Consider the following 71,852-nt stretch of genomic DNA (forward strand, 5'->3'; position numbering starts at 1 on the left):
GGAGGACAGAGGAGTCTGTTGGAGGAGGAGGACAGAGGAGTCTGGAGGAGGAGGAGGACAGAGGAGTCTGGAGGAGGAGGAGGACAGAGGAGTCTGGAGGAGGAGGAGGACAGAGGAGTCTGGAGGAGGAGGAGGACAGAGGAGTCTGGAGGAGGAGGAGGACAGAGGAGTCTGGAGGAGGAGGAGGAGGACAGAGGAGTCTGGAGGAGGAGGAGGACAGAGGAGTCTGGAGGAGGAGGAGGACAGAGGAGTCTGTTGGAGGAGGAGGACAGAGGAGTCTGTTGGAGGAGGAGGACAGAGGAGTCTGGAGGAGGAGGAGGACAGAGGAGTCTGGAGGAGGACAGAGGAGTCTGGAGGAGGAGGAGGACAGAGGAGTCTGGAGGAGGAGGAGGACAGAGGAGTCTGGAGGAGCAGGAGGAGGACAGAGGAGTCTGGAGGAGCAGGAGGAGGACAGAGGAGTCTGGAGGAGCAGGAGGAGGACAGAGGAGTCTGGAGGAGCAGGAGGAGGACAGAGGAGTCTGGAGGAGCAGGAGGAGGACAAAGGAGTCTGGAGGAGCAGGAGGAGGACAGAGGAGTCTGGAGGAGCAGGAGGAGGACAGAGGAGTCTGGAGGAGGAGGAGGACAGAGGAGTCTGGAGGAGGAGGAGGACAGAGGAGTCTGGAGGAGGACAGAGGAGTCTGGAGGAGGACAGAGGAGTCTGGAGGAGGAGGAGGACAGAGGAGTCTGGAGGAGGACAGAGGAGTCTGGAGGAGGAGGAGGACAGAGGAGGAGCAGGAGGAGGACAGATGAGTCTGGAGGAGCAGGAGGAGGACAGAGGAGTCTGGAGGAGCAGGAGGAGGACAGAGGAGTCTGGAGGAGCAGGAGGAGGACAGAGGAGTCTGGAGGAGCAGGAGGAGGACAGAGGAGTCTGGAGGAGCAGGAGGAGGACAGAGGATTCTGGAGGAGCAGGAGGACGACAGAGGAGTCTGGAGGAGCAGGAGGACAGAGGAGTCTGGAGGAGGAGGAGGACAGAGGAGTCTGGAGGAGCAGGAGGAGGACAGAGGAGTCTGGAGGAGGAGGAGGAGGACAGAGGAGTCTGGAGGAGGAGGAGCACAGAGGAGTCTGGAGGAGGACAGAGGAGTCTGGAGGAGCAGGAGGACAGAGGAGTCTGGAGGAGCAGGAGGACAGAGGAGTGGACAGGTTGAGGGCGAGGGCAGGGGGAGGGCGGGGCGAGGGCAGGGGGAAGACGGGGCGAGGGCAGGGGGAAGACGGGGCGAGGGCAGGGGGAAGACGGGGCGAGGGCAGGGGGAAGACGGGGCGAGGGCAGGGGGAAGACGGGGCGAGGGCAGGGAGAAGGCGGGGCGAGGGCAGGGGGAGGGCGGGGCGAGGGCAGGGGGAAGGCGGGGCGAGGGCAGGGGGAAGGCGGGGCGAGGGCAGGGGGAAGGCGGGGCGAGGGCAGGGGGAAGGCGGGGCGAGGGGACAGGTGGACGGCAGGCGGCTGATACTGACCCAGTGGATAGAGTAAGAACATATGGAAGGGCTCAGGCTAACAAAATACAAAAATACAGACACGCGGGGCCCGCACAGACACACCCCCCTCAGCCCTGCTAGATTGTCAGCTCTGCAGGACACGGAGGTCATGGCGATGTCGCAGGAATTTCCCAGCAGATCTCGGCTCTGATAACATTATTACTTCCAGTGTAAATCATCCGTCCATGGAAAATCACTGGAGCCTCATTGCGGCTCCTCTGGGACACTGCGGGTGTGCGCGGGGGAGGGGGGGGGCACCGGGGGGCAGGGGGGGTACAGATATTCAGGGCCTGGGGCGCAGGACTCCTGAGAACTTCCTTATAGATACAATGACATCTCTATAAGTGCACACATCCTCATTACTCCAGGTGTAAAGATGCCCCCGGGCGCTGACAGGACACAGACTCATTGTCTCATGGGGTAATTACCTCTACTAATCATGTGACTGGACCAGAACCAGCACCAGGGAATAACCCAAGGAGCCAAATGTGGAATATTCCAGGCTGGAGGACAGAGGAGTCTGGAGGAGGAGGAGGAGGACAGAGGAGTCTGGAGGAGGAGGAGGAGGAGGACAGAGGAGTCTGGAGGAGGAGTCGGAGGAGGACAGAGGAGTCTGGAGGAGGACAGAGGAGTCGGGAGGAGGAGGAGGAGGAGGACAGAGGAGTCTGGGGGAGAAGGAGGACAGAGGAGTCTGGAGGAGGAGGAGGAGGAGGACAGAGGAGTCGGAGGAGGACAGAGGAGGAGGAGGGCCGAGGAGTCTGGGGGAGGAGGAGGAGGGCCGAGGAGTCTGGGGGAGGAGGAGGAGGGCCGAGGAGTCTGGGGGAGGAGGAGGAGGGCCGAGGAGTCTGGGGGAGGAGGAGGAGGGCCGAGGAGTCTGGGGGAGGAGGAGGAGGGCCGAGGAGTCTGGGGGAGGAGGAGGAGGGCCGAGGAGTCTGGGGGAGGAGGAGGAGGGCCGAGGAGTCTGGGGGAGGAGGAGGAGGGCCGAGGAGTCTGGGGGAGGAGGAGGAGGGCCGAGGAGTCTGGGGGAGGAGGAGGAGGGCCGAGGAGTCTGGGGGAGGAGGAGGAGGGCCGAGGAGTCTGGGGGAGGAGGAGGACAGAGGAATCTGGGGGAGGAGGAGGACAGAGGAATCTGGAGGAGGAGGAGGACAGAGGAGTCTGGAGGAGGAGGAGGACAGAGGAGTCTGGAGGAGGACAGAGGAGTCTGGAGGAGGACAGAGGAGTCTGGAGGCGCAGGAGGAGGACAGAGGAGTCTGGAGGAGCAGGAGGAGGACAGAGGAGTCTGGAGGAGCAGGAGGAGGACAGAGGTGTCTGGAGGAGCAGGAGGAGGACAGAGGTGTCTGGAGGAGGAGGAGGACAGAGGAGTCTGGAGGAGCAGGAGGAGGACAGAGGTGTCTGGAGGAGCAGGAGGAGGACAGAGGAGTCTGGAGGAGCAGGAGGAGGACAGAGGTGTCTGGAGGAGCAGGAGGAGGACAGAGGTGTCTGGAGGAGGAGGAGGACAGAGGAGTCTGGAGGAGCAGGAGGAGGACAGAGGTGTCTGGAGGAGCAGGAGGAGGACAGAGGTGTCTGGAGGAGCAGGAGGAGGACAGAGGAGTCTGGAGGAGCAGGAGTACAGAGGAGTCTGGAGGAGCAGGAGGAGGACAGAGGAGTCTGGAGGAGCAGGAGGACAGAGGAGTCTGGAGGAGCAGGAGGAGGACAGAGGAGTCTGGAGGAGCAGGAGGAGGACAGAGGAGTCTGGAGGAGCAGGAGGAGGACAGAGGAGTCTGGAGGAGCAGGAGGAGGACAGAGGAGTCTGGAGGAGCAGGAGGAGGACAGAGGAGTCTGGAGGAGCAGGAGGAGGACAGAGGAGTCTGGAGGAGCAGGAGGAGGACAGAGGAGTCTGGAGGAGCAGGAGGACAGAGGAGTGGACAGGTTGAGGGCGAGGGCAGGGGGAGGGCGGGGCGAGGGCAGGGGGAGGGCGGGGCGAGGGCAGGGGAGGGCGGGGCGAGGGCAGGGGAGGGCGGGGCGAGGGCAGGGGAAGGCGGGGCGAAGGCAGGGGGAAGGCGGGGAGAGGGCAGGGGAAAGGCAGGACAGAGGAGTGTGGGGGGGGGGAGGACAGAGGAGTGTGGGGGGGGAGGACAGAGGAGTCTGGGGGAGGAGGAGGACAGAGGAGTCTGGGGGAGGAGGAGGACAGAGGAGTCTGGGGGAGGAGGAGGACAGAGGAGTCTGGGGGAGGAGGAGGACAGAGGAGTCTGGGGGAGGAGGAGGACAGAGGAGTCTGGGGGAGGAGGAGGACAGAGGAGTCTGGGGGAGGAGGAGGACAGAGGAGTCTGGGGGAGGAGGAGGACAGAGGAGTCTGGGGGAGGAGGAGGACAGAGGAGTCTGGGGGAGGAGGAGGACAGAGGAATCTGGGGGAGGAGGAGGAGGACAGAGGAGTCTGGGGGAGAAGGAGGACAGAGGAGTCTGGGGGAGGAGGAGGACAGAGGAGTCTGGGGGAGGAGGAGGACAGAGGAGTCTGGGGGAGGAGGAGGACAGAGGAGTCTGGGGGAGGAGGAGGACAGAGGAGTCTGGGGGAGGAGGAGGACAGAGGAGTCTGGGGGAGGAGGAGGACAGAGGAGTCTGGGGGAGGAGGAGGACAGAGGAGTCTGGGGGAGGAGGAGGACAGAGGAGTCTGGGGGAGGAGGAGGACAGAGGAGTCTGGGGGAGGAGGAGGACAGAGGAGTCTGGGGGAGGAGGAGGACAGAGGAGTCTGGGGGAGGAGGACAGAGGAGTCTGGGGGAGGAGGACAGAGGAGTCTGGGGGAGGAGGAGGACAGAGGGGTCTGGGGGGGGGGGCAGAGGAGGCGCCAGTAACATACAGACCATGGGGGGGGGGGAGGCCCCCCTAATATTATTCTCCCCTGTAGTGATATCTGGTGATGCCTCCTCCCGCTGTAGTGATATCTGCTGATGCCTCCTCCCGCTGTAGTGATATCTGCTGATGCCTCCTTCTGCTGTATTGATATCTGCTGATGCCTCCTTCTGCTGTATTGATATCTGCTGATGCCTCCTCCCGCTGTAGTGATATCTGCTGATGCCTCCTCCCGCTGTAGTGATATCTGGTGATGCCTCTCCCTGCTGTAGTGATATCTGGTGATGCCTCCTCCGATATCTGGTGATGCCTCCTCCCGCTGTAGTGTTATCTGGTGATGCCTCCTGCTGTAGTGATATCTGGGGATGCCTCCTCCTGCTGTAGTGATATCTGGTGATGCCTCTCCCTGCGGTAGTGATATCTGGTGATGCCTCCTCCTGCTGTAGTGATATCTGGTGATGCCTCCTCCTGCTGTAGTGATATCTGGTGATGCCTCTCCCTGCGGTAGTGATATCTGGTGATGCCTCCTCCTGCTGTAGTGATATCTGGTGATGCCTCTCCCTGCGGTAGTGATATCTGGTGATGCCTCTCCCTGCGGTAGTGATATCTGGTGATGCCTCTCCCTGCGGTAGTGATATCTGGTGATGCCTCTCCCTGCGGTAGTGATATCTGGTGATGCCTCTCCCTGCGGTAGTGGTATCTGGTGATGCCTCCTGCTGTAGTGATATCTGGTGATGCCTCCTCCCGCTGTAGTGATATCTGGTGATGCCTCTCCCTGCTGTAGTGATATCTGGTGATGCCTCTCCCTGCTGTAGTGATATCTGGTGATGCCTCTCCCTGCGGTAGTGATATCTGGTGATGCCTCTCCCTGCGGTAGTGGTATCTGGTGATGCCTCCTCCTGCTGTAGTGATATCTGGTGATGCCTCTCCCTGCTGTAGTGATATCTGGTGATGCCTCTCCCTGCGGTAGTGATATCTGGTGATGCCTCTCCCTGCGGTAGTGATATCTGGTGATGCCTCTCCCTGCGGTAGTGATATCTGGTGATGCCTCCTGCTGTAGTGATATCTGGTGATGCCTCCTGCTGTAGTGATATCTGGTGATGCCTCCTGCTGTAGTGATATCTGGTGATGCCTCTCCCTGCTGTAGTGATATCTGGTGATGCCTCTCCCTGCTGTAGTGATATCTGGTGATGCCTCCTCCCGCTGTAGTGTTATCTGGTGATGCCTCCTGCTGTAGTGATATCTGGGGATGCCTCCTCCTGCTGTAGTGATATCTGGTGATGCCTCCTCCTGCTGTAGTGTTATCTGGTGATGCCTCCTCCTGCTGTAGTGTTATCTGGTGATGCCTCCTCCTGCTGTAGTGATATCTGGTGATGCCTCCTCCTGCTGTAGTGATATCTGGTGATGCCTCCTCCTGCTGTAGTGATATCTGGTGATGCCTCCTCCGATATCTGGTGATGCCTCCTCCGATATCTGGTGATGCCTCCTCCTGCTGTAGTGATATCTGGTGATGCCTCCTCCTGCTGTAGTGATATCTGGTGATGCCTCCTCCTGCTGTAGTGATATCTGGTGATGCCTCCTCCTGCTGTAGTGATATCTGGTGATGCCTCCTCCGATATCTGGTGATGCCTCCTCCTGCTGTAGTGATATCTGGTGATGCCTCCTGCTGTAGTGATATCTGGTGATGCCTCCTCCTGCTGTAGTGATATCTGGTGATGCCTCCTCCTGCTGTAGTGATATCTGGTGATGCCTCCTCCGATATCTGGTGATGCCTCCTCCGATATCTGGTGATGCCTCCTCCTGCTGTAGTGATATCTGGGGATGCCTCCTCCTGCTGTAGTGATATCTGCTGATGCCTCCTCCTGCTGTAGTGATATCTGCTGATGCCTCCTGCTGTAGTGATATCTGGTGATGCCTCCTGCTGTAGTCCCAATCCCAATGTCACTGATCTTAGTCCTGGTGCCGTAGTTGTGCTTGGTGTCGCTGTTATGCTTGTGCTTGGTAGTGGTCTCGGTCCCGGGGCCGTTGTTGTGCCTGGTATGGTAGTGCTCAGTGCTGGTCCTGGTGCCGCCGGTCCCGGGGCTGGTTCTGGTTTGGGTCCCGGGGCTGGTCCTGGTTCCGCCGGTCCCGGGGCTGGTTCTGGTTTGGGTCCCGGGGCTGGTTCTGGTGTTGTTGGTCCTGGTGCCGGGGCTGGTTCTGGTCCCGGGGCTGGTTCTGGTCCCGGGGCTGGTCCTGGTTTGGGTCCCGGGGCTGGTTCTGGTCCCGGGGCTGGTCCTGGTTTGGGTCCCGGGGCTGGTTCTGGTCCCGGGGCTGGTCCTGGTTTGGGTCCCGGGGCTGGTTCTGGTCCCGGGGCTGGTCCTGGTTTGGGTCCCGGGGCTGGTTCTGGTCCCGGGGCTGGTCCTGGTGCCGCCGGTCCCGGGGCGGGCTCTGCCTCTATCTCCTCCCTGTTGCCCCGTCCTTATATCAGTCCTGTGTGTGCGGAGCTGCATTAGACACGTGTCTGGCGGCGGCGCCCCATGCGGCTCACCCTGTCCCCTCCGTGCTGCCCTGCTCGGGGGTCTCTCCCTGGGGGGACACTTTGCTCCTGTAATTCGCAGCCGGAAACTTGGGAAAGTAACTTGTTACATTGTAGCAAAGAAAAGTTGTAAAAGCGACACTGCGCATGCGCCGAGCACCAGATTCAAACAGCTGCTGCCGAGGGCTCCCGGACTAGAGCCAGAGCCCCCCAGAAGGTCCATGCCCGGCTCCTCCGGGGGCTCCAGCCGAGGGTGACTGCCGCCATGGTGGACAGGGGGCCCCTCCTCACCTCCGCCATCATCTTCTACCTGTCCATAGGGGCCGCGATCTTCCAGGTCCTGGAGGAACCGAACTGGAAACAAGCGACCAAGGACTTCAACGAGAGCAAGAGCCGCATCCTGGGCAAGTTCTCGTGCCTGACCCCCAAGGACCTGGAGGAGATCCTGGAGGTAAGAGCCGGGGCCCCCTGTGCCCCCGAGCCGCGTGTGATGCCCCCGAGCCGTGTGTGATGCCCCCGAGCCGTGTGTGATGCCCCCGAGCCGTGTGTGATGCCTCCCGAGCCGTGTGTGATGCCCCCCGAGCCGTGTGTGATGCCCCCGAGCCGTGTGTGATGCCCCCTGGTCTCCTCTATGCCCCTTCATCCGTGTGTGATGCCCCCTCATCCCTGTGTGATGCCCCCTGGTCTCCTCTATGCCCCCTCATCCGTGTGTGATGCCCCCTCATCACTTGTGTGATGCCCCCTGGTCTCCTCTATGCCCCCTCATCCCTGTGTGATGCCCCCTGGTCTCCTCTATGCCCCCTCATCCCTGTGTGATGCCCCCTCATCCCTGTGTGATGCCCCCTCATCCCTGTGTGATGCCCCCTCATCCCTGTGTGATGCCCCCTCATCCGTGTGATGCCCCCTCATCCGTGTGTGATGCCCCCTCATCCGTGTGTGATGCCCCCTCATCCCTTGTGTGATGCCCCCTGGTCTCCTCTATGCCCCCTCATCCCTGTGTGATGCCCCCTCATCCCTGTGTGATGCCCCCTGGTCTCCTCTATGCCCCCTCATCCCTGTGTGATGCCCCCTGGTCTCCTCTATGCCCCCTCATCCGTGTGTGATGCCCCCTGGTCTCCTCTATGCCCCCTCATCCCTGTGTGATGCCCCCTGGTCTCCTCTATGCCCCCTCATCCCTGTGTGATGCCCCCTGGTCTCCTCTATGCCCCCTCATCCCTGTGTGATGCCCCCTGGTCTCCTCTATGCCCCCTCATCCGTGTGTGATGCCCCCCTGGTCTCCTCTATGCCCCCTCATCCCTGTGTGATGCCCCCTGGTCTCCTCTATGCCCCCTCATCCCTGTGTGATGCCCCCTGGTCTCCTCTATGCCCCCTCATCCCTGTGTGATGCCCCCTGGTCTCCTCTATGCCCCCTCATCCATGTCTCTTGGTTGTGAACCCCCGTTTTTCCTCATCAGGCGCAGGGTGGGGGCTGTGATGAGATCTGGGGCGCAGGGTGGGGGCTGTGATGAGATCTGGGGCGCAGGGTGGGGGCTGTGATGAGATCTGGGGCGCAGGGTGGGGGCTGTGATGAGATCTGGGGCGCAGGGTGGGGGCTGTGATGAGATTTGGGGCGCAGGGTGGGGGCTGTGATGAGACTTGGGGCGCAGGGTGGGGGCTGTGATGAGATTTGGGGCGCAGGGTGGGGGCTGTGATGAGACTTGGGGCGCAGGGTGGGGGCTGTGATGAGATTTGGGGCGCAGGGTGGGGGCTGTGATGAGACTTGGGGCGCAGGGTGGGGGCTGTGATGAGATTTGGGGCGCAGGGTGGGGGCTGTGATGAGATTTGGGGCGCAGGGTGGGGGCTGTGATGAGATTTGGGGCGCAGGGTGGGGGCTGTGATGAGATTTGGGGCGCAGGGTGGGGGCTGTGATGAGATTTGGGGCGCAGGGTGGGGGCTGTGATGAGATTTGGGGCGCAGGGTGGGGGCTGTGATGAGATTTGGGGCGCAGGGTGGGGGCTGTGATGAGATTTGGGGCGCAGGGTGGGGGCTGTGATGAGATTTGGGGCGCAGGGTGGGGGCTGTGATGAGACTTGGGGCGCAGGGTGGGGGCTGTGATGAGATTTGGGGCGCAGGGTGGGGGCTGTGATGAGACTTGGGGCGCAGGGTGGGGGCTGTGATGAGATTTGGGGCGCAGGGTGGGGGCTGTGATGAGACTTGGGGCGCAGGGTGGGGGCTGTGATGAGATTTGGGGCGCAGGGTGGGGGCTGTGATGAGATTTGGGGCGCAGGGTGGGGGCTGTGATGAGATTTGGGGCGCAGGGTGGGGGCTGTGATGAGATTTGGGGCGCAGGGTGGGGGCTGTGATGAGATTTGGGGCGCAGGGTGGGGGCTGTGATGAGATTTGGGGCGCAGGGTGGGGGCTGTGATGAGATTTGGGGCGCAGGGTGGGGGCTGTGATGAGATTTGGGGCGCAGGGTGGGGGCTGTGATGAGATTTGGGGCGCAGGGTGGGGGCTGTGATGAGATTTGGGGCGCAGGGTGGGGGCTGTGATGAGATTTGGGGCGCAGGGTGGGGGCTGTGATGAGATTTGGGGCGCAGGGTGGGGGCTGTGATGAGATTTGGGGCGCAGGGTGGGGGCTGTGATGAGATTTGGGGCGCAGGGTGGGGGCTGTGATGAGATTTGGGGCGCAGGGTGGGGGCTGTGATGAGATTTGGGGCGCAGGGTGGGGGCTGTGATGAGATTTGGGGCGCAGGGTGGGGGCTGTGATGAGATTTGGGGCGCAGGGTGGGGGCTGTGATGAGATTTGGGGCGCAGGGTGGGGGCTGTGATGAGATTTGGGGCGCAGGGTGGGGGCTGTGATGAGATTTGGGGCGCAGGGTGGGGGCTGTGATGAGATTTGGGGCGCAGGGTGGGGGCTGTGATGAGATTTGGGGCGCAGGGTGGGGGCTGTGATGAGATTTGGGGCGCAGGGTGGGGGCTGTGATGAGATCTGGGGCGCAGGGTGGGGGCTGTGATGAGATCTGGGGCGCAGGGTGGGGGCTGTGATGAGGGGAGTGTGCGGGGTCTTGTGTTTGGGGGATACTTGGAGCCCCCTCGTGTTTCTTCCCCGTTGGTGAGTGTGGGACCTGTAGGGCGCCCGCACCTTCCGTCTTGTTGTTGTGTAATGAGGGTTATTATCCTGTGTTATGATCAGTGGATCTGTTACAATGTGTCAGCGCAGGATCAGCCTCTGTGACCATAATAAACAGAGAGGTAACAATCTCCTGGAAGAGTTATGGGGGGCCGGGATATGGGGGGCCGACACCTCTGCACCTATGGAGGATTGTGTCCATCTGATGTGCACAGTCTGCTCCTCGTCTGCTGGGGGTTGTAGTACGCTATAGTTAGGGAAGGTCTCATCTCGGGGTTTAGTCTGTTGTGCAGACACTACTCCCAGCCTGTTGGGGGTTGTAGTACGCTACAGTTGGGGTGGGTCTCATCTCAGGGTTCAGCCTGTTTTGTGTCTTGGAGGGGGTAAATGCAGGACCTGCAGGTATAAGCGGTAATTCCCTGGAGGAGGTCCTGATGGGACTGTCCCTGCAGTCACATGGTGCGGGTCTCGGGTCCTCTCCACCTGCTGAGGACCTGGAGGAGGTCCTGATGGGACTGTCCCTACAGTCACATAGTGCGGGTCTCGGGTCCTCTCCACCTGCTGAGGACCTGGAGGAGGTCCTGATGGGACTGTCCCTGCAGTCACATGGTGCGGGTCTCGGGTCCTCTCCACCTGCTGAGGACCTGGAGGAGGTCCTGATGGGACTGTCCCTGCAGTCACATGGTGCGGGTCTCGGGTCCTCTCTACCTGCTGAGGACCTGGAGGAGGTCCTGATGGGACTGTCTCTGTCCCTGTCATCACATGGTGCGGGTCTCGGGTCCTCTCTACCTGTTGAGGACCTGGAGGAGGTCCTGATGGGACTGTCCCTACAGTCACATGGTGCGGGTCTCGGGTCCTCTCTACCTGCTGAGGACCTGGAGGAGGTCCTGATGGGACTGTCCCTGCAGTCACATGGTGCGGGTCTCGGGTCCTCTCCACCTGCTGAGGACCTGGAGGAGGTCCTGATGGGACTGTCCCTGCAGTCACATGGTGCGGGTCTCGGGTCCTCTCCACCTGCTGAGGACCTGGAGGAGGTCCTGATGGGACTGTCCCTGCAGTCACATGGTGCGGGTCTCGGGTCCTCTCCACCTGCTGAGGACCTGGAGGAGGTCCTGATGGGACTGTCCCTGCAGTCACATGGTGCGGGTCTCGGGTCCTCTCCACCTGCTGAGGACCAGGTCTATTTTATTAGGATTTGGCTGAAGTTGTCGGATGACGCCTGATAAAGTCGCATGTAGGCGGATCTGATATGTTCTTAAGGACTTGCATTTGGTGATCTGATCCGGGAAAACCAAAAATATCAACCAAGAGGAGACCTAGAGCGCCCCAAAATCTGCACCTACAGGAAACAAGTGACACCCCAACATCTGACTATAATGGTAATGGCCCCATGACAGAGCAGCACCACCCAACATGCCATCACATCTCCATTCAGTCAGTTATTACAGAGAGCACAGAGCACAGCAGTGTGAGGTCTGATTACACATCTCTCCAGGGACAATACATAACACTGGCTGCACAGAGCACAGAGCACAGCAGTGTGAGGTCTGATTACACATCTCTCCAGGGACAGTACATAACACTGGCTGCAGAGAGCACAGAGCACAGCAGTGTGAGGTCTGATTACACATCTCTCCAGGGACAATACATAACACTGGCTGCAGAGAGCACAGAGCACAGCAGTGTGAGGTCTGATTACACATCTCTCCAGGGACAGTACATAACACTGGCTGCAGAGAGCACAGAGCACAGCAGTGTGAGGTCTGATTACACATCTCTCCAGGGACAATACATAACACTGGCTGCAGAGAGCACAGAGCACAGCAGTGTGAGGCCTGATTACACATCTCTCCAGGGACAATACATAACACTGGCTGCAGAGAGCACAGAGCACAGCAGTGTGAGGTCTGATTACACATCTCTCCAGGGACAATACATAACACTGGCTGCAGAGAGCACAGCGCACAGCAGTGTGAGGTCTGATTACACATCTCTCCAGGGACAATACATAACACTGGCTGCAGAGAGCACAGAGCACAGCAGTGTGAGGTCTGATTACACATCTCTCCAGGGACAGTACATAGCACTGGCTGCAGAGAGCACAGAGCACAGCAGTGTGAGGTCTGATTACACATCTCTCCAGGGACAATACATAACACTGGCTGCAGAGAGCACAGAGCACAGCAGTGTGAGGTCTGATTACACATCTCTCCAGGGATAATACATAACACTGGCTGCAGAGAGCACAGAGCACAGCAGTGTGAGGTCTGATTACACATCTCTCCAGGGATAATACATAACACTGGCTGCAGGGAGCACAGAGCACAGCAGTGTGAGGTCTGATTACACATCTCTCCAGGGACAATACATAACACTGGCTGCAGAGAGCACAGAGCACAGCAGTGTGAGGTCTGATTACACATCTCTCCAGGGACAATACATAGCACTGGCTTCAGAGAGCACAGAGCACAGCAGTGTGAGGTCTGATTATACATCTCTCCAGGTACAATACATAGCACTGGCTGCAGAGAGCACAGAGCACAGCAGTGTGAGGTCTGATTACACATCTCTCCAGGGACAGTACATAACACTGGCTGCAGAGAGCACAGAGCACAGCAGTGTGAGGTCTGATTACACATCTCTCCAGGGACACTACATAACACTGGCTGCAGAGAGCACAGAGCACAGCAGTGTGAGGTCTGATTACACATCTCTCCAGGGACAATACATAGCACTGGCTGCAGAGAGCACAGAGCACAGCAGTGTGAGGTCTGATTACACATCTCTCCAGGGACAATACATAACACTGGCTGCAGGGAGCACAGAGCACAGCACTGTGAGGTCTGATTACACATCTCTCCAGGGACAATACATAACACTGGCTGCAGAGAGCACAGAGCACAGCAGTGTGAGGTCTGATTACACATCTCTCCAGGGACAATACATAGCACTGGCTTCAGAGAGCACAGAGCACAGCAGTGTGAGGTCTGATTACACATCTCTCCAGGGACAATACATAACACTGGCTGCAGAGACCACAGAGCACAGCAGTGTGAGGTGTGATTACACATCTCTCCAGGGACAATACATAACACTGGCTGCAGAGACCACAGAGCACAGCAGTGTGAGGTCTGATTACACATCTCTCCAGGGACAATACATAGCACTGGCTTCAGAGAGCACAGAGCACAGCAGTGTGAGGTCTGATTACACATCTCTCCAGGGACAATACATAACACTGGCTGCAGAGAGCACAGAGCACAGCAGTGTGAGGTCTGATTACACATCTCTCCAGGGACAATACATAACACTGGCTGCAGGGAGCACAGAGCACAGCACTGTGAGGTCTGATTACACATCTCTCCAGGGACAATACATAACACTGGCTGCAGAGAGCACAGAGCACAGCAGTGTGAGGTCTGATTACACATCTCTCCAGGGACAATGAGTAGCATTGGCTGCAAGAGGTTGCAATAACGTTTTACAAGCCTCATGGACGCTTCTCTTGGGGTATCTGCTGGAAATACTAGGGGTTAATGTTGTATGCAGAGGATCCTTTTACGGATGCGTCTCCTCCCTCCTTCCAGCGCTGGAGTCACATCCACATCTTCAGACTCTTAGATCCTTAACTGGAAAAACCGGTTCGGCGTCTGGAGGAGTTTGCTCCGTGTCTCCTCCATAAGTGGCGGATGCGTCCTGCGCTGCGCCGGGGGAGGGGTTTGTGGCGGTTACTGAACCATAATAAAAACATGTGGCTACTTTTTGGGCGTGACATCGCTGCGGCGACCAGGAGCCACGGAGGATGAGGCCACACGTGAGGCTCTTCTATGGACTCCAATAAAAATTAGTTTGAAAAAAAAATTCCAAAAAAGTTCTAATTCCGGGGCTAATTGTTTGATCCGGGCCCTGGATGCCCCCCGCCGTGTTTCGGGTGGATCCAGAAGCTTAGAATGCGTTAACTCCTTGCAGCCCAGCTCCGCCTGCTCTGGAGTGTTAGCGGCCGATGTGTGAACTGCTCCCAAGAGTCTCATCCGCTGCGCAGGCGCTAACAGACTACACGAGCCACGCCACAAGGTGCAAAGCAGGGAGAGGACGCACCCCAGTACAATCCTGCAAAATATATCCTAACCTCACAGTCCTGCTGCTACTAATAACATACACAAAGGTCTGATTACATATCTCTCCAGAGACAATACATAACACTGGCTGCAGAGAGCACAGAGCACAGCAGAGTGAGGTCTGATTACACATCTCTCCAGGGACAATACATAACACTGGCTGCAGAGAGCACAGAGCACAGCAATGTGAGGTCTGAATACATATCTCTCCAGAGACAATACATAACACTGGCTGCAGAGAGCACAGAGCACAGCAGTGTGAGGTCTGATTACACCTCTCTAGGGACAATACATAACACTGGCTGCAGAGAGCACAGAGCACAGCAGTGTGAGGTCTGATTACACATCTCTAGGGACAATACATAACACTGGCTGCAGAGAGCACAGAGCACAGCAGTGTGAGGTCTGATTACACCTCTCTAGGGACAATACATAACACTGGCTGCAGAGAGCACAGAGCACAGCAGTGTGAGGTCTGATTACACATCTCTCCAGAGACAATACATAACACTGGCTGCAGAGAGCACAGAGCACAGCAGTGTGAGGTCTGATTACACATCTCTCCAGGGACAATACATAACACTGGCTGCAGAGAGCACAGAGCACAGCAGTGTGAGGTCTGATTACACACCTCTCCAGGGACAATACATAACACTGGCTGCAGAGAGCACAGAGCACAGCAGTGTGAGGTGTGATTACACCTCTCTCCAGGGACAATACATAACACTGGCTGCAGAGAGCACAGAGCACAGCAGTGTGAGGTCTGATTACACATCTCTCCAGGGGCAATACGTAACACTGGCTGCAGAGAGCACAGAGCACAGCAGTGTGAGGTCTGATTACACATCTCTCCAGGGATAATACATAACACTGGCTGCAGAGAGCACAGAGCACAGCAGTGTGAGGTCTGATTACACATCTCTTCAGGGACAATACATAACACTGGCTGCAGAGAGCACAGAGCACAGCAGTGTGAGGTCTGATTACACATCTCTTGAAGGACTATATATGCTTGTTGCAGTCTGCTGGGTCACGCCTGCTGACTGTTTGTGACCTGGATTAGACTAGTGATGGGGCATGAGGCACACGATGCCTCGGTAATGTTACTTGTTGATATCACGGGATGTGCATCGGGCACAGAGGTCGTCCTGTGAATAGTCCTTATGTCTATACAGAGTCCGGGGTCTGGTCTCTGAATGTGCCTTCTGTTCAGAGTCCTCCGGGACTTCCAGATATTTCCTAGTCTGTAAATGCTGCAATTCTCTATATCTGCCCCTGACTGCCCCCCATGCTCTATAATCAGCTGTGTAGCCCTTAAAGGGACAGTGACCTCAGGGCGTCCATGTGATGAATGTGTGGGATGAGGGGCTGCAGCTATGGGCTCCTAGAGCCCCTAGACCTGAGGGCGTCCATGTGATCATGTGTGGGATGAGGGGCTGCAGCTGTGGGCTCCCGGAGCCCCTAGACCTGAGAGCGTCCATGTGATCATGTGTGGGATGAGGGGCTGCAGCTGTGGGCTCCTGGAGCCCCTAGACCTGAGGGCGTCCATGTGATCATGTGTGGGATGAGGGGCTGCAGCTGTGGGCTCCAGGAGCCCCTAGACCTGAGGGCGTCCATGTGATCATGTGTGGGATGAGCTGCTGCAGCTGTGGGCTCCCGGAGCCCCTAGACCTGAGGGCGTCCATGAGATTATGTGTGGGATGAGCTGCTGCAGCTGTGGGCTCCCGGAGCCCCTAGGCCTGAGGGCGTCCATGTGATGAGTGTGTGGCGGCTCCTCCTCTGCACCTGCACATGGAGGGGAAGCAGATTGTGCTGACGTGAGCCGGGGGTTTCCTGGTGTCACTGCCCGCGGTATGAAGCGGTATCCGGGCGTCTCCATGTGATCATGAATAGTTTCATCCCCTCTGGGTCTGTGGAAAGCTGGGTGCCGCTGGCTCGCAGGCTTGTGTGATAGATGGGTGTCACATTGTATCAGTCTGTATCTCTGTCCCCATCAGATTCTTGTAAACAGGTCGATACTTGAAGGACGTTCTGTGGGGAATCTTGGGTTCATCATTTCTGTAACGCGTCGTGGAGGGCAAAGGTCGGCAGCGCCGGCGCTCGTTCCTCTTTATACCATCCGCGTGTCAGCAGATCTGACATCTACAAGGAGTGCTTTCTGCTGAGTTCACAAAATGTGGAAACCTCAACAGGCAGGAAATCTTCTTCCCTCACCCTAGGAGGTCAGAGGTCACGGGTATTGGGGTTTATAGTCCTGAGAAGGCCCCTTTATGGAGGTCCTGCGGGTGGGGTCCGGTGGTGGTGAGGCGTATGGAGGTCGGGTGGTGATGAGGCGTATGGAGGTACTGCGGGTGGGGTCCGGTGGTGGTGAGGCGTATGGGGGTCCTGCGGGTGGGGTCCGGTGGTGATGAGGCATATGGTGGTCCTGCGGGTGGGGTCCGGTGGTGGTGAGGCGTATGGTGGTCCTGCGGGTGGGGTCTGGTGGTGGTGAGGCGTATGGTGGTCCTGCGGGTGGGGTTCTTGTGATGAGGCGTATGGAGGTCCTGCGGGTGGGGTCCGGTGGTGATGAGGCGTATGGCGGTCCTGCGGGTGGGGTCCGGTGGTGGTGAGGCGTATGGAGGTCCTGCGGGTGGGGTCCGGTGGTGGTGAGGCGTATGGCGGTCCTGCGGGTGGGGTCCGGTGGTGGTGAGGCGTATGGAGGTCCTGCGGGTGGGGTCCGGTGGTGATGAGGCGTATGGCGGTCCTGCGGGTGGGGTCCGGTGGTGGTGAGGCGTATGGAGGTCCTGCGGGTGGGGTCCGGTGGTGATGAGGCGTATGGTGGTCCTGCGGGTGGGGTCCGGTGGTGATGAGGCATATGGTGGTCCTGCGGGTGGGGTCCGGTGGTGATGAGGCGTATGGAGGTCCTGCGGGTGGGGTCCGGTGGTGGTGAGGCGTATGGAGGTCGGGTGGTGATGAGGCGTATGGAGGTACTGCGGGTGGGGTCCGGTGGTGGTGAGGCGTATGGGGGTCCTGCGGGTGGGGTCCGGTGGTGATGAGGCATATGGTGGTCCTGCGGGTGGGGTCCGGTGGTGGTGAGGCGTATGGTGGTCCTGCGGGTGGGGTCTGGTGGTGGTGAGGCGTATGGTGGTCCTGCGGGTGGGGTTCTTGTGATGAGGCGTATGGAGGTCCTGCGGGTGGGGTCCGGTGGTGATGAGGCGTATGGCGGTCCTGCGGGTGGGGTCCGGTGGTGGTGAGGCGTATGGAGGTCCTGCGGGTGGGGTCCGGTGGTGGTGAGGCGTATGGCGGTCCTGCGGGTGGGGTCCGGTGGTGGTGAGGCGTATGGAGGTCCTGCGGGTGGGGTCCGGTGGTGATGAGGCGTATGGCGGTCCTGCGGGTGGGGTCCGGTGGTGGTGAGGCGTATGGAGGTCCTGCGGGTGGGGTCCGGTGGTGATGAGGCGTATGGTGGTCCTGCGGGTGGGGTCCGGTGGTGATGAGGCATATGGTGGTCCTGCGGGTGGGGTCCGGTGGTGGTGAGGCGTATGGTGGTCCTGCGGGTGGGGTCTGGTGGTGGTGAGGCGTATGGTGGTCCTGCGGGTGGGGTTCTTGTGATGAGGCGTATGGAGGTCCTGCGGGTGGGGTCCGGTGGTGATGAGGCGTATGGCGGTCCTGCGGGTGGGGTCCGGTGGTGGTGAGGCGTATGGAGGTCCTGCGGGTGGGGTCCGGTGGTGGTGAGGCGTATGGCGGTCCTGCGGGTGGGGTCCGGTGGTGGTGAGGCGTATGGAGGTCCTGCGGGTGGGGTCCGGTGGTGATGAGGCGTATGGCGGTCCTGCGGGTGGGGTCCGGTGGTGGTGAGGCGTATGGAGGTCCTGCGGGTGGGGTCCGGTGGTGATGAGGCGTATGGTGGTCCTGCGGGTGGGGTCCGGTGGTGATGAGGCGTATGGAGGTCCTGCGGGTGGGGTCCGGTGGTGATGAGGCGTATGGAGGTCCTGCGGGTGGGGTCCGGTGGTGATGAGGCGTATGGAGGTCCTGCGGGTGGGGTCCGGTGGTGGTGAGGCGTATGGAGGTCCTGCGGGTTGAGTCCGGTGGTGATGAGGCGTATGGAGGTCCTGCGGGTGGGGTCCGGTGGTGATGAGGCGTATGGAGGTCCTGCGGGTGGAGTCCGGTGGTGGTGAGGCGTATGGTGGTCCTGCGGGTGGGGTTCTTGTGATGAGGCGTATGGTGGTCCTGCGGGTGGGGTTCTTGTGATGAGGCGTATGGTGGTCCTGCGGGTGGGGTCCAGTGGTGATGAGGCGTATGGTGGTCCTGCGGGTGGGGTCCGGTGGTGATGAGGCGTATGGTGGTCCTGCGGGTGGGGTCCGCTGGTGATGAGGCGTATGGAGGTCCTGCGGGTGGGGTCCGGTGGTGATGAGGCGTATGGTGGTCCTGCGGGTGGGGTCCGGTGGTGGTGAGGCGTATGGAGGTCCTGCGGGTGGGGTCCGGTGGTGATGAGGCGTATGGAGGTCCTGCGGGTGGGGTCCGCTGGTGATGAGGCGTATGGAGGTCCTGCGGGTGGGGTCCGGTGGTGATGAGGCGTATGGAGGTCCTGCGGGTGGGGTCCGGTGGTGATGAGGCGTATGGAGGTCCTGCGGGTGGGGTCCGCTGGTGATGAGGCGTATGGAGGTCCTGCGGGTGGGGTCCGGTGGTGGTGAGGCGTATGGTGGTCCTGCGGGTGGGGTCCGATGGTGATGAGGCGTATGGAGGTCCTGCGGGTGGGGTTCTTGTGATGAGGCGTATGGTGGTCCTGCGGGTGGGGTCCAGTGGTGATGAGGCGTATGGTGGTCCTGCGGGTGGGGTCCGGTGGTGATGAGGCGTATGGTGGTCCTGCGGGTGGGGTCCGCTGGTGATGAGGCGTATGGAGGTCCTGCGGGTGGGGTCCGGTGGTGATGAGGCGTATGGTGGTCCTGCGGGTGGGGTCCGGTGGTGGTGAGGCGTATGGAGGTCCTGCGGGTGGGGTCCGGTGGTGATGAGGCGTATGGAGGTCCTGCGGGTGGGGTCCGCTGGTGATGAGGCGTATGGAGGTCCTGCGGGTGGGGTCCGCTGGTGATGAGGCGTATGGAGGTCCTGCGGGTGGGGTCCGGTGGTGATGAGGCGTATGGAGGTCCTGCGGGTGGGGTCCGGTGGTGATGAGGCGTATGGAGGTCCTGCGGGTGGGGTCCGCTGGTGATGAGGCGTATGGAGGTCCTGCGGGTGGGGTCCGGTGGTGATGAGGCGTATGGTGGTCCTGCGGGTGGGGTCCGGTGGTGATGAGGCGTATGGTGGTCCTGCGGGTGGGGTCCGATGGTGATGAGGCGTATGGAGGTCCTGCGGGTGGGGTCCGGTGGTGATGAGGCGTATGGAGGTCCTGCGGGTGGGGTCCGGTGGTGATGAGGCGTATGGGGGTCCTGCGGGTTGAGTCCGGTGGTGATGAGGCGTATGGAGGTCCTGCGGGTGGGGTTCTTGTGATGAGGCGTATGGAGGTCCTGCGGGTGGGGTCCGGTGGTGATGAGGCGTATGGAGGTCCTGCGGGTGGGGTCCGGTGGTGGTGAGGCGTATGGAGGTCCTGCGGGTGGGGTCCGGTGGTGATGAGGCGTATGGTGGTCCTGCGGGTGGGGTCCGGTGGTGGTGAGGCGTATGGAGGTCCTGCGGGTGGGGTCCGGTGGTGGTGAGGCGTATGGTGGTCCTGCGGGTGGGGTCCGGTGGTGGTGAGGCGTATGGAGGTCCTGCGGGTGGGGTCCGGTGGTGATGAGGCGTATGGAGGTCCTGCGGGTGGGGTCCGGTGGTGATGAGGCGTATGGAGGTCCTGCGGGTGGGGTCCGGTGGTGATGAGGCGTATGGAGGTCCTGCGGGTGGGGTCCGGTGGTGGTGAGGCGTATGGAGGTCCTGCGGGTGGGGTCCGGTGGTGATGAGGCGTATGGTGGTCCTGCGGGTGGGGTCTGGTGGTGATGAGGCGTATGGTGGTCCTGCGGGTGGGGTCCGGTGGTGATGAGGCGTATGGTGGTCCTGTCCTCCTGCACAATGATGTGTAACCCTCTCCTACCTGTGGCTCCTGTGTTCTGCCCGGGTGGGGTCGGGTTTGGGCTCGCGGTTATGGGAGCCGCATTCCTTGCAGTTTAGGTAACTGCGCCCGGAGCTGCCGCCTGTGCACTAAGGATTTCCTGACTTACACAGCGACATCCTATTCCCATGCCGTGAATTCTCCATTCTCAGGGATCGGCGCAGGTTCCCTCAGTCATGGGACACGGATCACTGGTAATTCTGGGATTTGTCATGAATGGTCCACACAGGACAGGAACTTCTCCGTGTCATCCCTGGTGGTCAGGTCTAACATTCAGGGACACGAGACCAGGATGGGAGGAGCGGATACAATGCCGGATCATTCATGGATTATATCTTTGGGGTTGTCCATGAGACGGGTACAAAGTTCTCCTGCCGACCCCACACTCCTCCTATGTCATGGGGCGACCCTCTACATGTATTGTGTCCTGACAACAGAAGACGCAGCACAAAATCACCTCCACAATGGAAAGACCCAGACCAACTCCCGGCTCCATGTCTGTATCTATCACTGCGCAGCACGTGGCCCCAATATACCACCCGATACATTATATTATATTACATTGTATCTTGTGTAACATAAACGTCTGATACCAGGTCTCTAACCGCTCACTCCTCATCCAGACTACACATTATACCTCCTATGTACCACACTATAATACTGCCCCCTATGTACAGGAATATAACTACTATAATACTGCCCTCTATGTACAGGAATATAACTACTATAATACTGTCCCCTATGTACAGGAATATAACTACTATAATACTGCCCCTATGTACAGGGATATAACTACTATAATACTGCCCCCTATGTACAGGAATATAACTACTATAATACTGCCCCCTATGTACAGGAATATAACTACTATAATACTGCCTCCTATGTACAGGAATATAACTACTATAATACTGCCCCCTATGTACAGGGATATAACTACTATAATACTGCCCCCTATGTACAGGAATATAACTACTATAATACTGCCCCCTATGTACAGGAATATAACTACTATAATACTGCCCCCTATGTACAAGAATATAACTACTATAATACTGCCCCCTATGTACAGGAATATAACTACTATAATACTGCCCCCTATGTACAAGAATATAACTACTATAATACTGCCCCCTATGTACAGCAATATAACTACTATAATACTGCCTCCTATGTACAGGAATATAACTACTATAATACTGCCCCCTATGTACAGGAATATAACTACTATAATACTGCCTCCTATGTACAGGAATATAACTACTATAATACTGCCCCCTATGTACAGGAATATAACTACTATAATACTGCCCCCTATGTACAAGAATATAACTACTATAATACTGCCCCCTATGTACAGGGATATAACTACTATAATACTGCCCCCTATGTACAGGAATATAACTACTATAATACTGCCCCCTATGTACAGGAATATAACTACTATAATACTGCCCCCTATGTACAGGAATATAACTACTATAATACTGCCCCCTATGTACAAGAATATAACTACTATAATACTGCCTCCTATGTACAGGAATATAACTACTATAATACTGCCCCCTATGTACAGGAATATAACTACTATAATACTGCTCCCTATGTACAGGAATATAACTACTATAATACTGCCCCCTATGTACAGGAATATAACTACTATAATACTGCCCCCTATGTACAAGAATATAACTACTATAATACTGCCCCCTATGTACAGGAATATAACTACTATAATACTGCCCCCTATGTACAGGAATATAACTACTATAATACTGCCCCCTATGTACAGGAATATAACTACTATAATACTGCCCCCTATGTACAGGAATATAACTACTATAATACTGCCCCCTATGTACAGGAATATAACTACTATAATACTGCCCCCTATGTACAGGAATATAACTACTATAACACTGCCCCCTATGTACAGGAATATAACTACTATAATACTGCCCCCTATGTACAGGAATATAACTACTATAATACTGCCCCCTATGTACAGGGATATAACTACTATAATACTGCCCCCTATGTACAGGAATATAACTACTATAATACTGCCCCCTATGTACAAGAATATAACTACTATAATACTGCCCCCTATGTACAGGAATATAACTACTATAATACTGCCCCCTATGTACAAGAATATAACTACTATAATACTGCCTCTATGTACAGGAATATAACTACTATAATACTGCCCCCTATGTACAGGGATATAACTACTATAATACTGCCCCCTATGTACAGGAATATAACTACTATAATACTGCCCCCTATGTACAGGAATATAACTACTATAATACTGCCCCCTATGTACAGGAATATAACTACTATAATACTGCCCCCTATGTACAAGAATATAACTACTATAATACTGCCCCCTATGTACAGGAATATAACTACTATAATACTGCCCCCTATGTACAGGAATATAACTACTATAATACTGCCCCCTATGTACAGGAATATAACTACTATAATACTGCCCCCTATGTACAGGAATATAACTACTATAATACTGCCCCCTATGTACAGGAATATAACTACTATAATACTGCCCCCTATGTACAGGGATATAACTACTATAATACTGCCTCCTATGTACAAGAATATAACTACTATAATACTGCCCCCTATGTACAGGGATATAACTACTATAATACTGCCCCTATGTACAAGAATATAACTACTATAATACTGCCCCCTATGTACAAGAATATAACTACTATAATACTGCCCCCTATGTACAGGAATATAACTACTATAATACTGCCCCCTATGTACAGGGATATAACTACTATAATACTGCCCCCTATGTACAGGAATATAACTACTATAATACTGCCCCCTATGTACAGGAATATAACTACTATAATACTGCTCCCTATGTACAAGAATATAACTACTATAATACTGCCCCCTATGTACAGGAATATAACTACTATAATACTGCCCCCTATGTACAAGAATATAACTACTATAATACTGCCCCCTATGTACAGGAATATAACTACTATAATACTGCCCCCTATGTACAGGAATATAACTACTATAATACTGCCTCCTATGTACAGGAATATAACTACTATAATACTGCCCCCTATGTACAGGGATATAACTACTATAATACTGCCCCCTATGTACAGGAATATAACTACTATAATACTGCCCCCTATGTACAGGCATATAACTACTATAATACAGCATATTATGGAGTATTTGTGTCCTCTATATATTGTTGTACTTGTATAATGTATCTTCCTCTCCTGTGTATATGAGGGGGGCTGTTTCTCATTGCGCCCCCTAGAGGCCGGTGAGGGGGTGCAGCGGGTCCATGCTACCTGTTCTCACGCTGGGTGACGTATGTGTGGTGTGGGGGCTTCGGTGTAAAGCCCCCATTGTGTCTCGTGTATGTGATGCGGGTGGGCAGGGAGCGCGTGGCCATTGGCATCATGTGAATGTTTGAGCCTCCGGGGAGGGGACACAAAGACCCCACTCAGATCCTTAAAGGAAAATTCCATAATGCTCCCATAATCCCTTGCGATGGTCAGTGTCTGGATCCTAAGAGCAGAACCTTCTGCAGAGTCTGAGAAACATGGAACAATGATGTGATCCCATGTGCCGCCATATTGTGCTTAGTAGGTGTCCTCACACTGCTGTGCTCTGTGCTCTCTGATCTGTATTCAGCATGAAGCGGCTCCGCCCAGAGAGCACAGATGTGTAAGGAATCATTCAGTGCACCTATAACACTTGTAATTGTCTTTGAATCCAATGTCTAACAGAGAGGAGGTTCTTTTGGGCAGCTAAATGCAGACTGTACAGAGCACAGCAGTGTGAGGACACGGCCCCAGTACAATCCTAGAATATAAATCCATATAGAACAATCTTGCTGCTACTAACCTACACAAAGGGCTGATTACACATCTCTCCAGGGACAGTACATAACACTGGCTGCAGAGAGCACAGAGCACAGCAGTGTGAGGTCTGATTACACATCTCTCCAGGGACAGTACATAACACTGGCTGCAGAGAGCACAGAGCACAGCAGTGTGAGGACTGATTACACATCTCTCCAGGGACAATACATAACACTGGCTGCAGAGAGCACAGAGCACAGCAGTGTGAGGTCTGACTACACATCTCTCCAGGGATAATACATAACACTGGCTGCAGAGAGCGCAGAGCACAGCAGTGTGAGGTCTGATTACACATCTCTCCAGGGACAATGCATAACACTGGCTGCAGAGAGCACAGAGCACAGCAGTGTGAGGTCTGATTACACATCTCTCCAGGGACAATACATAACACTGGCTGCAGAGAGCACAGAGCACAGCAGTGTGAGGTCTGATTACACATCTCTCCAGGGACAATACATAACACTGGCTGCAGAGAGCACAGAGCACAGCAGTGTGAGGTCTGATTACACATCTCTCCAGGGACAGTACATAACACTGGCTGCAGAGAGCACAGAGCACAGCAGTGTGAGGTCTGATTACACATCTCTCCAGGGACAGTACATAACACTGGCTGCAGAGAGCACAGAGCACAGCAGTGTGAGGTCTGATTACACATCTCTCCAGGGACAATACATAACACTGGCTGCAGAGAGCACAGGGCACAGCAGTGTGAGGTCTGATTACACATCTCTCCAGGGACAATACATAACACTGGCTGCAGAGAGCACAGAGCACAGCAGTGTGAGGTCTGATTACACATCTCTCCAGGGACAGTACATAACACTGGCTGCAGAGAGCACAGAGCACAGCAGTGTGAGGTCTGATTACACATCTCTCCAGGGACAATACATAACACTGGCTGCAGAGAGCACAGGGCACAGCAGTGTGAGGTCTGATTACACATCTCTCCAGGGACAGTACATAACACTGGCTGCAGAGAGCACAGAGCACAGCAGTGTGAGGTCTGATTACACATCTCTCCAGGGACAGTACATAACACTGGCTGCAGAGAGCACAGAGCACAGCAGTGTGAGGTCTGATTACACATCTCTCCAGGGACAATACATAACACTGGCTGCAGAGAGCACAGAGCACAGCAGTGTGAGGTCTGATTACACATCTCTCCAGGGACAATACATAACACTGGCTGCAGAGAGCACAGAGCACAGCAGTGTAAGGTCTAATTACACATCTCTCCAGGGACAATACATAATACATAACACTGGCTGCAGAGAGCACAGAGCACAGCAGTGTGAGGTCTGATTACACATCTCTCCAGGGACAATACATAACACTGGCTGCAGAGAGCACAGAGCACAGCAGTGTGAGGTCTGATTACACATCTCTCCAGGGACAATACATAACACTGGCTGCAGAGAGCACAGAGCACAGCAGTATGAGGTCTGATTACACATCTCTCCAGGGACAGTACATAACACTGGCTGCACAGAGCACAGAGCACAGCAGTGTGAGGTCTGATTACACATCTCTCCAGGGACAATACATAACACTGGCTGCAGAGAGCACAGAGCACAGCAGTGTGAGGTCTGATTACACATCTCTCCAGGGACAGTACATAACACTGGCTGCAGAGAGCACAGAGCACAGCAGTGTGAGGTCTGATTACACATCTCTCTAGGGACAATACATAACACTGGCTGCAGAGAGCACAGAGCACAGCAGTGTGAGGTCTGATTACACATCTCTCCAGGGACAATACATAACACTGGCTGCAGAGAGCACAGAGCACAGCAGTGTGAGGTCTGATTACAGATCTCTCCAGGGACAATACATAACACTGGCTGCAGAGAGCACAGAGCACAGCAGTGTGAGGTCTGATTACACATCTCTCCAGGGAAAGTACATAACACTGGCTGCAGAGACCACAGAGCACAGCAGTGTGAGGTCTGATTACACATCTCTCCAGGGACAATACATAACACTGGCTGCAGAGAGCACAGAGCACAGCAGTGTGAGGTCTGATTACACATCTCTCCAGGGACAATACATAACACTGGCTGCAGAGAGCACAGAGCACAGCAGTGTGAGGTCTGATTACACATCTCTCCAGGGACAGTACATAACACTGGCTGCAGAGAGCACAGAGCACAGCAGTGTGAGGTCTGATTACACATCTCTCCAGGGACAATACATAACACTGGCTGCAGAGAGCACAGCAGTGTGAGGACTGATTACACATCTCTCCAGGGACAATACATAACACTGGCTGCACAGAGCACAGCAGTGTGAGGTCTGATTACACATCTCTCCAGGGATAATACATAACACTGGCTGCAGAGAGCACAGAGCACAGCAGTGTGAGGTCTGATTACACATCTCTCCAGGGACAATACATAACACTGGCTGCAGAGAGCACAGAGCACAGCAGTGTGAGGTCTGATTACACATCTCTCCAGGGACAATACATAACACTGGCTGCAGAGAGCACAGAGCACAGCAGTGTGAGGTCTGATTACACATCTCTCTAGGGACAGTACATAACACTGGCTGCAGAGAGCACAGAGCACAGCAGTGTGAGGTCTGATTACACATCTCTCCAGGGACAGTACATTACACTGGCTGCAGAGAGCGCAGAGCACAGCAGTGTGAGGTCTGATTGATAATATGTCTGTATGGTCACACCTGCTAACAGGTTCCCTTGTCTGTGCCCAGTTATCTGCCGCCCCTTTGTGGACCCCAGACACCTCCGCCCCATTCCTGCAGTGAAAGTCTCTGCTGAATCACTTCCTGCGGCGCAGTGGTTTGCTCACACAACATTCCAGTGTCAGACACAATACCAGGTGTATCGCAGGTGAGGGAGGTCCCGGGACTGAATCCTCCATTGTTAGTCACTAGCCCTGCTGGGCCATGAGGGAGGAGCTCCGCATCTCACTTGTTTTTACTACTTTTCGTTTCTCTTTTTGACATTAATCACTAAATGGTGATAAGTTTGGGTTTTGCTGCCATGTGGTGCAGAAGTGATGACCCTGAGGGGAACTACAAGTGCCAGGTCCTGCTTTGTAGTAAGTGAATGTTCCCCTGATGCTGCCCCCCTTGGTGCTGCCTGAGGCAAGAGGCTCAACTCTCCTCATGGCTGGTGTACCCCTGTACACAGTCCGTGTAATGTTTCCTCATGGTTCAATCTGTAAGGAAGCGTCTGGTGCGGCGGGGCCCCTTCATACGGAGAGGGCGTCTGGTGCGGCGGGGCCCCTTCATACGGAGAGGGCGTCTGGTGCGGCGGGGCCCCTTCATACGGAGAGGGCGTCTGGTGCGGCGGGGCCCCTTCATACGGAGAGGGCGTCTGGTGCGGCGGGACCCCTTCATCCAGAGAGGGCGTCTGGTGCGGCGGGGCCCCTTCATACGGAGAGGGCGTCTGGTGCGGCGGGGCCCCTTCATCCAGAGAGGGCGTCTGGTGCGGCGGGGCCCCTTCATACGGAGAGGGCGTCTGGTGCGGCGGGGCCCCTTCATACGGAGAGGGCGTCTGGTGTGGCGGGGCCCCTTCATACAGCGGGGGCGTCCCATGGTGCCTATTGTAGCGGCTCCTGCATGACCCTGTGTATTCCGTGTACAGATGATCGCGGCGTCCCCCCCCCCCCCCCCCTCGCCCTGTGGTGTCCTCCATCTGCTCGGCTCCTGTGCTCGTCAGTAATTATATACAGATTGGGACAATTAGTGACACAGCCGGGAGATCCTGGCTCATCCTGAGCCCCCTGATGCTGTACAATGAGGCGGGTCCGGTCATGTTCCCCTGTACAGCAGGTGTGGCGTTTGGTCTCCTCCGTGTGACGCCTATAAATCACCCCGTACGTTATATAGTGATGAGTCACACAGGAGCGCCCGGGGGAGACACTTACCTGCTGGCACTAGGGGCCCCGCGCTGACCCCCCCCCCCCCCGGGCGGCACTAGGGGCCCCGCGCTGACCCCCCCCCCCGGGCGGCACTAGGGGCCCCGCGCTGACCCCCCCGGGCGGCACTAGGGGCCCCGCGCTGACCCCCCCGGCGGTACTAGGGGCCCCGCGCTGACTCCCCCCACCCCCCCCCCCGGGCGGTACTAGGGGCCCCGCGCTGCTGACCGGTACTGACGGTTGGTTTTCCATCCCCTGCACTCAGTATTTTGGGACGATCCCATGAGAATGGGGGATGAGGATCTCTCCGGGGGTTTTCCATTTCCTTTGTACATTCTTCTCCTTGTGCCCATCGGATCTTTCCATCCCTGCGAATCCTATAACGTCCCACACAACAAGTTCTTTTGTGGACCCGTGGAGGACTCCCGAGTGCGGAGCCGGACACTCGCCACATGTTCCTGCCCGGGTCTTCATAATGAATGGACAGAATTGCTGAAGTTCAGAGGTCGCTGTATATAAGGTGTGGGGGAGGGGCAGGGGCTTTACGCTCGGGGCTCGGAGACGTTTCTGTAGTCGGCTTTAGATGACACGATGCAGCAACTCTTTTTGAGGATTTTGAGGATACAGTTGGTATTTGCTCAGTAGATGCCAGCCCTCTCTATAGGTGGGGGGGGGGGGGTAGGGACCAGGCATCTCTATAGATGGGGGGGGGGGGGTAGGGACCAGGCATCTCTATAGAGGGGGGGGGGGGGGTAGGGACCAGGCATCTCTATAGATGGGGGGGGGGTAGGGACCAGGCATCTCTATAGATGGGGGGGGGGGGGTAGGGACCAGGCATCTCTATAGATGGGGGGGGGGGGGTAGGGACCAGGCATCTCTATAGATGGGGGGGGGGGGGTAGGGACCAGGCATCTCTATAGATGGGGGGGGGGGGTAGGGACCAGGCATCTCTATAGATGGGGGGGGGGGGGGTAGGGACCAGGCATCTCTATAGATGGGGGGGGGGGGTAGGGACCAGGCATCTCTATAGATGGGGGAAGGGGGGTAGGGACCAGGCATCTCTATAGATGGGGGGGGGGTAGGGACCAGGCATCTCTATAGATGGGGGAGGGGGGTAGGGACCAGGCATCTCTATAGATGGGGGGGGGGGTAGGGACCAGGCATCTCTATAGATGGGGGGGGGGTAGGGACCAGGCATCTCTATAGATGGGGGGGGGGGTAGGGACCAGGCATCTCTATAGATGGGGGGGGGGGTAGGGACCAGGCATCTCTATAGATGGGGGGGGGGTAGGGACCAGGCATCTCTATAGATGGGGGGGAGGTAGGGACCAGGCATCTCTATAGATGGGGGGGGGGGTAGGGACCAGGCATCTCTATAGATGGGGGGGGGGTAGGGACCAGGCATCTCTATAGATGGGGGGGGGGGGGTAGGGACCAGGCATCTCTATAGATGGGGGGGGGGGATGGGATAGGGACCAGGCATCTCTATAGATGGGGGGGGGGGATGGGATAGGGACCAGGCATCTCTATAGATGGGGGGGGGGGGGGTAGGGACCAGGCATCTCTATAGATGGGGGGGGGGGGGGGGTAGGGACCAGGCATCTCTATAGATGGGGGGGGGGATGGGATAGGGACCAGGCATCTCTATAGATGGGGAGGGGCGGGGGGGGGGTAGGGACCAGGCATCTCTATAGATGGGGAGGGGCGGGGGGGGGGGGGGTAGGGACCAGGCATCTCTATAGATGGGGAGGGGCGGGGGGGGGGTGGGTAGGGACCAGGCATCTCTATAGATGGGGAGGGGCGGGGGGTAGGGACCAGGCATCTCTATAGATGGGGAGGGGCGGGGGGGTAGGGACCAGGCATCTCTATAGATGGGGGGGGGGGGGTAGGGACCAGGCATCTCTATAGATGGGGAGGGGCGGGGGGGTAGGGACCAGGCATCTCTATAGATGGGGAGGGGCGGGGGGGGGTAGGGACCAGGCATCTCTATAGATGGGGAGGGGCGGGGGGGGTAGGGACCAGGCATCTCTATAGATGGGGAGGGGCGGGGGGGGGGTAGGGACCAGGCATCTCTATAGATGGGGAGGGGCGGGGGGGGGTAGGGACCAGGCATCTCTATAGATGGGGAGGGGCGGGGGGGGGGTAGGGACCAGGCATCTCTATAGATGGGGAGGGGCGGGGGGGGGTAGGGACCAGGCATCTCTATAGATGGGGAGGGGCGGGGGGGGGGTAGGGACCAGGCATCTCTATAGATGGGGAGGGGCGGCGGGGGGGGTAGGGACCAGGCATCTCTATAGATGGGGAGGGGCGGGGGGGGTAGGGACCAGGCATCTCTATAGATGGGGAGGGGCGGGGGGTAGGGACCAGGCATCTCTATAGATGGGGAGGGGCGGGGGGGTAGGGACCAGGCATCTCTATAGATGGGGAGGGGCGGGGGGGTAGGGACCAGGCATCTCTATAGATGGGGAGGGGCGGGGGGGTAGGGACCAGGCATCTCTATAGATGGGGAGGGGCGGGGGGGTAGGGACCAGGCATCTCTATAGATGGGGAGGGGCGGGGGGGGGGTAGGGACCAGGCATCTCTATAGATGGGGAGGGGCGGGGGGGGTAGGGACCAGGCATCTCTATAGATGGGGAGGGGCGGGGGGGTAGGGACCAGGCATCTCTATAGATGGGGAGGGGCGGGGGGGGTAGGGACCAGGCATCTCTATAGATGGGGAGGGGCGGGGGGGGGTAGGGACCAGGCATCTCTATAGATGGGGAGGGGCGGGGGGGGTAGGGACCAGGCATCTCTATAGATGGGGAGGGGCGGGGGGGTAGGGACCAGGCATCTCTATAGATGGGGAGGGGCGGGGGGGGGTAGGGACCAGGCATCTCTATAGATGGGGAGGGGCGGGGGGGGGGGTAGGGACCAGGCATCTCTATAGATGGGGAGGGGCGGGGGGGTAGGGACCAGGCATCTCTATAGATGGGGAGGGGCGGGGGGGGTAGGGACCAGGCATCTCTATAGATGGGGAGGGGCGGGGGGGGGTAGGGACCAGGCATCTCTATAGATGGGGAGGGGCGGGGGGGGGGGGTAGGGACCAGGCATCTCCCTCTCCGGTTACTGCAGAAGCTGCTGCATCTCTTTCCCGTTTTCTCGGCCTCTGAGTAAATGGCGGCAGCTGCACTGATACATTGTAACGAGCTTCTTGGGTGAATATATACAAATAATTTAGTGTGCGGTAAATTCACGTAATCGCATGTTTGGGGGGTTGTTGAATGTTGTTCTCATGTGATTGGAAAGATTTTGTTGCTTTCACTTTCCTGTTTGTGAAGGAGAGCCTTGTGCCGTCCCCCGTGGCCTCGCCTTGTGCCGTCCCCCGTGGCCTCGCCTTGTGCCGTCCCCCGTGGCCTCGCCTTGTGCCGTCCCCCGTGGCCTCGCCTTGTGCCGTCCCCCGTGGCCTCGCCTTGTGCCGTCCCCCGTGGCCTCGCCTTGTGCCGTCCCCCGTGGCCTCGCCTTGTGCCGTCCCCCGTGGCCTCGCCTTGTGCCGCCCCCCGTGGCCTCGCCTTGTGCCGCCCCCCGTGGCCTCGCCTTGTGCCGCCCCCCGTGGCCTCGCCTTGTGCCGCCCCCCGTGGCCTCGCCTTGTGCCGCCCCCCGTGGCCTCGCCTTGTGCCGCCCCCCGTGGCCTCGCCTTGTGCCGCCCCCCGTGGCCTCGCCTTGTGCCGTCCCCCGTGGCCTCGCCTTGTGCCGCCCCCCGTGGCCTCGCCTTGTGCCGCCCCCCGTGGCCTCGCCTTGTGCCATCTGCTCGGATCTGCAAGTGAGAAGTAAAAGTTCTTTGGACTTTGTCTCAGTTTCTCAGCATTGTTAAGGTCTCTGCTTGTTGTCAGTAAGTGGAAACTTGCGAGTACGAGGTGCCACTTTCGCTATGTGGCGCTGAAGTCTCCATCCTCCATGACATGTCAGGTGTCTAGTGTATACTGCTCGCTGTTATCAGCCGCTTTCGCTATGTGGCGCTGTAGTCGCCATCCTCCATGACATGTCAGGTGTCTAGTGTATACTGCTCGCTGTTATCAGCCACATGGAGCCTCCACCCCAGGGCCTGTGTGCTCAGCGTGTTTTTGTTGGCTCCGCGCTCTGTTTGTTTTTCCTGTTGTTTTGGGATTTTTCTTCACCGGTTGTTTGTTCTTTTTTACATGTGATAATATTTGTCCCCTTTTTATCGGCGAGGGTGATGGCATCCAAGGCTGATGGGTCACTCATTAACCCGATGCAAGTGCGTTATTAATCTTCTCCCGGGGAAGCGCGGCCAATGTCACGAGTCTCTGCTGACAGCGGGGCGCATACCTGTGTTGGGGCGTCAGTCCCCCCCCCCCGTAATCCCGAAGCCATGGAATATGGTGGCGCTATATAAAGCTCCCAATCATGTCTGGGCTTTGCATTGTGAATGTGCGTTCGGGTTGCGTTCGGTTTGCGTTCTGTTGGTTTCTTCCTCCCATAGCTGTGGACCATTACCTGGCACTGGGATCTGTCCGCGTTCCTCGGTCTATGTCCTGTGCAGACCCGGATGTTCCCTTGCGGTGCGCACTGCGTGACCTTTGCCCTGCCTCTCCTCCTTCCTCGCTCTCTTAGGCGCCGGTCTTGTGGTCTCGGCTTCTTTCAGCTGCTCATACGGCTGTTTCCTCCATTTTTTTTGTCATGTCTGTATTTCTGGCCCCAAAGGGACTTTATACAAGAGGAATTTTCTCTATTACATAAGAAGAGGCCTGAAGCCAGGCGGGCGGCCAGCTGCTTGCGTGCCTGGGATGTCAGACGTGGCCTGTAGAGCTGCAGGCTATAGGCTCCTACCAGAAATACATTGCATCAGTAAGACGTTGGCCTTGACTGTGTCCATGGTGGAGGCATTACATCATCGACTCGTATCAGATGACCTATGGGGTGTATTATCCATAACTGGGATTCAGTCATTCAATCCTTACAAAGAACATAACCTGCAAGTCACTGTGTAAACGGAACTGTTCCGACCTGGCACAGAAGGCAACGCTCACCCCGAGATGCCCTGTGCCTCTGAGGAGGCCAAGCCAAGCGGCCGTGGTTATGTGCCATTGAGGAGGCCAAGCCAAGCGGCCGTGGTGGTGGGGTTATGTGCCACTGAGGAGGCCAAGCCAAGCGGCTATGGCTGTAGGGTTATGTGCCATTGAGGAGGCAAAGCCAAGCGGCCATGGTTATGTGCCATTGAGGAGGCTAAGCCAAGTGGCCATGGCTGTAGGGTTATGTGCCACTGAGGAGGCCAAGCCAAGCGGCCATGGCTGTGGGGTTATGTGCCATTGAGGAGGCAAAGCCAAGCGGCCATGGTTATGTGCCACTGAGGAGGCGAAGCCAAGCGACCATGGCTGTGGGGTTATGTGCCATTGAGGAGGCAAAGCCAAGCGACCATGGCTGTGGGGTTATGTGCCATTGAGGAGGCAAAGCCAAGCGGCCATGGCTGTGCGGTTATGTGCCATTGAGGAGGCCAAGCCAAGCGGCCATGGCTGTGGGGTTGTGTGCCATTGAGGAGGCCAAGCCAAGTGGCCATGGCTGTGCGGTTATGTGCCATTGAGGAGGCCAAGCCAAGTGGCCATGGCTGTGCGGTTATGTGCCATTGAGGAGGCCAAGCCAAGCGGCCATGGCTGTGGGGTTATGTGCCATTGAGGAGGCAAAGCCAAGCGGCCATGGCTGTGGGGTTATGTGCCATTGAGGAGGCCAAGCCAAGCGGCCATGGCTGTGCGGTTATGTGCCATTGAGGAGGCCAAGCCAAGCGGCCATGGCTGTGGGGTTATGTGCCATTGAGGAGGCAAAGCCAAGCGGCCATGGCTGTGGGGTTATGTGCCATTGAGGAGGCGAAGCCAAGCGACCATGGCTGTGGGGTTATGTGCCATTGAGGAGTCCAAGCCAATCGGCCATGGCTGTGCGGTTATGTGCCATTGAGGAGGCCAAGCCAAGCGGCCATGGCTGTGGGGTTATGTGCCATTGAGGAGGCCAAGCCAAGCGGCCATGGCTGTGGGGTTATGTGCCATTGAGGAGGCGAAGCCAAGCGGCCATGGCTGTGGGGTTATGTGCCATTGTGGAGGCAAAGCCAAGCGACCATGGCTGTGGGGTTATGTGCCATTGAGGAGTCCAAGCCAATCGGCCATGGCTGTGCGGTTATGTGCCATTGAGGAGGCCAAGCCAAGCGGCCATGGCTGTGGGGTTATGTGCCATTGAGGAGGCAAAGCCAAGCGGCCATGGCTGTGGGGTTATGTGCCATTGAGGAGGCCAAGCCAAGTGGCCATGGCTGTGGGGTTATGTGCCATTGAGGAGGCCAAGCCAAGTGGCCATGGCTGTGGGGTTATGTGCCATTGAGGAGTCCAAGCCAAGTGGCCGTGGTTATGAGCTTTACAAATCATAGAGGACATTTACAAATATAATATTACATTATACAGTACAGTCATATGGAACAATAGGAGGGAGGGCCCTGCTCCCAAGAGAGGATAAATATATACATTGGAAATCTAATTCATGAGGGAGAGGAGAAAAGTCCAATGGCCGGCACTGCTCACACCAAAATAAGCAAACACCTTCTGCAGACCAAAGGCAGGAGACTGGGCATTAGGGAAATCACAGCAGCCCAGGGTGCACGTCCAATACATGCAGATGAGAGAGGGAAATCACAGCAGCCGAGGGTGCACGTCCAATACATGCAGACAAACGAGAGAGGGAAATCACAGCAGCCCAGGGTGCACGTCCAATACATGCAGACAAACGAGAGAGGGAAATCACAGCAGCCCAGGGTGCACGTCCAATACATGCAGACAAACGAGAGAGGGAAATCACAGCAGCCGAGGGTGCACGTCCAATACATGCAAACGAGAGAGGGAAATCACAGCAGCCGAGGGTGCACGTCCAATACATGCAGATGAGAGAGGGAAATCACAGCAGCCGAGGGTGCACGTCCAATACATGCAGATGAGAGAGGGAAATCACAGCAGCCGAGGGTGCACGTCCAATACATGCAAACGAGAGAGGGAAATGCGGCACTCACCGGAATGATGTAACAATGCTTCTTTATTTTGAGGTACAGGACAGGGTGAGGAGCCTGTGTAGCCGTGAGGCGGCCCGTCACCTTGGCGAGGCGGCTCCTCACTCTGTCCTGTACCTCTATCAAAATAAAGAAGCATTGTTACATCATTCGGGTGAGTGCCGCATTTCCCTCTCTCGTTTTGCATACATTGGAAATCTATGGACTCTCGTGACTCCTTTGTTTGTGGGATATGTGTAAAGATCATCTACCCTGTAAAATGAAGTCACAGACTGAAACTACTTCCCGTTAAACTTTCGGTCCAAGGTTCATTGCTGACCGAGAAGTCAGATATTTCTATCAACACTAATCACTACTGGCATGGGACCGTAAAGGGGTCTGCAGCCGCCCCAAGCTGAGACACAAAGGAGAAGTGAGACTGCTAGGCTACGAGGAGGTGTCATGGCACTGTGGGTGTGGGGCAGTTTTGTGCCTCTTCTGTTTTGCCTCTTGATAATAGTGCAATCTCATGGAGGTCAATGTCTGAATGTGTTGGATGCTGATTTCATAGGACGTGTGAGTGGGTGTGTCTGGAGGAGGCTCCTCCCTTCTGACACGTGTTTCTATTGCTTCTTCAGGCTCTGCTCGTCCTTCCCATCATCTGAATATTTGTTTACATGGTTTTCATCAGAAACCTCCAGATCGTTTTAAAGATGGACATTTGGTTCTAAATTTGGTCCCATTGAATCAGAAACCAGATAAAGCTTCAATGTGCAGCATCCACGTCCTTCCTCTCCTGGTGCCGCGGTCCCTGGACTGTTGTGGGAGAGACGTGTGTGCACCAGGGATGGGGCAGCATTCTGAGGTTTTGTCCTTTCTGATAGAAAACCCAGGAGACTTTCCTCCCACATCTGGACTTGTGTTTTTTTCCATGAGTCTTAAATTGATTTTCCAGTCTCTGAATTAGGATTGGGAGGAAATGAAAAGCTGCCTCTTTAATTCCCTGGTTTATAAGCAGAAATCCTTGGAGACTGCGGGTCAAGCACTCGGGTGCCTGGAGGTCCTGGCTTTGACCACGTCTTGTTTTTGGTCATGTGGCAGGTGAAGCTCTGACGATATCCTTATCATATGGATGTGCCTGGTCTTAGACTTTCCAGACTATAACGCTGCTGCTTGTTTCTCCAAGTTCTGTTGCTGTGGAACAATTCGTATCCCACTTGCTATAGATCAGCGATGGCGAACATTTTGGAGACCCCAAACTTCCGACCAAATTTCAACCAAAACCCACTTATATGTCGCACAGTGCCAACATGACAATTTAAGCCGTAACTTAATGACCCCTGCTCTATGACAGGTTTCAATCGTATTCAGTCGTATTTGGATTGTAACGTCCTTGCAGGTTCCCCTGAAAAGGAAGAATCTGGGTTCCCAGAGCAGGAGCTCCAATAATAATCCATCTCTATTATCCACACCTTCTTGTTCCCCCTGTAGCCCTGGCATCCAAGGATGTTGCTTTAAAATGGCGCTGAGCATGGCACATCCTGGGCTGTATTGGACCGCAGGAGGAAGCCTTGAGTCCTGTCTGGCAAACTCTGTGTTTGGGTGATGGCCGGGTGCCCACAGAAAGGGCTTTGAGTGCCACCTCTGGCACGCGTGCCATAGGTTCGCCACCACTGCTATAGATGAACCATTCTGGGAGATGATCCCTATAAACGCAGTGAATGTTTCCCTGTTGAAGGAACGGTCAGGAGAAAGTTTGTGAACCTGTAACTTGGCAGCACCAGTCCTGAGTAATCGGCTAGATAAGGACATTGTTGGCAGCTCCTCTTATGTAGCTCTTCCCCAGAGACGAGTAACAAGATGCTCAGAAGAGTAAATTTTCTCTGGATGATTTGGCTCTGGGACGAGCGATTCCTGGGATCTGTCAGCAGGGAGCAGGGGGGAGATCAATGCTCAGTTTTGGCTCATTTCTGTAACAACTAACGGCTGAATCATCCTTCATATTAGAGATAAGGGTCACACCCAGCACAGAGGAGTCAGAAGCGGTACAGAGCCGGCAGCAGGATTATGTATTCAGACGTTCCCTTTCTGGTTATCTGTAGATTTGTATTTGGCAGGAATCGCCTCTCTGTATAAGTACAACCCGCTACCATGGCTTTCCATCTTTCCCTCCTTTCAGGGATCCTTGCATCAGTTGTGCTCCAGAGCAGCGCTCCTCTAGCCTGCAGGACACTGCAATAGGGCAGATTCTTATCTCCACTAATCTAGTCCAGTAAATAAGGATAATATCTTTTTATTATAATGGTTTCCCTTATTTCTGCCTTTCTATCATCAGACAGTCTCCAATGCTGCTGGTCAAGGGGTGACGATCACCGGAAACACGACCTTCAACAACTGGAACTGGGCCAACGCAGTTATCTTTGCAGCCACAGTCATCACTACGATCGGTAAGTGGTAGGCCCTCTAGGGGGGCGGGTGGGAGGCGCGGGCCCTCTAGGGGGGCGGGTGGTAGGCGCGGGCCCTCTAGGGGGGCGGGTGGGAGGCGCGGGCCCTCTAGGGGGGCGGGTGGGAGGCGCGGGCCCTCTAGGGGGGCGGGTGGGAGGCGCGGGCCCTCTAGGGGGGCGGGTGGGAGGCGCGGGCCCTCTAGGGGGGCGGGTGGGAGGCGCGGGCCCTCTAGGGGGGCGGGCGGGAGGCGCGGGCCCTCTAGGGGGGCGGGCGGGAGGCGCGGGCCCTCTAGGGGGGCGGGCGGGAGGCGCGGGCCCTCTAGGGGGGCGGGCGGGAGGCGCGGGCCCTCTAGGGGGGCGGGCGGGAGGCGCGGGCCCTCTAGGGGGGCGGGCGGGAGGCGCGGGCCCTGTAGGGGGGCGGGCGGGAGGCGCGGGCCCTGTAGGGGGGCGGGCGGGAGGCGCGGGCCCTGTAGGGGGGCGGGCGGGAGGCGCGGGCCCTCTAGGGGGGCGGGCGGGAGGCGCGGGCCCTCTAGGGGGGCGGGCGGGAGGCGCGGGCCCTCTAGGGGGGTGGACTCTGTAAATATGGCTCATGCCTTGTTCTTCTCTCCATGGCCACGTGCCTTCATGGTCACAAGGGTGCGAAGTCCAAATATGAAACGTTACTTCCATGTTAATTGGATCCTTTTATCTCTCTTCCAGGATACGGTAATATAGCCCCAAAGACGTCTGCCGGTCGCCTCTTCTGTATTTTCTACGGCTTGTTTGGGGTGCCGCTCTGCCTGACTTGGATCAGTGCCTTAGGGAAGTTCTTTGCAGGACGAGCAAAAAGATTGGGCCAGTTTCTCACTAGAAGAGGCGTCACTCTGGTAAGAAATCCTGAGAAAACTCTGCATTCACTTTTGCCCCAGCAGTTCCTAATATGGCCACTTGGGGCACTGATACAAGGAGCTGGGGGAGGACATCATATAGCATGAGATAAGATGTGTGTATGTGGCAAATAGCAGCGCGAGACTCATTGTACGTGATGAGATACAGCAGTGAGATATATTGGAATAGCCAAGCCATTTGCTTCCATGAAGTGTATCTAAGCTCCAAGACATGTGAACAATGCAGAAGTCCTCTCCAAGATGTCCTCCTCAGAGGTGTGAATAACATGTATGTACAGTGACTGCCCCAGCAGAAGGATAGTGAGTGCAGCTCTGGGGTTGTACAGCGGATTAGACTGTATATGAGGCAGTGTCTGTAGCTTGTCTCTGTCTCTGTGGTGCTTGGTGTCGGTCAGCAGAATAGTGAGTGCAGCTCTAGGGTTGTGCAGCGGATTAGACTGTATATGAGGCAGTCTCTGTGGTGCTTGGTGTCGGTCAGCAGAATAGTGAGTGCAGCTCTGGGGTTGCGCAGCGGATTAGACTGTATATGAGGCAGTGTCTGTGGTGCTTGGTGTCGGTCAGCAGAATAGTGAGTGCAGCTCTGGGGTTGCGCAGCGGATTAGACTGTATATGAGGCAGTGTCTGTGGTGCTTGGTGTCGGTCAGCAGAATAGTGAGTGCAGCTCTGGGGTTGCACAGCGGATTAGACTGTATATGAGGCAGTGTTTGTGGTGCTTGGTGTCGGTCAGCAGAATAGTGAGTGCAGCTCTGGGGTTGTGCAGCGGATTAGACTGTATATGAGGCAGTGTCTGTGGTGCTTGGTGTCGGTCAGCAGAATAGTGAGTGCAGCTCTAGGGTTGTACAGCTGATTAGACTGTATATGAGGCAGTGTCTGTGGTGCTTGGTGTCGGTCAGCAGAATAGTGAGTGCAGCTCTAGGGTTGTACAGCTGATTAGACTGTATATGAGGCAGTGTCTGTGGTGCTTGGTGTAGGTCAGCAGAATAGTGAGTGCAGCTCTGGGGTTGTACAGCGGATTAGACTGTATATGAGGCAGTGTCTGTAGCTTGTCTCTGTCTCTGTGGTGCTTGGTGTCGGTCTGCAGAATAGTGAGTGCAGCTCTGGGGTTGTACAGCGGATTAGACTGTATATGAGGCAGTGTCTGTGGTGCTTGGTGTCAGTCAGCAGAATAGTGAGTGCAGCTCTGGGGTTGTGAGTTGTACAGCGGATTAGACTGTATATGAGGCAGTGTCTGTGGTGCTTGGTGTCGGTCAGCAGAATAGTGAGTGCAGCTCTGGGGTTGTGAGTTGTACAGCGGATTAGACTGTATATGAGGCAGTGTCTGTGGTGCTTGGTGTCAGTCAGCAGAATAGTGAGTGCAGCTCTGGGGTTGTGAGTTGTACAGCGGATTAGACTGTATATGAGGCAGTGTCTGTGGTGCTTGGTGTCGGTCAGCAGAACATGTGACTTCTCCTTTCCTGGCAGAAGTTTAGGTTGAATGTACATGGTTTGTTATTGTCCTTAAACTTGCTGATTGTAGTATTTTAGTTGCAGTCATTTGGGCAGGAACTTCTTGAAATCTGCTGAATCTGGAGAAAATGTATATGCAGACAATGTCCGGTCGTTTCATTCCTGAATTCCAGATATTCCAGGTCCAGTGAGGGGTCTGGTTAGTGGACGTCTCACGCAAACCTGTAAGATGTGACATGTTATCTTCCTGCAGCGGAAAGCCCAGATCACCTGCACGGCCATCTTCATCTTATGGGGCGTCATCGTCCACCTGGTGATTCCTCCGCTCATCTTTATGAGGACTGAAGGCTGGGACTACATCGAGGGGCTCTACTTCTCCTTTATCACCATCACCACTATTGGCTTTGGAGACTACGTAGCAGGTTTGTGTCAAAGTTGCCTAAACTGGTCTCCATCCAACTCCAGTCCCCTAATCCCATCCTCCTCCTAAGGAAAAGCCCTCCGTATATGAAACTCTAAGTTACTAGATGTCCCCATTTATCCCTCGTCCATAGCCGGGACTCAATCTACATGTGGGGGAGGGGGAAACGAGAACGTAACGTGTTGTTTTTGTTGCCAGGTGTGAATCCGAAGGTGAACTATGGCGTCCTCTACAGATATTTTGTGGAGATCTGGATTTATCTTGGCCTGGCCTGGCTATCTCTGTTTGTGAACTGGAAGGTCAGCATGTTCGTCGAGGTCCACAAGGCCATTAAAAAGAGACGCAAGAAAAAAAAAGATTCCTTTGAAAATGATCCCCGCAGCAAACGGGACAAGCACATCCCGAGGGGCAAGGACGTCAACATCCTAAGCTTCCTGTCCAAGAAGGAGGAAACGTACAACGATCTGATTAAGCAGATTGGCAAACATGGTATAAAGACTGGCGAGGATCGGATCCTCAACACGGAGCTTCCCAGCAACGGGGCGAATAAGGGTAAAGACATGATGGTGCTCTACACCAAACGCAGCGGATACGGCTATGACGCCGTCACCTTCTCCAGCGCTCCTCATAAAGACAACGGGGTGAGGCCCATCCATGACAAAGAGGCCACCATCTTCATCAATCAGTTGGATCGGATTAGCGAAGAAGAAGGAGAACCTTGGGAGTCCAAAGATTATAAGCCCTTGATATTTCACAACAACATTAACTTTGTTAACGAGGAGGAGGAGGAGGAAGAAGAGGACGACGAATGTGATAATTCCGAGGACGAAGAAAAATCTAAGTCTTCCATAGAGGAGAATAACGAGGAGGCGGAGGCCCCTACTAGGCTGGACGCCTTCACATGTCTAGACGAGTCTTCGTTTTCCAGCAATGATATTGAAGTCTCTGTTCCATATGAACAACTTGTGAACGAGTACAACAAAGTGAACACCAAGGGAGAAACGTGACCGTGCTTCAAGATCAAACCACTTAGTTTTTCTTAACTTTGCCCAGTACTTGGACGGATTTGGTTGACGATGAGAAGATTCCTTCTTACTCTGGACTTACTAGAAACCTAAAAAAAAAACCGTTAAGTTGACTTCTCTGCAGAACTTGGTTCAGAAAGTCTGGGCAAAGGCTGCACGTTACTCTACATCTCTCCTGCCTTTTATTTCCTCTATGAAGATACTTGAATTTTAGAGCCTTTATAGCGTTTTCTGTATGTACGTAAAGATATTTATGTACCAAGGGTTTGATGTGGGACAAATGACTTGTCGCTAATTTATTTTATAACCCAGTAATTTTATAGATGTTTTATAACATTGGTTAGAAGTTGCGCGGTTTGTGTGTGATTTCCCAAGGAGCCGTGAGAAGGTCGTAGGTTGCTGACCCACAGATGATCTGCCACCCAAGCCGATTGGTGGAGTATCTTCATTCTGTACAAATAGATGACCCCAATATACTATGAACTGGAACTGTAACACGATTCATGGCTAAAGCTGAATGTGAAAACTTTTAGTCCATTAGTTGTAGATTTTTTATGTGTTTTTATGTATATATTGTGTCCTGCACGGTTGGTACGAAATCTTAAACTTGAAGACAACAGGTAGAAGCTTCCAGCACTGCAGTCATGTATATTTGTCTCCTACACTCCTAAGGTTGCAGAGAATTCAGGTTATATATATATTATTATTATTTTTTTTTTCTCTGACCTTTTTGTAGATATTCCAATTAAAAAAAAAATTTATTTTGTTACCTGCGCTCCTTACAGTCTTCCGTAACGGGAATCGAGGACCCATAAGAACAAGATATTGGGATATCCTCTTACCCTGTATGATGGAGAGGACTATTCTGCCGATTATGATTTTGGTGGTTTTTTTTAGAACATGGGTCTTGATATATCCAGAACTAAAATGTTTTGGTATTTTCATAACATTTAATTTTTTTTTATTTTTTGTGAGAATTTTCTGAAATGTGGGATGTAATACTGTTGGACAACACAGATATTATAAATGTTCTAACCACAAAACTCTGAATGTGGCTGAATAAATATGTATATAGAATTTTTTTGGTACAAATTTGCCCTGAAGGGTCTTCATGGTGCCTTAGGCTTAAACGTTTTATGAGCATTTCTGTTGTGACAGGACTGTAATTACAAATTCAAAGACCTAACATTCTGGTGGGTCCCTGTTTGCTATTGTAATCAGATTATTATGAAGACTAGATAATCGTCTCTAACATTAGAAATGCTCTTTGTACCTAATGGTTACAGTAGTTTATGCAGTGTAGCAACAGGTATCATTGTACAGTACAGTATCGTTGTGTGTACGGGTGAGATGCTGGTAGCGGTGTGTGTGTGTGCCGGGGTGAGATGCCGGTAGCGTTGTGTGTGTGCCGGGGTGAGATGCCAGTAGCGTTGTGTGTGTGTGCCGGGGTGAGATGCCGGTAGCGTTGCGCGTGTGTGTGTGCCGGGGCGAGATGCCGGTAGCGTTGTGTGTGTGCGTGTGCCGGGGTGTGATGCCGGTATCGTGCGCGTGTGTGTACGGGTGAGATGCCGGTAGCGTTGTGTGTGTACCGGGCTGAGATGCCGGTAGCGTTGTGTGTGTACCGGGCTGAGATGCCGGTAGCGTTGTGTGTGTGTGCTGGGGTGAGATGCCGGTAGCATTGTGTGTGTACCGGGCTGAGATGCCGGTAGCGTTGTGTGTGTACCGGGCTGAGATGCCGGTAGCGTTGTGTGTGTGTGCTGGGGTGAGATGCCGGTAGCGTTGTGTGTGTGCCGGGCTGAGATGCCGGTAGCGTTGTGTGTGTACCGGGGTGAGATGCCGGTAGCGTTGTGTGTGCGTGCGTGTGCCGGTGTGAGATGCCGGTAGCGTTGGTTTTTGTGCCCTGACTTGGAAAAGAAGCCTTCTATAATGTAGATATCAGAAGACCCGTGCTGGCAGGTTGATGTTGCTGTACTGCTCCTTATTCTGTATATAGAGCCCCTTTCAATCCGGTATAACCCACTATTAGCTCTTCCCATCCGGAAACACTCCCTGCTTGGATATTGCACATATACGATGTTTATAGAGCCAGAAGAGGCCACGTGAATGTCCCTCTTACCATGAGCAGCTCTTTTGTGGGTCACTGATGGAGTATAATGACGTTCTAGGACCCTGCAATAATCTTGCACTTATTTTCTAGTGATCAAAGGTTAATCTGCACTAATATAAATCGGGTCCAAAAGACCAATCAGAATTTATCCAAATGCCTTCCCCTCTTCTAGGAAGGGACAAGGAGCAGCCACCAGATATACAGCGATAGCGGAGCCTCCTCAACAATGTGAAATGTATAGAAGTGATGACTGTATATAGGAGTCCACACTGCGGCAGCGTCCAGTGCTTAGCGTTACTGTGTTTGTATCATCAGAGCTTTTGCCTTGGAAGTGATTCCCTTCATATGTTCTCATGAATAACACGGAGATCTCAAACCTTTTTGCTTCCTCAAAATTTCCCCTTTAGTTCCGAACCTCAAAGACTTGAGTTCACTGCCCAGAAGTTTTCCTCTTGTGATTTATGGTCTCTGGCGGCCACCAATGGCCTTGTATCCTTTACATGTCTTGACTCACTGTATGTATATATCCTGATACTCTGTATAGTAATGTAATTTATTTTAATATTTTTTAATAAAAAAAATTTAATGACTTGGTTTTTGTTTCTCTATTATTTTTGGAGCAGTCACTGTGTATATGCATGGCATTTACAGGATGTAACTCAGGATCAGTACAGGATAAGCTTTTATTTTATATATAAAAATGAAAAACATTACAATCATAAACATAAATCAAGCCATAATGGCAAAATAAATAATAAAGCAATAATATAAACTAAAAGAGACTTACGAAAATCTCCTGGCCCAGCCACACACACCACACAATCAGCATTATAAAACAAAACCTGAAGCAGGAAGTGGTCCATGCTCTCCAGCAGGCCACCGCACTCCTCCCGGGGACAACCCCTTTCCTCAGAGCTCCTACACTTCAGATTGTCCCTCACACACAGCTTTCCATGGAAGCAGCGCCAAGTCACGTCCCAAAACTTCAAGGGGATCCTGATGGAATTCAAAAGACCTAAACCCACCCTCAGATCCCGACTTGGGCAATCCCTGAGGGCCAGAGGCTTCTGGAAACGGGCAAACAGAACCCTCTTGTCAAGGACTTTCCTCGACATGGTCCTGATCTCCCACATTCCCAGACCCCACCGGCGAATCGCCTTCAGAACCGGGGTAGCGTAAGCCGGAAGTTGCCCATGTGGTGTACGGAGATCCTTCACTCGCCCTCCTGTCTCCCATTCCTGGAAGAAAGGCCGAAACCATCCCCTGCAGGAGTATACCCACGGAGGAGCCCATCCCCTGCAGGAGTATACCCACGGAGGAGCCCATCCCCTGCAGGAGTATACCCACGGAGGAGCCCATCCCCTGCAGGAGTATACCCACGGAGGAGCCCATCCCCTGCAGGAGTATACCCACGGAGGAGCCCATCCCCTGCAGGAGTATACCCATGGAGGAGCCCATCCCCTGCAGGAGTATACCCACGGAGGAGCCCTCTCTTTCCAGAGGTTTGCTACATTGATCTTAAGAAAGGTATTCACTAGGAACACCACAGGGTTGACCATACACAACCCTCCTTGTCTCCTCGTGCGGTAAGTAACCTCCCTCTTGAGTCCAGAGGGGTTCTGGCAACATGCACACACTGCCCAGATATATCAGGAGCAGGAAGGTTTTGATCAGATTAACCCTTTCCCTGAGGGTCAAAGAAAAAACCCTTCCACTGGTCCACCCTCTGAGCGGCGATCTTAAGCCTGCCGTCCCAGTTTTGCATGGGGTAATCCCCCTGGCCAAATTCGATGCCGAGAACTTTGGCAGAGTCTTGGGGCCCTGGAAGAGTGTCCGGGAGATCAAAGCCTGGATCCCCCTCTCCCAGCCAGAGACTCTCACACTTATCCTGATTGATCTTGGACCCAGAAGCCTCTGAGTAGCAGTCGGCCTCTGACATCACCCATTGCGCCTCCCCTCGCGAGGACACAAAAAGTGACATCATCGGCATGTGCTGGGTCCCCAAAAGGAGCCGGGGTGCAAATTGCAGCAGCTGATTAAACAGCACCTTTGCCAAAACCTTTCTGTCCGTATTGAGAAGTGCTATGGGACGCCAGTTCTCAACACGAGATCGGTCCTTACCCTTTGACAGGATGATCAGGGCAGACCTCCTCAATGACTTTGGCAGAGCGCCTGAGGAAAGACACTCATTGAATACCTCAGTCAAGAGGGAACCAAGGCGTCCTTAAAGGTCTTATAAAACTCGGATGTTAAGCCATCCGGACCTGGCGATTTCTTTAGGGAGAGCCCTTCAATCGCCCGGCTGACTTCCTCTTCCCTGATCATCTCTGTCAAAACATCAAGAGAGGGGTCTACTCCTGGCTCAGGGACAGCTTCAGCCAGGAAAGCCGACACCACATCCCGATCTAGATCCTTCCTGCCCAAGAGGTGCGAGTAGAAGGATCTGACCACCTCCAGAATCCCTGATCTGGACCTTTTCAGGGATCCCGTACTGTCAACCAGTCCCGTGACAACTTTACCATTCACTGACATCTTGCAGCGTCAACAGAGTGGGTGCCGCCATCATGAGTGATTGAGTTAGACGGCTTTCTTTTTACCCATCTTACCACCACCCTCGAGAAATGAACACCCCCTTTTTAGACATATTGTGGTGTCCATCTCCCTCACCTCTGATGTTTCAGGGGCAGATCCAGGACCTGCCTCCTCATCCTCGTCTCCAGACTCTGGGCCAGTCTCCCCTCCAGAGGACCCTGACTCCCCAGGGGGAGACTCGGCACCCCCTGCAGGCTCCGCCACCTCTGGCCCTTCACCCTCAGCCCCTCCATCGGCAGGAGAGGCTCCATCCAGGGCCAGGAATCGATTTGAAAGTTGGACCAGCGGGGGGTCGGTTAAACCTTCCTTGGGAACCTTAGTCAGGGTGGGAGAAGATCTTACACCTCCCTTCTTTTTACCCTTTCTCTTATTTTTGGCGCCACACTTACGCTTTTCCTCTAGCCACGCCCTATTATCCTCGTCCATACTCTCATAATGGGAGGAGTCTAAGGACGTGGCACCTTCCTCTCTCTCGATCCTCCTGACCTCCTCATCCAGTACATCATCCCCTGGGGCCTCAGACAGGTGTGGTCTCCAGGACAGAGCCAGAGGTTGTCCCAGCAGTCCGAGACTCCCCCCGCTCTCTCTCCTGTTGACGCTTCTCTAGACGCCTTAGCTGGGCAGGCGTCTTTTTCCGGTCTTTCTTCCCTGGCCCCTCCATTCCTCCGCCTCTGCTAGTCCCCTCCCCAGCAGATTCAGCCTCATGGCTTTCATCCGCTGAGGCTGAGCCCGCATTAGCGAAGGAAAGAGGACAACGACTGTACGGGTGACCGAGATCACCACACAGGTTACACCTAATTTGCCCTGTACAGGATGCAGCGAGATGGCCGACACCCCCACACAACGCACACTTCTGCACGGTGCATTTTTCGCTGAAATGTGTGGGGTCACCGCACTTGTGACACAGCTTAGGCTGCCCCCGGTAGAAGATCAGGATCCGATCCCTCCCCAGGAAGGCTGATGAAGGGATGTGGGCGACTGAGTTACCTGAACGCCTCAACTTCACCATGAAGGTCCAGGCCCCTGACCAGATACCATACTCATCACGATTTTTCTCTGGTAATCCCAGTACCTTTCCATAACGATTCATCCAGGTCATGACGTCAAAGCAAGATAGTGATTCGTTACGGGTAAGAACGGTCACTTTCTTGACTTTGCTGTGCAAGCAATGTCCCGCCACTCGGGCTCGTTGTATCTCGGTTCATAGTTGGACCAGAAGAGCTCAAGCCCCTCCGGCCGAACAAAGCTGACATCAAACTCAGATGTACCATAGGGATGGATCAAGGCAAAGATGTCAGCCGCCTTGAAGTCCATCTTCAGCAGCAGCTCAACTACCCGTGCCCGAGGGGGACACACATCACTGCCACGCCACCGAAGACGGACCACATTCCTACGGTTAGCACCCGGCCCGGTTGTCGGGAGCGACCATGATGTCTCCCTGCCTCTTTGCTCTCGGAAGGCAGACAGGCCGTGCCTCTCTATCCAAAACGACAAATCAACCTCCTGCCCCGCTACATTGATCGTCCTTTCTCCCTTCTGTAAGGCCTGCAGGAGGCGCTGTTGCAAAAAGCCGGCCCCAGAGCCCAGAGCCGAGGATGAGGGAACCCTACTTCCCCCAGCAGAGACACTGGCATAGCTCTTAATAGGGGCCGCCACTGGGGGAGCAACTGGACCAACCCCTGCACCCACCACATTAACACTACCCATCTCCATGTTACACTCAGCCGCGCCACTCACACCACCAGTCACTCCATCACCCACCCCCAAAGCTGGAAAAGATTCTCCACCATTCACATTATCCACCACAACATTACTGACACCACTCACACTGGCATAGCTCTTAATAGGGGCCACCACTGGGGGAACAACCGGACCAACCCCTGTACCCAACTCTACACCACACCCAGCCGCACCACCCATGCCAGCAGTCACTCCTTCACTCACTCTCATAGCTGGTAATGTTTTTGCACCACTCACTTCACTCACCCTCACACCAGCATTTGCTCCAGCTGGACCAGCAGCAACATTAGGGATAAGGGAAATAAGGGACACAACCACCCCTCTTTAGGGCATTGCCTGAAAGGGACCCTAATTCTTCTCACACTTGTGCCCTCATTAGCAGATGTTAATTTAGCTTTCTTGAAGGTATTAGGCGCCGCTTTTCTTCACCTGCATCCGAACTTGGATCACCCCCAACACCAACACAAAATAAAATTTTACTGTCCTGTTTGGGAGGTCCAGAGCCCTCAGCCTCAGCGACCCCACCACGCCCCCGCACCTAAGTGATCAGCGGCAACAGAATTAAGAGGCGCCAGGCGACTGAAGCTGCCACCCCCCCCCCCCCACTGGGGTACACAGCCGAGCCGCCCTTACTGTCCGTCGTTCTGGCCGATGCCTTCCCTGCTCCCCCACTGTTACCACAAACAGAGATGGAGCCCAGGTCCTGAGTCCACTGCAGGACCTGTGCTGGCCTGGGTAACGGGGCTCGCACAGTGAGCTGACCCTGCGGCCGACCCGGGTTTAACAGGGAGGGGCACCGTGACTACTAGATACCATATGGAGGGGCAGTGTGACTACTAGATACCATATAGAGGGGCACTATGACTATTACATACCATATGGAGGGGCACTGTGACTACTAGATATCATATGGAGGGGCACCGTGACTACTAGATACCATATGGAGGGGCACTGTGACTACTAGATACCATATAGAGGGGCAGTGTGACTACTAGATACCATATGGAGGGGCACTGTGACTACTAGATACCATATGGAGGGGCACCGTGACTACTAGATACCATATGGAGGGGCACCGTGACTACTAGATACCATATGGAGGGGCAGTATGACTACTACATACCTTATAGAGGGGCAGTGTGACTACTAGATACCATATGGAGGGGCAGTATGACTACTAGATACCATATGGAGGGGCAGTATGACTACTAGATACCATATGGAGGGGCACTGTGACTACTAGATACCATATGGAGGGGCACCGTGACTACTAGATACCATATGGAGGGGCACCGTGACTACTAGATACCATATGGAGGGGCAGTGTGACTACTAGATACCATATGGATGGGCAGTATGACTACTAGATACCATATAGAGGGGCAGTATGACTACTAGATACCATATGGAGGGGCAGTATGACTACTAGATACCATATGGAGGGGCAGTATGACTACTAGATACCATATAGAGGGGCACTGTGACTACTACATACCTTATAGAGGGGCACTATGACTACTACATACCTTATAGAGGAGGCAGTGTGACTACTAGATACCATATAGAGGGGCAGTGTGACTACTAGATACCGTATGGAGGGGCACTGTGACTACTAGATACCATATGGAGGGGCAGTGTGACTACTAGATACCATATGGAGGGGCAGTGTGACTACTAGATACCATATAGAGGGGCAGTGTGACTACTAGATACCATATGGAGGGGAACTGTGACTACTAGATACCATATAGAGGGGCAGTGTGACTAATACATACCATATAGAGGGGCAGTGTGACTACTACATACCATATAGAGGGGCACTGTGACTACTACATACCTTATAGAGGGGCACTATGACTACTACATACCTTATAGAGGAGGCAGTGTGACTACTAGATACCATATAGAGGGGCAGTGTGACTACTAGATACCGTATGGAGGGGCACTGTGACTACTAGATACCATATGGAGGGGCAGTGTGACTACTAGATACCATATGGAGGGGCACTGTGACTACTAGATACCATATAGAGGGGCAGTGTGACTACTACATACCTTATAGAGGGGCAGTGTGACTACTAGATACCATATGGAGGGGCAGTGTGACTACTAGATACCATATGGAGGGGCAGTGTGACTACTAGATACCATATGGAGGGGCACTGTGACTACTAGATACCATATAGAGGGGCAGTGTGACTACTACATACCATATAGAGGGGCAGTGTGACTACTAGATCCCATATGGAGGGGCACTATGACTACTAGATACCATATGGAGGCCACTGTTTGACATCCCTGACCTAGGGGATGAGGGTTCGGCGGCCATGTTGATGTTGGCGAGTCTGCGCTTTGTTGTGACTCTTGCAGACATTCTCCCATGTTTTTCTATTCTCACCCCCCAGGGTCTGTGCATTCTTGCTATAAATGTGACCTAAATGTTTGTGAGTGCTGAATCTTGTCCAAATCCCCGGAGCTCTACAGAGAAATCCGCATGAAGTCCACCCCGATGGACAGGAATGCATGGCCCGCAGCATGTGGCCCTCTGCCCGGATTCTTATGTTGTTGTTACATAATATGCCCTGGATGCTGGGCATGGCGGTGCTGGTGTCATGCCACACATAGCTCTGGAGAAATGAAGAGAAATAGCTTTATTGGAGAAATTTAAAAAACATTGCAACAGAAATTATAGCAATTAGCCAGACAACCCCTATAAAGGAGTGGTTCTGTCGGTGGTGACCACAGACCACTTCTCTGTTCTCGTCCTTTTTTCTGTTGTTTTGGTCACTCCCCCTAGAGGTAGCATGAGGTGTCTACAACCCACGGAGGAACAGGAGAAGTAGTTCAGCAATTAATATCCATGTGTCTTCTCAGATTCTGCCTGAGGCAAAGATTAAAATAATGCCCCCCCCCCTAACATCCCCTGATCGCAAAATTCCATCCACTCAATTTACAGTACAATATTTATCATGTATATTTATCAGGATCACCATCTCGCCTCCTGGCAGATCAAGCACATCTGGGACAACATCTCTCGTCCCATCCACAACAGACTGATGCTTTAATACAGATCCCTTAGGACAGTGGTGGCGAACCTATGGCACAGGTGCCAGAGGCGGCACTCAGAGCTCTTTCTGTGGGCACCCAGGCCCTCGCCCCAGCACACCAGACAGAACTCAAAGAATCTTCCTGCAGTTTCAAGCAACTTAAAAGATGCTGCTTTCATTCATATATTAAAGTGATACTTTAATTATCTTTGGAGGACCTTCTGCTGGCCCCACGATTCTCTGAGTACAGAGGGACACTAGAAAGAAGCTAAAATGATGAAGATTTTCCATCTTGTTCTCAGGAGGCCAATATGATCGAACATTGTTAAGGAAGAGGGAGCAATAAGTTACTACTTTAATTTTTGGTTGGCACCTCGCAATAAATAAGGGGGGGTTTGGGTTCCAGTTTGGGCACTCGGTCGCTTAGAGGTTCGCCATCACTGCCTTAGGAGAACATATGCCACCTCATCAGGAGCATTCCCAGGTGTTGTAGGGAGGTCATACAAGCACGTGGAGGCCACACACAATACTGTGCCTTATCAGGAGCATGCCGAGGTGTTGTAGGGAGGTCATACAGGCACGTGGAGGCCACACACTACTGAGCCTCATCAGGAGCATTCCCAGGTGTTGTAGGGAGGTCATACAAGCGCGTGGAGGCAACAAACACTACTGAGCCTCATCTTGAGCATGCCGAGGTGTTGTAGGGAGGTCATACAGGCACGTGGAGGCCACACACAATACTGAGACTCATCAGGACCATGCCGAGGTGTTGTAGGGAGGTCATACAGGCACCTGGAGGCCACACACAATACTAAGCCTCAGCAGGAGCATGCCGAGGTGTTGTAGAGAGGTCATACAGGCACGTGGAGGCCACACACACTACTGAGCCTCATCAGGAGCATGCCGAGGTGTTGTAGAGAGGTCATACAGGCACGTGGAGGCCACACACAATACTGAGCCTCATCAGGAGCATGCCGAGGTGTTGTAGGGAGGTCATACAGGCACGTGGAGGCCACACACAATACTGAGCCTCATCAGGAGCATGCTGAGGTGTTGTAGGGAGGTCATACAGACACGTGGAGGCCACACACAATACTGAGCCTCATCAGGAGCATGCCGAGGTGTTGTAGGGAGGTCATACAGGCACGTGGAGGCCACACACAATACTGAGACTCATCAGGACCATGCTGAGGTGTTGTAGGGAGGTCATACAGGCACGTGGAGGCCACATACAATAATGAGCCTCATCAGGAGCATGCCGAGGTGTTGAAGGGAGGTCATACAGGCACGTGGAGGCCACACACAATACTGAGCCTCATCAAGAACATGCCCAGGTATTGTAGGGAAGTCATACAGGCACGTGGAGGCCACAAACACTACTGAGCCTCATCAGGAGCATGCCAAGGCATTGTAGGGAGGTCATACAGGCACTTGGAGGCCACAAACACTACTGAGCCTCATCAGGAGCATGCCGAGGCGTTGTAGGGAGGTCATACAGGCACGTGGAGGCCACACACAATACTGAGACTCATCAGGACCATGCCGAGGTGTTGTAGGGAGGTCATACAGGCACGTGGAGGCCACACACAATACTGAGCCTCAGCAGGAGCATGCCGAGGTGTTGTAGAGAGGTCATACAGGCACGTGGAGGCCACGCACAATACTGAGCCTCATCAGGAGCATGCTGAGGTGTTGTAGGGAGGTCATACAGGCACGTGGAGGCCACACACAATACTGAGACTCATCAGGACCATGCCGAGGTGTTGTAGGGAGGTCATACAGGCACGTGGAGGCCACATACAATAATGAGCCTCATCAGGAGCATGCCGAGGTGTTGAAGGGAGGTCATACAGGCACGTGGAGGCCACACACAATACTGAGCCTCATCAAGAACATTCCCAGGTATTGTAGGGAAGTCATACAGGCACGTGGAGGCCACAAACACTACTGAGCCTCATCAGGAGCATGCCAAGGCATTGTAGGGAGGTCATACAGGCACTTGGAGGCCACAAACACTACTGAGCCTCATCAGGAGCATGCCGAGGCGTTGTAGGGAGGTCATACAGGCACGTGGAGGCCACACACAATACTGAGACTCATCTGGACCATGCCGAAGTGTTGTAGGGAGGTCATACAGGCACGTGGAGGCCACACACAATACTGAGCCTCAGCAGGAGCATGCCGAGGTGTTGTAGAGAGGTCATACAGGCACGTGGAGGCCACACACAATACTGAGCCTCATCAGGAGCATGCCGAGGTGTTGTAGGGAGGTCATACAGGCACGTGGAGGCCACACACAATACTGAGACTCATCAGGACCATGCCGAGGTGTTGTAGGGAGGTCATACAGGCACGTGGAGGCCACATACAATAATGAGCCTCATCAGGAGCATGCTGAGGTGTTGAAGGGAGGTCATACAGGCACGTGGAGGCCACACACAATACTGAGCCTCATCAGGAGCATGCCGAGGTGTTGTAGGGAGGTCATACAGGCACGTGGAGGCCACACACAATACTGAGCCTCATCAGGAGCATGCCGAGGTGTTGTAGGGAGGTCATACAGGCACATGGAGGCCACACACAATACTGAGCCTCATCAGGAGCATGCTGAGGTGTTGTAGGGAGGTCATACAGACACGTGGAGGCCACACACAATACTGAGCCTCATCAGGAGCATGCCGAGGTGTTGTAGGGAGGTCATACAGGCACGTGGAGGCCACACACAATACTGAGACTCATCAGGACCATGCCGAGGTGTTGTAGGGAGGTCATACAGGCACGTGGAGGCCACATACAATAATGAGCCTCATCAGGAGCATGCCGAGGTGTTGAAGGGAGGTCATACAGGCACGTGGAGGCCACACACAATACTGAGCCTCATCAAGAACATGCCCAGGTATTGTAGGGAAGTCATACAGGCACGTGGAGGCCACAAACACTACTGAGCCTCATCAGGAGCATGCCAAGGCATTGTAGGGAGGTCATACAGGCACTTGGAGGCCACAAACACTACTGAGCCTCATCAGGAGCATGCCGAGGCGTTGTAGGGAGGTCATACAGGCACGTGGAGGCCACACACAATACTGAGACTCATCAGGACCATGCCGAGGTGTTGTAGGGAGGTCATACAGGCACGTGGAGGCCACACACAATACTGAGCCTCAGCAGGAGCATGCCGAGGTGTTGTAGAGAGGTCATACAGGCACGTGGAGGCCACGCACAATACTGAGCCTCATCAGGAGCATGCTGAGGTGTTGTAGGGAGGTCATACAGGCACGTGGAGGCCACACACAATACTGAGACTCATCAGGACCATGCCGAGGTGTTGTAGGGAGGTCATACAGGCACGTGGAGGCCACATACAATAATGAGCCTCATCAGGAGCATGCCGAGGTGTTGAAGGGAGGTCATACAGGCACGTGGAGGCCACACACAATACTGAGCCTCATCAAGAACATTCCCAGGTATTGTAGGGAAGTCATACAGGCACGTGGAGGCCACAAACACTACTGAGCCTCATCAGGAGCATGCCAAGGCATTGTAGGGAGGTCATACAGGCACTTGGAGGCCACAAACACTACTGAGCCTCATCAGGAGCATGCCGAGGCGTTGTAGGGAGGTCATACAGGCACGTGGAGGCCACACACAATACTGAGACTCATCTGGACCATGCCGAAGTGTTGTAGGGAGGTCATACAGGCACGTGGAGGCCACACACAATACTGAGCCTCAGCAGGAGCATGCCGAGGTGTTGTAGAGAGGTCATACAGGCACGTGGAGGCCACACACAATACTGAGCCTCATCAGGAGCATGCCGAGGTGTTGTAGGGAGGTCATACAGGCACGTGGAGGCCACACACAATACTGAGACTCATCAGGACCATGCCGAGGTGTTGTAGGGAGGTCATACAGGCACGTGGAGGCCACATACAATAATGAGCCTCATAAGGAGCATGCCGAGGTGTTGAAGGGAGGTCATACAGGCACGTGGAGGCCACACACAATACTGAGCCTCATCAAGAACATTCCCAGGTATTGTAGGGAAGTCATACAGGCACGTGGAGGCCACATACTACTGAGCTTTATCAGAAGCATGCCAAGGCATAGTAGGAAGGTCATACAGCCATATGGAGGCAACATACACTACCGAGTCTCATCAGGAGCATGCCCAGGTGCTTTAGGGAGGTCATACAGCCGTATGAAGGCAACATACACTACTAAACCTCATCAGGAGCATGCCCAGATGTTGTAGGGAGGTCATACAGGCATGTGTAGACCACACACACTACTGAGCCTCGTCCAGAGCATGCCCATACATTGTAGGGAAGTCATACAGCTGTATGTAGGCAACATATACTACTGAGCCTCATCCAGAGCATGCCCATGCATTGTAGGGAGGTTATACAGCCGTATGGAGGCAACATACACCGCTGAACCTCATCAGGAGCATGCCCAGATGTTGTAGGGAGGTCATACAGGCACATGGAGGCCACACACTACTGAGCCTCATCCAGAGAATGCCCAGGTGTTGTAGGGAGGTCATACAGGCACATGGAGCCCACAAATACAACTGAGCCACATCAGAGGATACCCAAGAATTATAGAGAGATCATACAGGTACATGGAAGCCACACACAATACTGGCCTCATCAGGAGCATGCTCATGCATTGTAGAGAGGTCATACAGGCATGTGGAGGCCACATATACTACTGAGCCTCATTTCTTATTTTGAGGCATTTCCACTGAAGTTGGATCAGCCTGAAATTTTATTTTCAACTTGGAGGTGTGGATTTGGAATGATCCTCAAAATCAATGGGATATTGATTGTAATTTTCATTGCTCGTTTTTATGTTTCCTTGTTCCCAGGTCCTTCCATTTTGTGAGGAATAAAGAATTGCAACTTATTCATTGAGATCCAGGATTTGTGTTGTACTACCCACGTCCTAGTCCTGGATATAGGACAGGTATGATGTTACCTCTTCATGCTGTTACCCCCATGGTCTTTAGACAAACATCTCTCTATATTGCATCTGAGATAAAAGTGTGACTCATCGCTAAAGAGGAGGCACCTACATTCCAGCCTCACTGGCCAACTTTCTCTACAACATCGTAGTCATTAAAGGGGTTGGCACCCTTTCCATAAATCTCTTCCATTAGACATATCTCTGCATATATAATGTACCTGTTATCCACATGCTGCTCTTTGCATCTTCTTTCAACTTTGTGCTCCTCAGTCCTTCAGTACGTCTGTCATGGCAGCCTCCAGCAGGAACAGGGACAGTCCTCATTTCCTGCTGCAGGCTCATTTACTAAGAGTCGCGTGCGCACTTTTGATGGACTGTGCGCCTTTTCCGCGGATTACACGGCTTGAACAAGTATGTAAGAAGTGTGTGTGCTGGGATTTTGGTGCACGTGACCAAATTGTGTCGCAAGCCCAAGCACTTACATGCACCACAAAAAAGATGATGAACTCTGCACTTACATGCACCAGGAAGAAGAAGGTGAACTCCAGGGACCTGAGCGGGGAAGAGACACATGCAGGATATCGGGCGCACAATCTCAGTGAAAGCGCGCAGCGTTATATTCGGACAGTGCACTGTTCTGTAAACTCCAGTAACCGGGTAAGTAAATGTGCCCCAGTGATCATACAGAGAGTCTGCTCACAGCACTAAAGGAAGCATCAGGGATGATACATCAATTGGGATTATTATTAAGGCAGTAAAAGCACACAAGAAATTTCTATAAAACAGTGCTAACCCCTTTCAGTGTTTTGGTGTAAAATAGGACACGTGTTCAGCTTGTACCCCTGTGTCGTGCCGGCTTCTTCTGATGTTTTTGTAGACCCAGTGTGACTCTACGTGCAATACAGATAGGATGCCAATCTTCTAATATATATATATATGTGTGTGTATATAGGGTTTGTGTAGATGATGTAAGCTCCAGGCACCATGGAGGACACTCAATAACACTGCAGCGATTTACAGGAATTACACACATTCCTTGTATCACTGAGCAAATAAAACATAAGAAATCAATTATTCACAAGATATAACTGGTCACATGACGTCGCCCTCACGCAGGAGGAGCCTCAGACAACAACTCACCAGGAAGCATGGCATAGCACCAGAGTTATGTCACAGGTGGCTTGTATCGTGGTCTAGCACCAGAGTTATGTCATGGGTGGCTTGTAGCGTGGTCTAGCACCAGAGTTATGTCACAGGTGGCTTGTATCGTGGTCTAGCACCAGAGTTATGTCATGGGTGGCTTGTAGCGTGGTCTAGCACCAGAGTTATGTCACAGGTGGCTTGTATCGTGGTCTAGCACCAGAGTTATGTCATGGGTGGCTTGTAGCGTGGTCTAGCACCAGAGTTATGTCACAGGTGGCTTGTATCGTGGTCTAGCACCAGAGATATGTCATGGGTGGCTTGTAGCGTGGTCTAGCACCAGAGATATGTCACGGGTGGCTTGTAGCGTGGCCTAGCACCAGAGTTATGTCACAGGTGGCTTGTATCGTAGTCTAGCACCAGAGTTATGTCATGGGTGGCTTGTAGCGTGGTCTAGCACCAGAGTTATGTCATGGGTGGCTTGTAGCCTGGTCTAGCACCAGAGTTATGTCACAGGTGGCTTGTATCGTGGTCTAGCACCAGAGATATGTCATGGGTGGCTTGTATCATGGTCTAGCACCAGAGATATGTCACGGGTGGCTTGTAGCGTGGTCTAGCACCAGAGTTATGTCATGGGTGGCTTGTAGCGTGGTCTAGCACCAGAGTTATGTCATGGGTGGCTTGTAGCGTGGTCTAGCACCAGAGTTATGTCATGGGTAGCTTGTATCGTGGTCTAGTACCAGAGTTATGTCATGGGTGGCTTGTAGCGTGGCCTAGCACCAGAGTTATGTCACAGGTGGCTTGTATCGTGGTCTAGCACCAGAGTTATGTCATGGGTGGCTTGTAGCGTGGTCTAGCACCAGAGTTATGTCACGGGTGGCTTGTAGTGTGGTCTAGCACCAGAGTTATGTCACGGGTGGCTTGTAGCGTGGTCTAGCACCAGAGTTATGTCACAGGTGGCTTGTAGCGTGGTCTAGCACCAGAGTTATGTCACGGGTGGCTTGTAGAGTGGCCTAGCACCAGAGTTATGTCATGGGTGGCTTGTAGCGTGGCCTAGCACCAGAGTTATGTCACAGGTGGCTTGTAGAGTGGCCTAGCACCAGAGTTATGTCATGGGTGGCTTGTAGCGTGGCCTAGCACCAGAGTTATGTCACAGGTGTCTTGTATTGTGGCCTAGCACCAGAGTTATGTCATGGGTGTCTTGTATCGTGGCCTAGCACCAGAGTTATGTCACAGGTGTCTTGTATCGTGGCCTAGCACCAGAGTTATGTCATGGGTGGCTTGTAGTGTGGTCTAGCACCAGAGTTATGTCACGGGTGGCTTGTAGCGTGGTCTAGCACCAGAGTTATGTCACAGGTGGCTTGTATCGTGGTCTAGCACCAGAGTTATGTCATGGGTGGCTTGTAGCGTGGTCTAGCACCAGAGTTATGTCACAGGTGGCTTGTATCGTGGTCTAGCACCAGAGTTATGTCATGGGTGGCTTGTAGCCTGGTCTAGCACCAGAGTTATGTCACAGGTGGCTTGTAGCGTGGTCTAGCACCAGAGTTATGTCATGGGTAGCTTGTATCGTGGTCTAGTACCAGAGTTATGTCATGGGTGGCTTGTAGCGTGGCCTAGCACCAGAGTTATGTCACAGGTGGCTTGTATCGTGGTCTAGCACCAGAGTTATGTCACGGGTGGCTTGTAGTGTGGTCTAACACCAGAGTTATGTCATGGGTGGCTTGTAGTGTGGTCTAGCACCAGAGTTATGTCACGGGTGGCTTGTAGCGTGGTCTAGCACCAGAGTTATGTCACAGGTGGCTTGTAGCGTGGTCTAGCACCAGAGTTATGTCACAGGTGGCTTGTAGCGTGGCCTAGCACCAGAGTTATGTCATGGGTGGCTTGTAGCGTGGTCTAGCACCAGAGTTATGTCACGGGTGGCTTGTAGTGTGGCCTAGCACCAGAGTTATGTCATGGGTGGCTTGTAGTGTGGCCTAGCACCAGAGTTATGTCACAGGTGTCTTGTATTGTGGCCTAGCACCAGAGTTATGTCATGGGTGTCTTGTATCGTGGCCTAGCACCAGAGTTATGTCACAGGTGTCTTGTATCGTGGCCTAGCACCAGAGTTATGTCATGGGTGGCTTGTAGTGTGGTCTAGCACCAGAGTTATGTCACGGGTGGCTTGTAGCGTGGCCTAGCACCAGAGTTATGTCACAGGTGGCTTGTAGCGTGGCCTAGCACCAGAGTTATGTCATGGGTGGCTTGTAGCGTGGCCTAGCACCAGAGTTATGTCACAGGTGGCTTGTAGCGTGGCCTAGCACCAGAGTTATGTCACAGGTGGCTTGTAGCGTGGCCTAGCACCAGAGTTATGTCATGGGTGGCTTGTAGCGTGGCCTAGCACCAGAGTTATGTCACAGGTGGCTTGTAGCGTGGCCTAGCACCAGAGTTATGTCACAGGTTTCTTGTATCGTGGCCTAGCACCAGAGTTATGTCACAGGTGGCTTGTAGTGTGGCCTAGCACCAGAGTTATGTCATGGGTGGCTTGTATCGTGGCCTAGCACCAGAGTTATGTCACAGGTGTCTTGTATCGTGGCCTAGCACCAGAGTTATGTCACAGGTGTCTTGTATTGTGGCCTAGCACCAGAGTTATGTCATGGGTGTCTTGTATCGTGGCCTAGCACCAGAGTTATGTCACAGGTGTCTTGTATCGTGGCCTAGCACCAGAGTTATGTCATGGGTGGCTTGTAGTGTGGTCTAGCACCAGAGTTATGTCACGGGTGGCTTGTAGCGTGGCCTAGCACCAGAGTTATGTCACAGGTGGCTTGTAGAGTGGCCTAGCACCAGAGTTATGTCATGGGTGGCTTGTAGCGTGGCCTAGCACCAGAGTTATGTCACAGGTGGCTTGTAGCGTGGCCTAGCACCAGAGTTATGTCATGGGTGGCTTGTAGCGTGGCCTAGCACCAGAGTTATGTCACAGGTGGCTTGTAGCGTGGCCTAGCACCAGAGTTATGTCACAGGTTTCTTGTATCGTGGCCTAGCACCAGAGTTATGTCACAGGTGGCTTGTAGTGTGGCCTAGCACCAGAGTTATGTCATGGGTGGCTTGTATCGTGGCCTAGCACCAGAGTTATGTCACAGGTGTCTTGTATCGTGGCCTAGCACCAGAGTTATGTCATGGGTGGCTTGTAGCGTGGCCTAGCACCAGAGTTATGTCACAGGTGGCTTGTAGCGTGGCCTAGCACCAGAGTTATGTCATGGGTGGCTTGTAGCGTGGCCTAGCACCAGAGTTATGTCATGGGTGGCTTGTAGCGTGGCCTAGCACCAGAGTTATGTCACAGGTGGCTTGTATCGTGGCCTAGCACCAGAGTTATGTCACAAGTGTCTTGTATCGTGGCCTAGCACCAGAGTTATGTCATGGGTGGCTTGTAGCGTGGCCTAGCACCAGAGTTATGTCACAGGTGGCTTGTAGCGTGGTCTAGCACCAGAGTTATGTCATGGGTGGCTTGTAGCGTGGTCTAGCACCAGAGTTATGTCACAGGTGGCTTGTATCGTGGTCTAGCACCAGAGTTATGTCATGGGTGGCTTGTAGCCTGGTCTAGCACCAGAGTTATGTCACAGGTGGCTTGTAGCGTGGTCTAGCACCAGAGTTATGTCATGGGTAGCTTGTATCGTGGTCTAGTACCAGAGTTATGTCATGGGTGGCTTGTAGCGTGGCCTAGCACCAGAGTTATGTCACAGGTGGCTTGTATCGTGGTCTAGCACCAGAGTTATGTCACGGGTGGCTTGTAGTGTGGTCTAGCACCAGAGTTATGTCATGGGTGGCTTGTAGTGTGGTCTAGCACCAGAGTTATGTCACGGGTGGCTTGTAGCGTGGTCTAGCACCAGAGTTATGTCACAGGTGGCTTGTAGCGTGGTCTAGCACCAGAGTTATGTCACAGGTGGCTTGTAGCGTGGCCTAGCACCAGAGTTATGTCATGGGTGGCTTGTAGCGTGGTCTAGCACCAGAGTTATGTCACGGGTGGCTTGTAGTGTGGCCTAGCACCAGAGTTATGTCATGGGTGGCTTGTAGTGTGGCCTAGCACCAGAGTTATGTCACAGGTGTCTTGTATTGTGGCCTAGCACCAGAGTTATGTCATGGGTGGCTTGTAGCGTGGCCTAGCACCAGAGTTATGTCACAGGTGCCTTGTAGAGTGGCCTAGCACCAGAGTTATGTCACAGGTGTCTTGTAGCGTGGCCTAGCACCAGAGTTATGTCACAGGTGGCTTGTAGCGTGGCCTAGCACCAGAGTTATGTCACAGGTGTCTTGTATCGTGGTCTAGCACCAGAGTTATGTCAAGGAGGTAGATTGGTTGGAAATCAAAGTGACAAAATGTCAGAAATGGAGCTTTTTCCATTCCTTGTGCTCCAGTGATAAAGGCTCCAGCTGAGCTCCTGATGATGGCCCTCCACCTCTCTGGCATTTTGCAATGTAATATTGGGATCTTCTCCTTAAACTCTCCATTGAGTCTGGTTTGGGAGCTGTGTCTTCACGAGTCTTACTCTCTCCCTATGTAGCTTAGTTATTGTGCATAGGTCCACACCATTCTAGGGTTAGAGAGGTCTTTTATGTGACCTGGGTGCACTGTTTCGCACCTCTTGGGTTGTTTTGTCTCTGCCCTGGGACTTGGTTTGTGTTTTTGTTGATGTGTGGTGCTGTGTCCTTCTTTTGGCTGTATGGTGCGCCTTCTCCCCCCTTCTTTATATTCCTCTATAGTGGCTGTCTCTGCCCGCTGTCCATAGTCCTTTCATTGTCATGGTGCCCAACAAAGTCTAAAGCTGGAATGTCCAAGGTCTAAATTCTAAGTTTAAGAAGATCATGGTCAAACAATATCATTCATCTGGAACATCGGGGCAGATTTATCAGACTCTCTGAAAGCCAGAATCTTCCTAGTTGCCCAGTGTTTATCCAGAGCGTTGTGTCACCAAATGTCAAGCTACGGGGAACACGGTTTAACAAACAGGGTTTCCCTCCCAAGGAATTGCAGTATTTTACATTGACTCGCTATCTCAGGATTTCTGTGTTGTTGCCACAATTTTTCTGTTTTGCATGAAAATCCATAAACGCTTTTTATAAACCGTGGTGATGAAACATATATCATATACGGAAGATAAGACATGTAAACTCGAGCTGTGCCAACTATTCACGTATCAGTCATAGCACTAAATCCCATCTCAGGTTCTGACCAAGTAGTGGACGCGTTTATTGTATATATGAAACTATATGTGCACTCTGCTTGTGATTATACGTTATTATATCGGATCTTGTATTCCGCCCTCCAGGCAGTGGACACAGTGGATACTCGGTACACATGTCAGAGTCTTAGAGATGGCGGCTGGACACGTGTGTAGCGTTCTCAGAGCGACAGCTGGATGCAGAGCAGAGGTCACTGTGATGTTAGGAGTGCGGCTTCTGTACAGTAAGTGCTTTCTCCTCTGCGCTTGACCCCATGTTGCAGGGTTGGGTCACCAGCAGATGGATGACATGAGGCCCCTGTCAGACAAGATCCACCGCTAAGCGAAGAAACACTCAGAACCGGCGAAATGAGAACAAATGGGAAATTGTGCAAATTGACGGCGGCCTAGGCATCTCACTAGGGTTCACGTCTCTCCCCCAGGAGTAATATTCTTCCCATGGATTGTGTCTACTGAATCCATGGGAAATCCCCCCAGAACAATTGTGACAGATGATCCAATGCAAAACAAGATTCAACAACACGGAGACAGAGGAAGGTGGTGTAGTCCTTCGGGACTCATCATGTGAACTATGGTGATACATCAGACATTAAGAGGGGTCAGCTGCATGATAACACACATATGCTGTCACCAGTGCGCTACTCCTCATAGAAGGAACCTCATACTCCCAATAATACCAACTTCAGATTGATGCATATCCCAGCAGCCTCAAAATGATCCCTACGGTAGCCTCATAGTGATGCCTTTTCAATCCTTGTAGTTTTGTATAGGGACTCTTGGCCTACAGATGCATCTGAAATCCCTTGTGCAGTGCGCTCCCGCAGGTAGTAAGTAGTAGCCTTACACCTTGCTGGGTATAGTAGTGTTTAATCATAGGTAGCATTCTTCTGTTCTCATCAGAGAAATTAAGGAATGTCTAAGAAATAGCAATTCCATTCTATTTACCCTTCCCCTTTGTGGTGATAAAGATAGAAAAACATCAAAATTATGGGAGGTAGGTGCCCAAAACATTGAATGTCCTGTACTTGTCCTTAAACTAGGCCAAGATGGTTGAGCAATAAAACCAGTATCCACAGTAACCAGATCCTTCCATAACATCTAATGCTCTGATGGGGGGGAACATAAATTCCGGACGCCATGAAGAGGGGATGTCCTACGTATCTGAGGTCTCATTCAGAAAGCACAATCTTGCGACACACATCACAGAAATATGTGGCATAATTCATATTTCAGCCACATCCATCCAGGTGTCTGCTGTTACTGCATCGGCCGCTGAATGTCACCCCAGAAACAGGGAGCAAATAGATAATCCCCAAATGATAACTACTGTCAGCATCCTGATGTGTGCGGGACATTACGAGGGACAAGAGGGAAGTAAGACCAGGATTGTAGGATGTCCACATGGCAAGACATTGTCATGTAAAGACTTCGAGGCAGAAAGTTGTTGTAAAACACTTGGTCATAAAAGTTCTGTAACATACACGAGCCTCCCGGTGTCATCACACGTAGCAGGGCGGAAACATGCTGGAATTCTTCTTAGGTTGCAGCATCATCGTAGATATTGGTCATTGGTCATAGATTGGTCATCAGACAATGTCATGTAATCTGGTAAGTGCTGTGTTTTTAATCCCTTTTACTTTATCCATGTGCTATAGATGTGTGATTTTTGCAGGGTGTGTATGTGTCTGTTTATTTTGTTTCCCCCTTTTCTATGATAACCCCTTTGTTTTTACCGTTGTCCGTATTCACAGTTGTAACATTCAGAGGAGACGTTACCTGCTTAACTAAGGTGTCTCGTCAAGTCGACAAGTGGTGGCATCTAACATAGCTTGGAGGTTTGGAGGGCAGAGAGTTGTCAGAGGTCCAGTGTGACGTGGCTCCGGCTTCCTATGTAACCACCACCAGAGTAGCATTGCTGTGCTCTACTGACGACGTGCTATACTCTGGCTCATGATATGTGCCACGTCTTCCCCTTACTCTTTTCTTTCCATCATTCTGGTAGAGTTTGATCTCGGTTTCATCTGTGGAAAGAATCTTCATCCGTTCCTGTGCGTCTCTTTGATATGTTTTTAGCCTTCCTATTCTTGAGGCTGAGGAGTGGTTGCACTGTGCATTGAACCCTCTTCCTTTCGTGTAGTCTTCTCTTCATGGTAGATTTGGATATTGATACATGGCCGCAGGGAGCGCTGGTCACTTGGTGGAAGGGGTTTCTCTTCACCATGGATATTCTTTAGCGATCATCCGCTGCTGTTTGCTTTTTGCATTAAAGAGGTTACCAGGGGTTTCTTTATTTCTCAGGATGTACCAAGTTGTAGAATTTGGCAACGCTTAGGGCTCTATCACATTGGCGTTGATGTTCAGCTTCAGTTGCGATTCTGTATGTATGAAAAAAATAGGACGTGTTTCATAATTTTTCCCATGGACAACGGATCAATGTAATAACAAGCCAATGTAAAAATCACAGAAAAATCAATGGCTTTGTGAGGCATCCGTGGAAAACACCAATGTGAAAGAGCCCTTAATATTATAGGAATTTCTCGGATGGGTTTATCCTGTTTTCGCACATTACGGATTGTTCCACCTGGGACCTCCTTTGGCTGCATGTTTCCTTTAAAGCACAATCTTCCAAGTGTAAGCACCTCACCTCACATCTACTCCACGCCTTATATCTGCTTAGCTGAGAAAAACATAATTCTGGGATTGCCCATAAAACAGACCAAGAGTCAATTGTTCCATTACTTTTGGTCCCTTTAAAATTGGATGAAGGATTTAGGAGTTTCAGCTCCATAACATTTGAAACTTTGTTTTTAATGTGGATCCCCTAACATGGAAGCACTTTATGCCCATTATGTAAATATAACATGAATGTTAAATAAAAAAAAAACTAGATCTGGGGCAGTGTCCAAATATTTATGGGGATTACTGTATATGCACATTAAAGTAACATCCTACAGCCCAAAATGGAGCTGAGGTTGAATAATCCAGACTGTGCTGGGGGAGGGGGATCTTACCATTTCCTAACATCTCCCTCTGGTCATTAGTCATCTGTCCTGTATTATTAGACACCAAGCAGTTGGCGACGTCATCACTTATGTACAGGTAATAGAGCCCAATGTCCTGGCAGATCCAGACCAGGCGCAGAAGAAATTTACTGTAATCCAATCCACAACAATCCCGGCTGCTGTGTGCAAAAAAGAACATTTAGAAAAATCCTCAGAGAGATAAAATCTCTTCTTGGAGGACTGAAAAACAAACTTCTGTATTTGATTTCCTGGTACATTACACTGGCGCGATACTCGTGCGATAGACCAGCAGCTCGGGAATGAAGACAAGGCTGCGGCGGCTGTAAGGAGCCGCGTTGCTTTTGTCAGATAATTGGCCGACCATCACAAGAGGTGGTAAGCTGCAGTCAGCTGAAAGGATGACTCCAACAAAAAAAGCATCAAATCCGACTTAGACATCAGCATTCCCGGGATGGAGACACAGCATTGGAGGTCCTGGAGGAGTCCTCTACTGGGTTACTATATTTTTCTCCCCAGCTGCACCCACATATTCACCCCCTACCCCTCCTAAAATCCCCCCTACTAACACATAACTACCACATAAACAATATAATAATAAGAATATAAAACACAACAATTCAAAAACTACACAAATCATCATTATTCCCACAAAGCCCAAGTTCGGCGCCTGCACCCCACATCTACCAGATCCTCAAAACAAAACAAAAATCTACTGTGCAGCATCAGCCCAACACCAGGAGTGGAGATGACAGAATAAGGGACACTAAAGGAGAACCCCCTCCAAAGGAGAGAGGCCCTCCCCGTGCCCAGCCTCTCATACTCCAGAGAGCGCACCTTCACCAGGAGGGAGAGGACAGACTAAGGGACACTAAGGAGAGAGGCCCTCCCCGTGCCCAGCCTCTCATACTCCAGAGAGCGCACCTTCACCAGGAGGGAGAGGACAGACTAAGGGACACTAAGGAGAGAGGTCCTCCCCATGCCAAGCCTCTCATACTCCAGAGAGCGCACCTTCACCAGGGGGGAGAGGACAGACTAAGGGACACTAAGGAGAGAGGTCCTCCCCGTGCCCAGCCCCTCATACTCCAGAGAGCGCACCTTCACCAGGAGGGAGAGGACAGACTAAGGGACACTAAGGAGAGAGGTCCTCCCTGTGCCCAGCCTCACATACTCCAGAGAGCGCACCTTCACCAGGAGGGAGAGGACAGACTAAGGGACACTAAGGAGAGAGGTCCTCCCCGTGCCCAGCCTCTCATACTCCAGAGAGCGCACCTTCACCAGGAGGGAGAGGACAGACTAAGGGACACTAGGGAGAGAGGCCCTCCCAGTGCCCAGCCTCTCATACTCCAGAGAGCGCACCTTCACCAGGGGGGGAGAGGACAGACTAAGGGACACTAAGGAGAGAGGTCCTCCCCGTGCCCAGCCCCTCATACTCCAGAGAGCGCACCTTCACCAAGAGGGAGAGGACAGACTAAGGGACACTAAGGAGAGAGGCCCTCCCCGTGCCCAGCCTCTCATACTCCAGAGAGCGCACCTTCACCAGGAGGGAGAGGACAGACTAAGGGACACTAAGGAGAGAGGTCCCCCCCGTGCCCAGCCTCTCATACTCCAGAGAGCGCACCTTCACTAGGAGGGGAGAGGACAGACTAAGGGGCACTAAGGAGAGAGGTCCTCCCCGTGCCCAGCCCCTCATACTCCAGAGAGCGCACCTTCACCAGGAGGGAGAGGACAGACTAAGGGGCACTAAGGAGAGAGGTCCTCCCTGTGCCCAGCCTCTCATACTCCAGAGAGCGCACCTTCACCAGGGGGGGAGAGGACAGACTAAGGGACACTAAGGAGAGAGGTCCTCCCCGTGCCCAGCCCCTCATACTCCAGAGAGCGCACCTTCACCAAGAGGGAGAGGACAGACTAAGGGACACTAAGGAGAGAGGCCCTCCCCGTGCCCAGCCTCTCATACTCCAGAGAGCGCACCTTCACCAGGAGGGAGAGGACAGACTAAGGGACACTAAGGAGAGAGGTCCCCCCCGTGCCCAGCCTCTCATACTCCAGAGAGCGCACCTTCACTAGGAGGGGAGAGGACAGACTAAGGGGCACTAAGGAGAGAGGTCCTCCCCGTGCCCAGCCCCTCATACTCCAGAGAGCGCACCTTCACCAGGAGGGAGAGGACAGACTAAGGGGCACTAAGGAGAGAGGTCCTCCCTGTGCCCAGCCTCACATACTCCAGAGAGCGCACCTTCACCAGGAGGGAGAGGACAGACTAAGGGACACTAAGAAGAGAGGTCCTCCCCGTGCCCAGCCTCTCATACTCCAGAGAGCGCACCTTCACCAGGAGGGAGAGGACAGACTAAGGGACACTAGGGAGAGAGGCCCTCCCCGTGCCCAGCCTCTCATACTCCAGAGAGCGCACCTTCACCAAGAGGGAGAGGACAGACTAAGGGACACTAAGGAGAGAGGCCCTCCCCGTGCCCAGCCTCTCATACTCCAGAGAGCGCACCTTCACCAGGAGGGAGAGGACAGACTAAGGGACACTAGGGAGAGAGGCCCTCCCCGTGCCCAGCCTCTCATACTCCAGAGAGCGCACCTTCACCAAGAGGGAGAGGACAGACTAAGGGACACTAAGGAGAGAGGCCCTCCCCGTGCCCAGCCTCTCATACTCCAGAGAGCGCACCTTCACCAGGAGGGAGAGGACAGACTAAGGGACACTAAGGAGAGAGGTCCCCCCCGTGCCCAGCCTCTCATACTCCAGAGAGCGCACCTTCACTAGGAGGGGAGAGGACAGACTAAGGGGCACTAAGGAGAGAGGTCCTCCCCGTGCCCAGCCCCTCATACTCCAGAGAGCGCACCTTCACCAGGAGGGAGAGAACAGACTAAGGGGCACTAAGGAGAGAGGTCCTCCCTGTGCCCAGCCTTACATACTCCAGAGAGCGCACCTTCACCAGGAGGGAGAGGACAGACTAAGGGACACTAAGGAGAGAGGTCCTCGCCGTGTCCAGCCTCTCATACTCCAGAGAGCGCACCTTCACCAGGAGGGAGAGGACAGACTAAGGGACACTAGGGAGAGAGGCCCTCCCCGTGCCCAGCCTCTCATACTCCAGAGAGCGCACCTTCACCAGGGGGGAGAGGACAGACTAAGGGATACTAAGGAGAGAGGCCCTCCCCGTGCCCAGCCTCTCATACTCCAGAGAGCGCACCTTCACCAGGGGGGAGAGGACAGAGTAAGGGATACTAAGGAGAGAGGCCCTCCCCGTGCCCAGCCTCTCATACTCCAGAGAGCGCACCTTCACCAGGAGGGAGAGGACAGACTAAGGGACACTAAGGAGAGAGGTCCTCCCCGTGCCCAGCCCCTCATACTCCAGAGAGCGCACCTTCACCAAGAGGGAGAGGACAGACTAAGGGACACTAAGGAGAGAGGTCCTCCCCGTGCCCAGCCTCTCATACTCCAGAGAGCGCACCTTCACCAGGAGGGAGAGGACAGACTAAGGGACACTAAGGAGAGAGGTCCTCCCCGTGCCCAGCCTCTCATACTCCAGAGAGCGCACCTTCACCAGGAGTGGAGAGGACAGACTAAGGGACACTAAGGAGAGAGGTCCTCCCCGTGCCCAGCCTCTCATACTCCAGAGAGCGCACCTTCCCCAGGGGGAGAGGACAGACTAAGGGACACTAAGGAGAGAGCCCCCCCCCCGTGCCCAGCCTCTCATACTCCAGAGAGCGCACCTTCACCAGGAGGGAGAGGACAGACTAAGGGACACTAAGGAGAGAGATCCTCCCCGTGCCCAGCCTCTCATACTCCAGAGAGTGCACCTTCACCAGGAGGGGAGAGGACAGACTAAGGGACACTAAAGAGAAAGGCCCTTTCAGGGCCGAGCCTCTCATACTCCAGAGAGCGCACCTTCACCAGGAGGGAGAGGACAGACTAAGGGGCACTAAGGAGAGAGGTCCTCCCCGTGCCCAGCCTCTCCAGAGAGAGAGCGCACCATCACCAGGGGGGAGAGGACAGACTAAGGGATACTAAGGAGAGAGGTCCTCCCCGTGCCCAGCCTCTCATACTCCAGAGAGCGCACCTTCACCAGGAGGGAGAGGACAGACTAAGGGACACTAAGGAGAGAGGTCCTCCCCGTGCCCAGCCCCTCATACTCCAGAGAGCGCACCTTCACCAAGAGGGAGAGGACCGACTAAGGGACACTAAGGAGAGAGGTCCTCCCCGTGCCCAGCCTCTCATACTCCAGAGAGCGCACCTTCACCAGGAGGGAGAGGACAGACTAAGGGACACTAAGGAGAGAGGTCCTCCCCGTGCCCAGCCTCTCATACTCCAGAGAGCGCACCTTCACCAGGAGTGGAGAGGACAGACTAAGGGACACTAAGGAGAGAGGTCCTCCCCGTGCCCAGCCTCTCATACTCCAGAGAGCGCACCTTCCCCAGGGGGAGAGGACAGACTAAGGGACACTAAGGAGAGAGCCCCCCCCCCGTGCCCAGCCTCTCATACTCCAGAGAGCGCACCTTCACCAGGAGGGAGAGGACAGACTAAGGGACACTAAGGAGAGAGATCCTCCCCGTGCCCAGCCTCTCATACTCCAGAGAGTGCACCTTCACCAGGAGGGGAGAGGACAGACTAAGGGACACTAAAGAGAAAGGCCCTTTCCGGGCCGAGCCTCTCATACTCCAGAGAGCGCACCTTCACCAGGAGGGAGAGGACAGACTAAGGGGCACTAAGGAGAGAGGTCCTCCCCGTGCCCAGCCTCTCCAGAGAGAGAGCGCACCATCACCAGGGGGGAGAGGACAGACTAAGGGACACTAAGGAGAGAGGTCCTCCCCGTGCCCAGCCTCTCATACTCCAGAGAGCGCACCTTCACCAGGAGGGAGAGGACAGACTAAGGGACACTAAGGAGAGAGGTCCTCCCTGTGCCCAGCCTCTCATACTCCAGAGAGCGCACCTTCACCAGGAGTGGAGAGGACAGACTAAGGGACACTAAGGAGAGAGGTCCTCCCCGTGCCCAGCCTCTCATACTCCAGAGAGCGCACCTTCCCCAGGGGGAGAGGACAGACTAAGGGACACTAAGGAGAGAGCCCCCCCCGTGCCCAGCCTCTCATACTCCAGAGAGCGCACCTTCACCAGGAGGGAGAGGACAGACTAAGGGACACTAAGGAGAGAGATCCTCCCCGTGCCCAGCCTCTCATACTCCAGAGAGCGCACCTTCACCAGGGGGGAGAGGACAGACTACGGGACACTAAGGAGAGAGGTCCTCCCCGTGCCCAGCCTCTCATACTCCAGAGAGCGCACCTTCACCAGGAGGGGAGAGGACAGACTAAGGGACACTAAGGAGAGAGGTCCTCCCCGTGCCCAGCCTCTCATACTCCAGAGAGCGCACCTTCACCAGGAGGGGAGAGGACAGACTAAGGGACACTAAGGAGAGAGGTCCTCCCCGTGCCCAGCCTCTCATACTCCAGAGAGCGCACCTTCACCAGGGGGGGAGAGGACAGACTAAGGGACACTAAGGAGAGAGGTCCTCCCTGTGCCCAGCCTCTCATACTCCAGAGAGCGCACCTTCACCAGGAGGGGAGAGGACAGACTAAGGGACACTAAGGAGAGAGGTCCTCCCCGTGCCCAGCCTCTCATACTCCAGAGAGCGCACCTTCACCAGGAGGGGAGAGGACAGAATGCTCCATAGGCCCACTCCGCATAGGAGAGACCGGCCAACCTGGGCCAATGGATGGAAGCGCCCACCCGGTTGTACACCTCTGTGTTAAAGGGGCACTGAAGCAGGAAATGGTCCATGCTCTCCAGCAGACCACCACACTCCTCCCAGGGACAACCCCTTTCCTCAGAGCTCCTACACTTCAGATTGTCCCTCGCACACAGCTTTGCATGGAAGCAGCGCCAAGTCACATCCCAAAACTTTAAGGGGATCCTGATGGAATTCAATAAACTCAAACCCACCCCCAGATCCCCACTTGGGCAATCCCTGAGGGCCAGAGGCTTCTGGAAATGGGTCAACAGGACCCTATTGTCGAGAAGTTTCCTCAACATGGTCCTGATCTCCCACATTCCAAGACCCCACCGGCGAATCGCCTTCAGAACCGGGGTAGCGTAAGCCGGAAGATGCCCATGCGGTGTGCGGAGATCCTTCACTTGTCCTCCTGTCTCCCATTCCTGGAAAAAAGGCTGAAACCATCCTCTACAGGAGTATACCCACGGAGGAGCCCTCTCTTTCCAGAGGTTTGCAACAATGATTTTAAAAAAACATATTCAGTAAGTATACCACAGGGTTGACCATACACAACCCTCCTTGTCTCCTCGTGTAGTAAGTAACCTCCCTCCAGATTAGGTTCAGCCTATTCCCCCATAACAGCTGTAGACCCGAGTTCAGAGGAGTTCTGGTCTCATCACCAGATTTCGGGACAGTATCCTCCCTCGAGGGCCTTTCATCCTCCGAGGAGGGAGACTCTGTGCCCCCTACAGGACCTACTGCCACTGACTCTGAGGGCTTGGAAACGGTTAGAGAGAACAATTAAAGGGGAGGTGGTTTGGCCTTTCTTTGAAGCGGCTAAAGCTTTAACAGCTTTGCGTTTTTTCTTATTTCTTTTCTCCTACATTTTTTATCTAGCCACCTCCTATTGTCCTCATCCATAATCTCACAAAGTGAGGAACCAGAGGTGATGGTCTCTTCCTATCTCTCCAGCCTCCTGACCTCTTCATCCAAGTCCTGTTCCCCCAGGGCCTCATCTGCAGCAGCACTTATCTCGGGAAGAGGGCTATGGCTCACCCCAGAAGCCTAGGGCTCCCCAAGCTCTCTGCTCCCTCGACAGCCTTCAAGTAGCCTCAACATAGAGGGCGGCATGGTTTTGCCTTTCTT

The 71,852-nt window shown here is 54.0% G+C and overlaps 1 protein-coding gene across 1 annotated transcript; it reads left to right on the forward strand.

Annotated features, from left to right (window-relative positions):
* The first annotated feature begins 6,718 nt into the window (after positions 1-6,718).
* On the forward strand, positions 6,719-43,881 carry KCNK5 (potassium two pore domain channel subfamily K member 5). The gene is made up of 5 exons (XM_072139761.1): positions 6,719-7,301; positions 37,293-37,404; positions 38,101-38,267; positions 39,988-40,156; positions 40,354-43,881. Exons 1-5 carry the CDS (start codon positions 7,116-7,118, stop codon positions 41,160-41,162), a joined length of 1,443 nt encoding a protein of 480 aa, XP_071995862.1. The 5' UTR covers positions 6,719-7,115; the 3' UTR covers positions 41,163-43,881.
* Positions 43,882-71,852: the final 27,971 nt, after the last annotated feature.

Source organism: Engystomops pustulosus, chromosome 3 (genome assembly GCF_040894005.1).
Source record: "Engystomops pustulosus chromosome 3, aEngPut4.maternal, whole genome shotgun sequence".
Taxonomy (NCBI): Eukaryota; Metazoa; Chordata; class Amphibia; order Anura; family Leptodactylidae; genus Engystomops; species Engystomops pustulosus.

Bases quoted from the DNA above. Each gene is read 5' to 3' on its own strand.
- KCNK5 (XM_072139761.1), top strand. From the start codon at position 7,116: ATGGTGGACAGGGGGCCCCTCCTCACCTCCGCCATCATCTTCTACCTG. The intron at 7,302-37,292 runs GTAAGAGCCGGG...TTCTATCATCAG, and splicing joins ACCTGGAGGAGATCCTGGAG to ACAGTCTCCAATGCTGCTGG. The intron at 40,157-40,353 runs GTTTGTGTCAAA...TTTTGTTGCCAG, and splicing joins CTTTGGAGACTACGTAGCAG to GTGTGAATCCGAAGGTGAAC.